General features: G+C 34.8%; 2 protein-coding genes across 2 annotated transcripts in view; one reads left to right on the top strand and one right to left on the bottom strand.

The window, feature by feature from the left end:
• Positions 1-15,084: 15,084 nt before the first annotated feature.
• Positions 15,085-46,447, bottom strand: LOC141333099 (leucine-rich repeats and immunoglobulin-like domains protein 3). Its single transcript, XM_073838025.1, has 19 exons — positions 46,048-46,447; positions 40,944-41,015; positions 40,778-40,852; positions 30,550-30,684; positions 27,388-27,531; positions 27,161-27,304; positions 26,938-27,081; positions 26,020-26,163; positions 25,363-25,443; positions 23,530-23,601; positions 23,369-23,440; positions 23,125-23,288; positions 22,155-22,475; positions 19,881-20,162; positions 17,729-18,205; positions 17,489-17,647; positions 16,200-16,340; positions 15,930-16,112; positions 15,085-15,622 (listed from the first exon to the last, which is right to left on the bottom strand). Exons 1-19 carry the CDS (start codon positions 46,245-46,247, stop codon positions 15,417-15,419), a joined length of 3,216 nt encoding a protein of 1,071 aa, XP_073694126.1. The 5' UTR covers positions 46,248-46,447; the 3' UTR covers positions 15,085-15,416.
• Positions 46,448-55,217: 8,770 nt separating this feature from the next.
• The window catches only part of LOC141333217 (monocarboxylate transporter 2-like), a 23,793-nt gene continuing 7,390 nt past the window's right edge, over positions 55,218-71,620 (top strand). The window contains exons 1-2 of the mRNA XM_073838177.1: positions 55,218-55,307; positions 68,944-69,175. Coding sequence (XP_073694278.1) covers positions 68,962-69,175 — 214 coding nt within the window. The 5' untranslated portion in view covers positions 55,218-55,307; positions 68,944-68,961. The remainder of the gene's footprint in view (positions 55,308-68,943; positions 69,176-71,620) is intronic.

The following is a 71,620-nucleotide window of genomic DNA, read 5'->3' as shown; positions in this document are numbered from 1 at the left end:
ATTAATCTAGATTAATCTAGATTAAAATGGCTAATTTGAATTCTTCTGAAGGCATTCAGAATATGTGTGCTACCCAAATAATGACTAAAAGTAAGTCTTTGAGAACGGGTTTCTCAAGCCAGGTGGCGCATTAGACCAGGCGCTCATCTCCTGTTTCCAAAATGCATTACAAACTGCTTGACAATTGCATTTACAACACAATTAACTATACAAACTTGTGTAACCAAGTACTTCTGCGCAAAAGGCTGTACGACGTGCGCGTTCCAGTAAAATATACAGGCGCGCAGGTATGGATAGCCTATCTGCGTGCATCTTCCAATAAACTGCGTTGCTTTTAGAAGCGTCAATTCAGTTGTTGCATATAGTTTAATGTCTTTATTTCGGGATTATCAAAGTAAATTATAACTCAAACTTGAGATTTTACTGGGGCACAGCAGATTTTCACCGGGGCACGTGCCCCAGTAAAAAGGGTCTAGCAACGCACGCACCTGCCCTGAAGCGGCTTCATAGCTGCATCCATGTCTGCGCGTCTCATTTGATGTGGTAATTTCACAGAAGTTGAAGACTCGTTCTCGCCCCCTACAGTGCAATTCAACTAGATATACGTCATCCGCGCTAAAATATCAAGGTGAAAGTCATCATATCTTGCGTAGTTTAGACCCAGCTCCCAACCCAACTTTGAGAATAGATTAACGGCGATATTTTTTTTATCGCGCGATATGAGTCTCACGTTAACGCAGCACGTTAACGCCGATAACGGCCCACCACTAATATATATATAATATTATAAAAATAAAATACAAATATATAATATTTTTAATTTGTTTTATTTATTTATTTTTCAGAAAATTTTTTCACAGGGCCCCTATCATTACTATTTTACCTTTTCTACAGAGTAAAATGTTTTATAAAATATTATTTAAGAAAAAATCTTTTTTGTTACTATTATATTACATATTACTATTGTATTATGTTTTTTCTTACTCGTTATACTACTGTACCATTAGACGTATTATTTAATTCTTTATAATATTTATTTTAGTATTTATTTAATCTCTCTCTCTCTCTCTCTCTCTCTCTCTCTCTCTCTCTCTCTCTCTCTCTCTCTCTCTCTCTCTCTCTCTCTCTCTCTCTCCACACACACACACATACACATATACATACATATATATATATATATATATATATATATATATATATAATTATAAAAATAAAATACAAATATATAATTTTATTTTTAATTTTTTTAATTTAAAAAAAAAAAAATTCTGAAAATTTTTTCACAGGGCCCCTACCATTACTATGGTATGTTTTGGTATTTTTTCTAAGTATTTCAAGGACGCAGGTGGACATCTGCTGGAAGTCCTGCTCAAAGTCATGAAGATCACACTAACCCAAAGCGTCTGCGCGAGGGAACAGGACCGTCGACCCCAAACGCTCTGGAGCCCCCAAAGACAGCCGTGGCTCCTGATCTTCACGCTGCAGGCGCTGCAGGAGACACGGAGCAGAACGGATTCATCCATCCTGATCTCCAGAAAGGACAGCAGACCCACGAGACGCGAGGGTCTTCACACGGTTCCCCGTCCAGGAACCGGATAAAGAGCCCTTTGACAGCGAAGATACACATTTATCTTTCTAAATGAGGACAAGGCCACCCAACCATTCTTTATGAATGTATAATGTGTCCTTAAAACCAATAAAATTAAGTTTCTTGAGGTTTGGACTTCAAATAGAGCTAGTAAACACACGCACATGAATGAAAGTCAAACGTCGCAGGCTTATTAACAGCCGAGCTTCTTTCTGATCAAACAATGAAGCAAACGAGACTCTGACCTGCGCCGATCCTCCAGGTGACCCGCCGCCGGCCTGATATCAGCAGGAGGTTCATTAGCGGGGAGTGAAACGTCCTCCTGACCCTCGCCGTCATCATCTGATCTCCTCAGTCTCATTACCAGCAGAGATGTGCCACGTCAGGTCAAAGGTCAGAGCTCCTGCTGCCTCTAATCAGGCCCTCAGTAATTAAGAGTCACTGAAGTAAACACACTAACGAGTGCACTAATGACTCCATTACTGAAACAACAGCAGTGGTTCGTGTGTCGTCTGACCTCCAAAACAATACGGCATATGCATGTACTTTGTGCATAAAGAAAAAGTCACCCTCATTTATTGAGAGTGAAATGTTTGAAGACTTTAAAACTCTTTATACGCATTTATATATGTGACCATGGACCACAAAACTAGTCATAAGGATATTTTTAATTGAGATTTATACATGATCTGACAGTTGAATAAATAAGCTTTCCATTAATGCATGGTTTGAAAATCTGTAATCCGATGGGGCAAAAAAAAATCAAAATACTGAGAAAATCGCCTTTAAAGTTGTCCAAATGAAGATCTTTGCAATGCATATTACTAATCAAAAAATAAGTTTTGATATATTTATGGTAGAAATTTTACAAAACATCTTTATGGAACACGATCTTTACTTAATATCCTGATGATTTTTGGCATAAAAGAAAAAATGATCATTTTTAACCCATACAATGGCTATTGCTACAAATATACCTGCGCTACTTAAGACAGGTTTTGTGGTAACATATTAAAATTAATTAATTTTAGATTATACATATACATACATTATAAAATAATCTTTTAATTTTATTCATTTTTTTTTTACATTTTTATATTAATATATATTTTACACACACACAAACACACACACACACACACACACACACACACACACATTAGGTTTTATGTATTTTATAAAATTAATATATGATTATATATTAAATATTTTAAAAGAATTATTAAATGTATTTTTAATATATCTAGCTTTTTTAAATTATTCATGTCATTTATGATATTTTTATCAATATTTATATTATGTAATTAATTGGTATTATTTTATTATTTAATAATAATTAACTAAATGAAAAAAAATTACATTAAAAATTATAATGTTATACATATAAATGTTAGACAACCTTTTTTATTTATTCCGATATTAGGACACCGATCATGTAATTCGGTCATGTGACAGCAGCGTAGAATACAACAGTTTAATATCGTTTTTTTGTTTCAAAGCGCTTAAAAATGTATAAAACACAGTATTCTATTGTGAACGCAGTTCAGGCTGATTTTTAATCGCAATAATTCTTGTTTCCACTAGGTGGCGCTAAAGGAATATTTTTGTTCTCACATTAAAGCCTCTTTGTTCTTCACTCTCCAGCAGTAACTTTCTTCATATTTATCCTCATGTTCATAAACCCGTTTGTGTTTGTGATCTGAATTCTCACTCACCAGCAGTTTTCACTCCACTCTCTAGTGAACATCAAGAATCGAGAGTGTTTTCTTCAACACTCTTTTGTGTGCTTTAGGGGAGAGCGCTGATTGGCTGCTCGAGGCGCGGGGGGCGGGGCTTCTGATTGCTCGGGACGGGTCATCACAGCTCATTTGCAGCCGAGTTTCTTTGATTAGCCAATTAGAGAAGAGCGTCAGCAGGCGTCTGGCGGCGCAGCGCTTATTTACTTTAGGCAGAAGCAGCTTTTGGCTGCCAGACACTTTCAGACTTTCAGAGCTGAAACTAGTCCACACACACACACACACACACACACACACACACACACACACACACACACACACACACACAAAAATCCCGTTTCATTTTTTTGGAGACTTTTGGAAATGAACCCAAAGAGACGCATCTGAACGTCTCAGATGAAGATAATGATGTTTGTCTCCACATGAGCGTTGATTAGGAATCATTTACTCTGGCCTGTCGGCTCAATGTTTTTACGGTTCTGTCTCCTCAAAGCCCTCCACCCCTCACAACCAGCCCCACAAACCACTTCTGATGGAAAATGCAGATGTTTGCAAGTTTCCTCCGCGCGCACGTGGAAATGGTTTGTGAACGAGGAGAGGATTTAAACAGAGACAGAGCTTTTAAACGCCTGATGAGATCTGATGCAGCAAAAACCAATGGGATCAGAGAGAGAACGAGAACGAGCCGATCAACGCAAACTTCAGGCAAATTAAAACTCGCCCACATTTCCCGTACAAAACTCAAATGCACCACACTGACCACCATTGTTGAGTTAGTTTGTTGTTTCTGGTAGGTTGACACAGAAAACGTTCTGGCAACGTTATAGACAACCATTCTTCCAGTAACATTAAGGGGAGACACTGCAGGCAAAACGTTTTTTCATGCACCTATTAAGGGCTTTTTGGTTTTTCATAAAGTGTTTTTTCAGACTAGTGGAAAGAAAACATCCAAAAAAATACTGTTAAGTATTTCTTTTATAGCACTTTATCTATTTGTGTCAAAAGATTTCAATTACAAGGCTGTTTTTTCTCCTACACTGAGCCATGAATCTTCACTTCAGCAGCACTTACTGTACACACACCTTTTACATTTTTATTCCTGTCTATATCCTGAAGGTTTCACAGAGGGATTTGTTCATATATAATTTGCTTGATTTTTATTTTATTCTCCCAAAAACTGTAAAAAAAATCTATATTACTGTCTGTTCTAAGTATTTTCTGAATTATGGAGTGACAAAATGAGTTTCTCTCTGTAAAAACATGATTTGACTCTAATATGTGGGGAAAAAAAATTAAACAATAATTTTGAAACTGACTTCATCCAGTGTTTAGATTTTTGTACTAGAAATGTGTGAATTTGTGCATATTTCATTAAATAATGGCTCATTTGCATGTTTAAACAACATTTTTGAAAACTTGTATTACAAAAAAAAAAGTGCAATTATGAAAGTAATCAATGAACTAGGTAAGGTCATAACTATGAGTTAATCTTTTTTTTTTCCCCTGTTCACCTGCAGTGTCTCGCCTAGAACATTTGTTTCGAAGTTATCTGGTCTTTTTTAAATGTTAGCACAAAAACATTACTCATACATCGTTTATAGAGCAATGGTACTTGTTTCGGAACGTTCAGAGAACATTCAAAAGTAACATTTTAATAATGGTTTAAAAATGATGAAACAATGTTTTCTTAACGTTGACAAAAATGTTTCTAAAAAATAAAAACTTAGATATAATGTCATAACTCAATGGGTGAGCAGATCTGTGTGGGTGTCAGAAGGACGGTTGTGGTGATTAACGCAGTGTTGCACGCGTGTGCATGTGTTTTGCACGTGTGATTGTTAATTACAGCGTTTGAAGTGCAGCAGCTCACACACTTTGAAGAACCTGAAGAAACATCTGGAACTTAAAACATACAAAGAACATTGTGTGTGTGTGTGTGTGTGTGTGTGTGTGTGTGTGTGTGTGTGTGTGTGTGTGTGTGTGTGTGTGTGTGTGTGTGTGTGTGTGCATGAGAGTTTGTCAGGGTCTCTTGCTAACCAAAACAGTTTTGGACCCCATTGACTTCCATAGTATGGAAAAAAGAGTCTATAGCTATCAATTTTTTTTCTTTTGTGCACACCAGATGAATTTACCACAAACAGGTTTGGAATGACATTAAAGTAATTTCTGGTTGAACTGTCCCTTTAAAGGACTAAAAGTCCATTTCTTTCCAGTGTAACTGGATTACAGCAAGTTTGTGATTAGGCACACTCATGTGAAAGGAAGTTGAGTGCTGTTAGAGAGTGAATCGTCCACCTGTGTTCACAACAGCAGGTTTGGTAACAACCACACAAGTCCGGAAAACCAACATTACCAAGCCATTAGTGTAATAACAGTCATTCAGCCTCTGCAGAAACATTAACACACACACACACACACACACACACACACACACACACACACACACACAGAGAGAGAAAACCAGGTGCTCATGTCGTCCAATGCACTTTCTTCTAAAACACACTGATCATTGTACTGTCAACATCTCTAAAAGGCATAATTTACCCCAAAAAGGATCATTCTGTCACCATTTACTGTCAAAAAGTAAAAAAATAAATAAACAAAATCCAAAATATTGTGAAAGCTTATAATAAAAACCATAAAAATATAAGCACCAAAAAGCAAAAAATTTATAAATGTATCAAAAATATAAAACAAAAATATTTAAAATATTTAAAAATATGTCAAAAATATATAGAGGGGTGCAACTGCTATTAAATATATTATAAAAATTATTATTTTATATATTAAAAAGATTTCTGTTGAATTGCATTTTTGTTTTTGTTTTTCTGAGCAAAAAACAAATATCATGAATTTTCCTAATTTGCAGAAGACACCCAGTAAAATGTCATTCAGTGTAATCTTGTCAGGCATATTTACAACAAAATTCAATTTATGACCTATTAAAAGACGAATTACTGTCACCCCAAATACTAATTAGTTGTAATTTTAGATTTTTTAAATTTACATTTTTCAGTAAGATTTTTTTTACTAATTCAAAACAATAAAAATGTCAAATGCTATCTTATTCTTTTATATATTTTAATATGCGCGAGTCATTTGTTCATTTTTACATAAATACTGTGTTACACTGAATGACAATGTAACAATATTTCAACTAAATTTTGACATTTTATTCTCCAAAAACTTATTTGGAACCTTAAAAGTAGGCACTTCATTTAATGTGCTTTCTACGGACATAAAATCACCTTGTAAATTTCTTTTGACGTGGACATCTTAACGTCTTTGACGCAAAGGCATCATAAAAGTGTCATAAAAAAGATAAAATATGCTAAAAATACTATTAAAAAATAAATAAAAAAGTAGCATAAATATAAAATATAATGAAAGTAATATGAAATCATTAAAGCATCATAAAAGATAATAAACTATAAAAATGATCATTAAACCTCATAAATTCACAAAAGTATCAACTGTATGTTTTTTTGGGATATGGACAACTGTTATTGACATATACACTACCGTTCAAATGTTTGGGGTCAGTAAGACTTGACTTTAATGAAGTCTCTTCTGCTCATCAAGGCTGCATTTATTTGATTAAAAATACAGAAAAAAACAGTAATATTGCAAAATGTTTTTACAATGTAAAATAATGTTTTTTATTTTAACATACTTTAAAATAGAATTTATACCTGTGATGAAAAGCTGCATTTTCCTCAGCTGTTACTGCAGTCTTCAGTGTCACATGATCCTTCAGAAATCATTCTAATATGCTGATTTATTATTAGAATTATCAACGTTGGATAATATCAACAGTTTTTTGGAACCTGTGATTTATTTTTATTTTTTTCAGGATTCTTTCATGAATAACTTTATAAAGTTTAAAAAGTACAGTGTTTATTCAAAATAGAAATATTTTATAACAACGTAAATTATTTATTATAAACTTTTAATTATTAACTTAATACATCCTTGGTGAATAAAAGTATTAATTTCTTATAAAAAAAAGAAACAATAAAAATGTACTGACCCCAAACTTTTGAACGGTAGTGTATGTGGAAGAGCAGCTTGGACATTCTGCTGAACGTCTCCTAAACGTATCTCAATGCCGACAAAAGGCTCATCTGAATTATTGCTGTAACGATTGTCTTTGTGTTTGCGAAGGCCTCGCTGGCATCCTCTGAGGCTGAGATGATGGAGCCTCATTCCAGAGCGTCTGGAAAACATCAGGAGATCTTTGTTATGAGAGCCAGTGCGATGGCAACTCAAATCAACTGCATATTGACTCTTTTATTTCTGGAGTCTGATTTCTTCTTGGATGGCGCTAATTTGGCTTGGAAGCGGGACGAGAGAATCCGCCGCGTGTGACAGTATATGTGAGTTGGCCGGGCTCCGATAAACCAACAGAGGAACGTCTGTGAGCCCATTAAAACGGCTTGCGCGACTCTTCTGGGTGGGCCGCCCGATCTGGGGAGAAAATCACTGTAAGATCTGGAGAAACCTGTGTGTTCATGCAGACATCATCTACAGCAGCAAACCTGACAGTTCAGCGCTCATTAACCGCTCATACCATGAATCCTTGTCTGTTGTCAAGTCAAGTCAGTTTATATTGCTATTTAACTGCATGAACACCTGGTTTTTACAGTCTTGGTCTTTCACTGAATTTGACAAAGTGCAGGTTTTCCTGTCTGATCTAAACTGACCCAAGATCAACACTGTTGTCCTGCATTCGAGTCATGTTTAATTGTATACGAATGATTTACATCTTTAAAGACTCCAAACGTCAGCTGAGCTGGTTTTGAGTTTGGAGGCGGAGCTATAAGAACATCTGACCAATGGCAGACAGGGGGCGTGTTCATCAACTCCATTTGAAAACAAACACTGCGTTTGGTGACTCCAGCTTTCTGCACAAGCAGTGAAAGAATGTGAAGAAGTGGCAGCTGGAGGAGTGGAAAGCACCTGGAAACAAAACGCTCTCCTCTCACTGAACACAGTCTAAACACAGACACATTACTACATTTACACTGGATCCTCAGCTGCTGTGGCATTATTCATGATAAACTGGTACTATCTGATCATTTGCCCTTTTAAAATCATCACTGTTTTATATTTTGTCCAGTGATGTGTTATACATGAATTAATTTACAATACATTCTAGACACAATATTGTTAATTTTTGCTCTTTTCCACCAATAGAAATAGTTCCAAACAGCAGAACCGCTGCGTCTCTGATCAACACAGCGATGGTTCATTACTGAATGATTCTGGTTTTTGGAAGATTTCCAAAATCTAACCAAGCCTAGCAACTACAATCATGCTAACAACATGTTAATCATGCTAGAAACATGTTAGTAACTTGCTAATCATGCTAACAACAGGCTGCTAATGCTAAGGTCATGCTAGCAACATGCTAGTAACAGGCTAATGTTAAAAACATGCTAGAAATATGCTAATCATGCCAACAACATGCTAATAACTTGCTAATCATGCTAGAAACATGCTAGTCATGCTAGAAACATGCTAACAACATGCTAGACATGCTAGTCATGTTAGAAACATGTTAGAAACATGCTAATCATGCCAGTAACATGCTAATATCTTTCTAATGCTAGAAACATGCTAACAATATGTTAATCATGCTAGAAACATGCTAACATGCTAATAATGCTAGAAACATGCTAGTCATGTTAGAAACATGTTAGTAACTTGCTAATCATGCTAACAACAGGCTAATGTTAGAAACATGCTAATCATGCCAGTAACATGCTAATATCTTTCTAATGCTAGAAACATGCTAACAACATGCTAGTCATGCTAGAAACATGTTAGTAACTTGCTAATCCTGCTAACAACAGGCTACTTATGCTAAGATCATGCTAGAAACATGCTAGCAACTGGCTAATGTTAGAAACATGCTAGAAACATGCTAATCATGCCAGTAACATGTTAATATCTTGCTAATCATGCTAGAAACATGCTAACAACGTGATAATTAGGTTAGAAACATGTTAATTATGCTAGAAACATACTAGTAACTTGTTAATCATGCTAACAACAGGCTGCTAATGTTAAGATCATGTTAACAACATAGCTAGTAACAGACTAATGTTAAAAACATGCTAGAAACATGCTAATCATGCCAGTAACATGCTAATAACTTGCTAATCATGGTAGAAACATGCTAAAATGCTAGAAACATGCTAGTAATTTGCTTATCATACTAACAGGCTACTAATGCTAAGATCATGCTAGCAAGATGCTAGAAACAGGCTAACAACATGATAATTAGGTTAAAAACATGTTAACAATGTTAATCATGTTAATAACTTGCTTGCCATGCTAGTAATGCTAACATCATACTAACAACATTCTAATCATGCTAGCTACAAGTTAGTAACATGTTAATCATGCTAATTATGTTAGAAATATGCTAGTGCCTTGCCAATCATGCTAGAAACATGTTAGAAACATGGTAATGATGCTAACATGTTATCAAAATGTTAGCAATGCGCAATTGACATGTTAATCATGTTACAAACATGTTAGAAACATGCTAATCATGCTAGAAACATGCTAGCAACATGCTAGTAACTTGTTAATCATGCTAAATAGGTTAAAAACATGCTAGCAACATGCTATCTATCCGTTTATCCATTCATTCATCTGACAAACTATTGCCTTCAAAACATTCAAGCTTTAAGCTTTAAAACTACTATAAACTTCAATCTTTTTTGGACTGAAAACCATACAATTTCTACAATTTCTAAAACTTTTGAACTTTTTCACACATTCTCATCAGGCTTTTTCAAGCCGACTTAAAGTTTGTCTTGACAAACATTTATCTATCTTATACTGAACGCATTCTTCTTCTAACACTACTCAGTTGTAACTGCAGTGTAAACATGTTCATGGCATCTCTAAGCTGTAAATACGACTAATGCCACTTCAGATCTGATTTGATTGGTAACAGCCCTGAGCCTCATAATGTCTCATTTACTGAATCAATATATGAATTAAATCTGAAAGGGTTAGGAAAATTGCCCAAATTAAGGCAAAAACGCCTTAACAGAAATTTTCCTTAAAGGGGTCATCGGATGGCCATTTTCCACAAGTTCATATGATTCTTTAATTAAGTCTCTAATATACTTTGGTTAAAAATTCTCAATAGTAGTGTAAAAAAAAACACCCTTTTACCTTGTCAAAATCAGCTCTGCAAAACATCAGCTCATTTTAAGACATGGCCCCTTTAAATGCCACGAGCTCTGCTTGCCCCGCCCCTCTCTGGGATTATGTTTACTTTAGCCGCGTTTATCAGCGAAACTTGCCAACAAGCACATTATTAAGAATGGCCATTTGCAAAAACGCATAAAAAACCCTTATCCTCACTTCTGCTGTGGGTGAAGCTGCATCAGGAACAATTCGCACGAACATAAACGCATATGTAGATCGGGATCAGCGCTTTCCATTTAAAAACAAAAGTAACGTTAATCCTCTGCGTCTTCAGCGGCTCAGATGTCAGGAGTGAATGACGACTGCTATGTTCATTATTACATCCTCAATCGCTCCATTACAGTCTTCCTCTGCACCTGAGTCACACAATGGCGATCGTATTCAGACTGTTTCAGCTCGGTGAGGGCGGGGCTTAGGTAAGGCGCTCATGTCAATCAACTGTTTCGTCACACCCACAGCTGAGAATGAGCTGATTTTAAAAAGGGGATATTACTTTTAAAGATAAACAAATACCACTGGGTGTATTTTTATCATTGTAGGATGGTTGTGTTCACAAACTGCCAACACACATTAATGTTCAAACAACATGGAAAAGTTAGTTTTGCACCCGATGACCCCTTTAAAAAAAAATCTGATTTGTGCCACATCTTATAAGTTTGGTTTTATCTCTCAGTGTTGTAGACGACGTTCCCAGAAACTCTGACATTCCCACCTGCGCCGACGGAGCCGCCGCTTTACAAGAAACCGCAGCGAGATTCCAGCGTCTCTTTCTCACTGTAAACGTTCCTGCAGATTTACAGCAACATCTGCACCATAAAGAACATCTGTTTTAAATCGTCTCAAGGGTGGATGAAGGCTTTCAGTGCGATTTCCATCAGTAAGAAAGCATCCTCTGACAGAATCAGATCCTCCGTGAGCCGAACTCGGTAGAAAGACGTTTAATGAGAGCTAAATGACTCTGCCGGTCATCGATTATCTCAACATCTGCGTCCAACATCTGGCAACAATGAGGACCAATCGGCTCTGAAATTCGGCGTGTCTGGCTGCGAGATAAGAGGCAGACATGTGAAATCCATTTGCTCTGCTTAGTCACAGGATGGGAGGTAAACGCCGGGCCTTCGGCAGATCTGAGGTCAGCCGTTTCAACGCCGGGTCACGTTCGGATGCTCCTCGGCCGACGCGGGATCAGCCGAAATCCGGCCCGAGGCGTCCGCTGGTGGTCTGAGAAATAGTTGATTTCCTGTCTAGTTTCACTGGAGCCAAAATCAAAGTGGGGGAATTATTTTGGAATTCCAGTCGTTCTCGCGCTTTTGCCAGGAAACTCTTTGTTGGCTGCGGTTGAAACGAAACGCTTCTCGGCTCGAAACGCTTTGATCAACAATAGCTTTAAATACCTGCTGCATGAAAATACACAGGAATGTGCAGCAACTCAAATGGACTTCGTTTACTTTAATTCATCTGCCTGTTCTTATTGTGAACGGCCCATCAGTGCAGGGTTATTACGGTCAACTCAAACTAAAATTAAATCCATTTTTTTTTTACTTAAAGTAAACATTAATTGAAATGCCAATGCAACATTTCTCATTTGAATTCAGTTTAACTTAAATACTAAAAAAAAAGCTAAAATAAATAAAAAATACTTAAATTAGTTACAAAAAAATTACTAAATTTGTCAAATTAAAATGAAAATATTAAAACTATTATTAAATAAATATTATTATAAAATTATATTTTATTATTATATATAATATATTTTATATAATATATTTTATATTATATATTATATTTTATTATTATAAAATATTATTGGAAACTGTAATAGTATCTCATTAATACTAAAAAACAAGCTGTGAATGAAATCATCTAATCATTCATCCAACTAATTATGCATGGATGAAATCAAATCCCATCCTGTTTTTGCATTCTGAAACTTTTATCTGATGCAACTTTCATTGCATTTAATCAAATGCAATGAATCGAATTAAACTCATGTCCTTGTTTGACCTACAGCAAAGAAAATATACTTTTCTTTTTGGCAAACATCCGTTTTACTCAAATACATTTTCATTTGCAAAACAGGTTGCAAAAGTGGTTCATGTTGACTTTAAAACTTGTCTTGTCGGTTTTAAAGCAACGGTTCAACTGATTAAAAAACGTCTTAATTATGGACGCAGGGTTATTAGTCAAATCAAACTGAAATTAAAACTAATAAAAACAATTTTTACTTAAAATAACATTAATTGAAATGCCACTGCAACATTTCTCTTTTGAATTTAGTTAACTTAAATATTAAAAATATAATAATAATAATATAATAATAATTTATTTGTATAGCACTTTTCATACATAAATGCAACTCAAAGTGCTTCACAGGCATGAAACAAATATAAAAAATAAAAAAAACATCAATATAAGATAGTCTAAACTTTAAATGATTCAACAAGTATAAGCAAATAATAATAAAAATCTGAAAATAAAACAATCAAATAAATACACAGAAAAAAGTATAAGCAAATATAATCATTAAAAATAAATAAAATAAAATAAGTAAAAATTAGATAAAAAAGGTTAAAAAAAATATTTTAAAAACTATATAGACAACACTAAAATTGACAAAAATAAACATGAACTAAAATTACTAAAATAGTCAAATTAAAATGAGAATATAAAAACAATAATAGTGTAATAGTATCTCATTAATACTAAAAAACAAGCAGTGAATGAAATCATCTAATCATTTATCTAATTAATTATGCATGGATGAAATCAAATCCCATCCTGTTTTTGCATTCTGAAACTTTTATCTTAACTTTTATCATTGCATTTAATCAAATGCATTTCGTGGCAATTAAACTCATGTTTGACCTACAGCAAAGAAAATATACTTTTCTTTTTGTCAAACATCCGTTTTACTCAGAAATACATTTTCATTTGTCAAACAGGTTGCAAAAGTGGTTCATGTTGACTTTAAAACTTGTCTTGTCGGTTTTAATGCAACGGTTCAACTGATTTAAAAAACGTCTTAATTATGGATTTGTTTCAGCTTTTGTCTTCTCAAGATGTAATTGATGGACTGGAGTGATGTGGATTACTTGAGGATTATTGGGATGTTTTTAATCCGCTGTTTGGACTCTCATTCTAACGGCACCCATTCACTCCCATTGTTTCTCCAACTCTGTTCCCATGAAGAATAAAAGCACAACAAAACAATCAATAATGAAGCTGATAAAGATGACTTTATTCTCGTAGTATTTCAACTTTATTTTCATAGTATATCAACTATAGTATATTCTTGTAGTATTTCAACTTTATTCTCGAAGTATTTCTGCTTTGTTCTCATAGTATTTCAACTTTTTTGTTGTTGTATATCAACTTTATTCATGTAGTATTTCTGTTTTTTTCTCATAGTATTTCAACTTTATTCTCAATGTATTTTGACCTTATTCCTAAAAGTATTTATACTTTATTCTTGTATTTATTCTTGAAATATTTCGACATTATTCTCATATTACTTTGATTTTATTCTCGTAGTATTTTGACTTTATTCTCATATTTATTCTCGTAATATTTCAACTTTATTCTCGTATTTATTCTTGAAATATTCTGCCTTTATTCTCAAAATATTTTGCCTTTATTCTCGAAATATTTCACCTTTATTCTCTTGGTATTTCAACATTATTCTCATATTATTTTGACTTTATTCTCATTTATTCTCGCAATATTTAAACTTTATTCTCATAGAATTTCGACTTTATTCTCATATTTATTCTCGTAATATTTCAACTTTATTCTCATAGTATTTCGACTTTATTCTTGTAATATTCAACTTTATTCTCATATTTATTCTTGAAATATTTCAACTTTATTCTCATATTATTTTGAGTTTATTCTCGTAGTATTTCAACTTTATTCTCATATTTATTCTCGTATTTATTCTCAAAATATTTCGACTTTATTCTCATATTTATTCTCAAATATTCAACTTTATTCTGCCTTTATTCTCAAAATATTTTGCCTTTATTCTCGAAATATTTCAACTTTATTCTTGTATTATTTTGACTTTATTCTCATAGTATTTCGACTTTATTCTCGTAATATTCAACTTTATTCACATATTTATTCTTGAAATATTTCAACTTTATTCTCATATTATTTTGAGTTTATTCTCGTAGTATTTCAACTTTATTCTCATATTTATTCTCGTATTTATTCTCAAAATATTTAGACTTTATTCTCATATTTATTCTTAAATATTCAACTTTATTCTCGTATTTATTCTTGAAATATTCTGCCTTTATTCTCAAAATATTTCAACTTTATTCTCGTATTATTTTGACTTTATTCTCGTGGCATTTTAACTTTATTCTCGTAGCATTTCAACCTTATTCTTGAAATATTACAATCCTTATCCATTGGTGAGACAATGATGGAATAACATTTTTCCAAATGTGATCCCATGAAGAATTAAAATCACATCAACACAATCAACAATGAAATCTTATAAAGATGACGCAAGCGTTGACGCGTGTAGCAGCTGACGGGAATGTTTATTGTGTACTAGTTTGTGCAAACGGTGCTTTATTCAAAGCAAAAGCCAAAGCGGAATAAACATCATAAACAGATCCGGATCAAACTAGAATCCAGTCCTCCGATCAGTCGTATATACATCTGACTCGGGCGTACATTTACAGGACAATAGTAGGAAAAATAAGGGTCATATTTACACTATTAATTTACAAAATATAATTTCGTATAAAATGCATATAAATCTGTTTTTTTCTGTACAAACGTGTCATTTACATTCAGTCGTAGCTCCTTTCTTGAGGTAGAGCGTTTATGTTTTTTGGTCATCCTCGACGGCACTAAGAGCCCAGCGGCGACGTGGGAAAGCTCTCTATCGTCCTGTGATCGAACGGTTGTTCGTAAACACTCACGTCCGGCTCCATCGCGCGTTCCTCATCCAGATCCGAGTCGGTGTGAAGCGCTGCGTACGGATTCTCGTGAAGAATGACCGAGTTATGAGCGCAGAGATCCTGTTGCGGCCGCCACGCCGCTTTCCCAAACGTACCTGAGACCACAGACACACGCGATCAGTTATTATTTATTTGCCACTGTACTGTGCATGCACTTCTCATGCTTACTATTCTGCCCTACAAAGGCAAAGTGCAGTAACTACGCCAACACTCAAACTGAGAAAAATGCCTGTAAAGTTTTTATACCATATATGGTATTAGTTTGGATTTTGTAGCTACTGCGATTTTAACAAAATTGAACCAGGAGACTTTTGACCAAATGTGTAGTTACTGTGCTTTGCCTTTGGAGGGCAGTATAGGTGTGTTCTGTTTGCTGGTTGATAAATATCGGCTCAAACTCACCCATATATGATCCTGAGGAGCCCAGAATGCACTCTCCTCTCTCACAGTCCTCCACACAGGAAGTGTCGGGCAGCTGCATCATCATGTGATCGAAGGGCTCGAGGGTGGAGCCGCAGGTGTAGAACTCACGCTTCCTGCTGCAGGAGGATCCGGCGCCGACGGGCCGCTGTTCTGACGCACACACTGCATGACAGAGGAGGAGGAGGTCAGGGTTAATGAAGAAGACACAGAGGGTATGGTGCATGTCCTGCGCATGTCTGCGTCACTCACCGCTGTAGGTGTCGGGCAGATCCGGGCTGTAGCGGTCGCTCCGTCTCAGCAGTGATCCCAACGGCCCTTGATAATGGCAGAGAAGGGGGTCGATCGCCGCCTCCATGTCCGCTTCACTTCCTGTGTCCAGCTGGCAGAGGCCTATGGAAGGAGAAAACATATTATCTCAGTGAAAATACTATGGTAAAAAATATTACGTACGGTGAAAAGCAGCAATAAATCTAACCAGAAAATGTTTCAATACACTGAAATATTGTTGAATGTAGTTTTTGGAAGCGAAAATGTCATCTTATAGAAATAACTTTAATTCCAAGAATTACATTTGATGGTTTTTCAATGGAATATCTGTTTCTTAGCTTTTTCTTATCAGTCATGTACACTGTTTTAAGTTGTCAGTGAAACTGACATTCTATTATAGTTTTTGTTTTTAAATTTTTCATTTTAGTCAAAAGTTTTAGGAACTCAGTTTGTTTTTGCCATATTTATTGTGTTTTATTATTATTTTTGAGAAGTATTAGTCTCTATTTTTGTTTTCATTTTAATTAAAACATTTTATTATTATTTATTTTTACAGATACTTTGTTATTTATTTATTTTATTAAAATTGACCTCATTAAAAAAGTGAGAAATGTTGTCTTGGCTACATGGAAAAAAAACTAAATTATTTTAAAAATCACATTGTATTTAATTTAATAACTTTTTATGTTTTACTTAACTATAATAACCCTGGTCAGTACATTATAAAGATTTAAAAAAGCCTGATTTCAGCAATTACACTACAATAATAATAATAAAAAAATAATACAGTGAAGTTCTGGAAAACAGAACATTGTTCTGTAAATTTCACAGATTTGTTTTCAAATATTTAGTCTTTATTTTTGTAGTGTTATTGTCATTTTTGTGTTTTTTTTAATATAGTTTACATTTTTATTTCAGCTTTAGGTTTAGTTATTTAGTACATCAAATGAAACCAAAAAAATTTCGAAATGTTGTCTTGACACCTACATGAATTAAAAAATATATATATTTTTAAGTTATTTGAACAACATTTTAGGTTTTACTTAAGTATAATAACCCTGGTTAGTGCATTACTAAGAAAAAAACAAACAGATTTCAGCAATTACAGTACTTTAACTACTTAATTTTTTTACCAAAAATTTCTGTTGATTTTTATTTGAGTGCATCCATGCCGTGATTAGGCAACCAGAACTTTTAACTGTAGATTTTCACAGATTTAAATTTTTTCGTGCATTTCTGTGCATATAGTAACATTGGCAGTCATGTCTTACTGTTCATGTCTTTGGGCGGCATGTAAAATCCCCCCATGGAGGAGCTGATGTACTGATGGCTGCTGCCGCTCTCAGACGCCATGTACCCATCCTGACGCTCCGCTAGCGTTCCTTGAGACGACAGGTAACTGGGAATATCCGCCGGGAGATTAGTCTCATCTAAACATGAGAGAAAACCAAGGTTAGCAGCGTTAACCATCACAGATTCATTAATACAAACAATGTCGGGTCAGGACGGACCTGTGTTGGTGACGCTGCAGTCCTCGTTGCGTCGGCGCGTGTGGTAAATAATCACGACCCACACAAGTGAGGTTCCAACCACGCAGCACACCACAGCGATGATGACAATCCCCACCGTGGTCCACCCGTCCTCCTCCGGACCCCTGCCTGCAGCAGACCCCAGCACTCCACCACCCGCTGGCCCCGAGTCGCAATTCGGGTTAGGCAGGACGGCCAAGCGTACGTTCCCTCGCTCCGTGCCCAACGGGTTGGACATCTCACACGTGTAAGTTCCTGCATCTCCATCCGCGGCATCCACGATGATCAGCAGCTGGTTTCCTGCAGCGAAGAAGTGGCGCTCTGTCACCTGCAGCGGGCTGTCATCTTTGGTCCAGTTGAGTCGAGGCGGAGGACTGCCGCCCGCGATACACTGCAGCACCGCCGTCTCGCCCTTCACCACCGTACGGTCCATCAGCGGACGCAGGAACGACGGCGTCTCTGCAGGAGCAACGGGACATTATTCCATGACATTTCAGAAAAAAAACCACACATGGATGCAGTCAGATTAAACAAAATAGGAGTTCAGCCAGAACATTGATTCGTTTCCATTTCAACTATGCTGCTGCATTAATAAAGCTTCATGAAACATTATTTGTAGCACCTCCCATCAAATAATAATTTAATAACCTATAATAATAATAATAAAATAATAATCTCCATGATATTTGTGATTTTTCACTTTTGATATTGAAAAAACTTTTTTTCACTTTTTCACTTTTTTTCACTTTTGAAAAAAAAAAAAAAAACTCCTCTCTTCTTGATCCTCCCTTCTAGCCTGTTTTTCCTCTCTAGCCTGCACTCTTCTAACAACGCCTGATATATGTGACCCTGGACCACAAAACCAGTCTTAAGTCGCTGGGGTATATTTGTAGCAATAGCCAAAAATACATTGCATGGGTCAAAATTTTTGATTTTTCTTTTATGCCAAAAATCATTAAGAAACTAAGTAAAGATCATGTTCCATGAAGATTTTTTGTAAAATTCCAACTGTAAACATATCAAAATGTAATTTTTGATTTGTAATATGCATTGTTAAGAACCTAATTTGGACAACTTTAAAGGTGATTTTCTCAGTCTTTTAGATTTTTTTGCATCCTCAGATTTCTGATTTCAAATAGATGTATCTCAGCCAAATATTGTCCTATCCTAACAAACCATATATCAATATAAAGCTTATTTATTGAGCTTTCATATGATGTATAAATCTCAGTTTTGTCAAATTTAACCTTATGACTGGTTTTGTGGTCCAGGGTCACATATGGTATTTTTGAGCACTTCCTATGTTGATCTGCCTCCTTAGGATGAATCACTTGTTGTATTCCCAATTGTAAGTCGCTTTGGATAAAAGCGTCGGCTAAATGAATAAATGTAAATGTAAATGATATGCAAAAGTCACAGCTGTCAATTTTCCCCACTAAATTCAAACAATACATGTGTTTTTTTTATGTGGTGTTGACATCTCTATATAATAAAAAAAAAAATAAAGAAAAGAAAATTATAATTTTTTAATATTATAAACAAAAAATATCAATATATTTAATGCATGTATTAGAAAACAAGTTTACATTTAGGAGGTTTAGGAGGGAGGGTTACTCAGTTTTCATCTAAATTAAATCTTTAATTTTAGTCAAATATTTTGGTGCATCACTAAATACAAACAATACATGTGTTTTTTTAATGTGGTTTTGACGCATCTTTATATATTAATTTTTTTTTTTATATATATTTTGAAAAATATCAAAATATTTTATGCATGTATTAGAAGACACAGGACGTTTAGAAGGAAGGGAAACTCTTAAATTGTATTAAATCTTTAATTTTAGTTCAGCAAAAATTGTTATTTTGGTGCATCACTAAATTCCATACATGTGTTTTCAAATGTTGTGTTGACACATATCTATATAAAAAAAAAATATTTTTTTTTATATAATAAACAAAATTATACAAAAATATTTTATGCATGTATTAGAAGACACAGAATGTTAAGGAGGGAGGGAAACTCAGTTTTCAGCTAAATTAAATCTTTAATTTTAGTTAAGTAAAAATTTTTATTTTGGTGCATCTCTAGTAATTTCACTCTGATCACTTCTGACAAACGCATGCATACTCTTACCCAGCACTGTTAGTGTAGCGTTAGCAGAGATGGCGCCGGCCGTGTTTTGTGCAGTGCAGCTGTACACGCCGACGTCTTCCGTCTTCACGTCCACGATGAAGAACACGTCGTCTCTCGGCATGACGTGCATCCGGCGTTCGCGGGCCGCAGGGAAATCCGTCCCGCCGTCTTTCTGCCAGGCGATCTGAGGGGACGGATGTCCACTGGCGGCGCACTCCAGTCGAGCGGTGGCTCCGGCGCGGATCGTCAGATCCATCGGCATTTTGGTGAAGTACGGCAGCACTGCGGATTAGGAATTAGACAGATTAGCAATTGTTTTCACAAACTAAAAGAAATCAATTAAAGGAGTTGTTCAGTTTCAGAGCAAAAATGTAGATGTTCAAGTCTTTCTTCAGTCATAAAGAAATAGATTTTTGAGGAAAACGTTTCTGGAATTTTCTCCATATAGTGGACTTCTGTGGTGCCCGTGAGTTTGAACTTTCAAAATGCAGCTTCAAATGGCTCTAAATGATCCCAGCCGAGAAACTGAGTCTTATCTAGCAAAACGATCGGCTATTTTCTGAAATTGACAATTTATATACCTTTTAACCACAAATGCTTGTCTTGTCCTGCTTTGCGTGAACTCTGTATATTCTGGTTCATGACAGTTAGGGTATAGCAAAGGGGTGGAAAATTTCCGGTAGATTTCTGGAAACTTTCCAAAAATCCCTGAAAGACTTAAAAAAAAATCCTGGAAAGTTTCTAAAATTTCTGGAATGTTTCTGAAATCAGGGTTTCTGCAGATATGAACAATTGAAATTTAAGACTTTTTAAGACCTTTTTAATACCACCTTATATGAAATTTAAGACCTAAACCTGTAATGGAAATAGATATTATATTACATGCATATGTGATACTTAATGTGTTTAATGTAAAAAGTAAACAAAATTTCATGGCTGTCATAAATTAAATTTATTACTACGATATACAGTGAACTTTCCATATCAGCAGATACTATTCCACACAAAATATCCCCAAAAAAGTACCACTAGAAATATCTGATGTAAAAAAAAAAATTCTGAAGCGTTTTTTTTTTTTTTTTACTTTTGAAATGTATGCGTACCTTTGAAATTTATTTTATGAATTTATCAATAAATTCTAAATGTCTGTTAGCAGTGAGATTACATAATTTACACTGCAAAATTAAAAGTGAGATTAATGTTTTAAATACATTTATTGATTTATAAATATATATATTAGAAATGTTATATAAATACTGCGATTCTGTCTGAAGACGCAGTAACTTCCACAGAGGGAAAAAAACATCTACAGTTGTTAGCAACTGGCCTTAGCCAAGCCCTATATTCAGTTTTTCCAAGCCCAGTATCGCTAAACTTGCACTTCCTCATAGCTAAAAAATTAAATCCATTTGACTTCTGCGGTACAATCCGAGAGAGACTCGCGCCAATAACAGAAAGCTGATTGGCTATTGCATGCTGGTCTCATTTGTAGTTTAAATTCAGCAATTTATATTTGGAATAGTGAAATAAAGAACTACAACACCACAGAAACAACAGAAAGAGAATTTAGATGAGCATTAGAGGTAGCGTTACATGGACATCGGAAAAATAAGACCTGTGTAAAATTATTTAAGACCTAGAACAGCGAATTTAAGACTTTTTAAGGCCTAAAATTTAGATTTTTAAATTTTAGACTTTTTAAGACTTTTTAAGACCCCGCGGAAACCCTGTGAAATGTACTGGACATTTTTCACCTTTTTGCAACCCTAATATAAATTGTAATTTCTTTTAGAAAATAACCGATCGTTTTGCTAGATAAGGCCCTCTATTCCTCAGCTGGGATCGTTTAGAGCCCTTTGTAGCTGCATTTTGGACGTTCAACCTCGGGGGCACCATAGAAATCCTGAAATGTTTTCCTCAAAAAACAATTTCTTTACAACTGAAGAAAGAAAAACATGAGGTAAGTAAATTATCTGTACATTTTTGCTCTGGAAGTGGACGTCTACTTTAACTCAATAACACATTCGGGACAGTTTTGACTCGGATGCATAAAAATATTTATAAAAAATGCATAGTTTTTTCAGATTTTTTTTTTACAATTATTTTTTAAGAGATATAACCATTTAATATGTCAGTTTTGACTGTTTAAAAAAAAATGATTCTTGAGTCCAAACAGACACGAAATGTGAAATGACAAGAGATTTTGAATGCATTATGAGGGTAAAACAGTAGGTTATTAAACAGATTCAGAGTTTATTTGGGCTGAATACTTACTGTGGACGGTGAGTTTGGCTTTGGTGGAGTACGAGGAGCCGAAGTGGTTGGAGATGACGCACTGATATTTGCCCTCACTAGTGAACTCCACGTTGCGCAGCTGTAGTGTGGTCGTGTACTCTGTGACCTCGCCGACCTGAGAACGCAGATGAGCCTGGTTATGGATCTCAGCGTCGTTCAGGATCTCATTGTCTTTCTTCCAGGCGAAGGTCATCGGGGAGTCGCTGGAACTGGCCGCCGAGCAGACGAACGTCACGTTGGTGCCTTTGATGGCTGATTGCGTCTCGGGCTGGACGGTGATCTGGGGTTTGGGGAAATCATCTGCAAAAGCACAAAAATGTCAAATATGAATTGTTTTGATTATGTTTTGTGTTTCGGTTTAATTTCAGTTTTTAGTGCATATGCTACCATTCAAAATGTTTCTAAAAGAAGCCTGTTCTGCTCACCAAAGCTGCATTTTTTAAATTAAAAATAGAATAAAAACAGTAATTTTGTGAAATATCTTTACTATTTAAAATAGCTGTGTTTTACGTGAATATCTGTTAACCTGTCATTTATTTCTGTGATCAAAGCTGAATTTTCAGTATTATTTCCTCCTTCAGAAATCATTCTAATATGCCGTTTTGCTGCTCAAGAAACATTTCAACATACATTTTATTTTTCAGGATTCACAGATGAATAGAAAGTTCAAAAGAACAGCACTTATTTGAAATAAAAATTATAACTTTATAAATGTCTTTACTGTCAGTTTTGATCAATTTAATGCATCCTTGATGAATAAAAGCATTCATTTATTTAAAAAAAAGAAAGAGACACAAACACGGTTTTATTTGTTAAATTCACAACAGTTTTGATTGAAAATATGAACAGAAGTGCTTCTATGCAGTTTCAGGAAATGGATTCACGAATAAGATATTTTAAAAAACGAGCCTAAATGAACCGGAGCACCGGCTGAAACTCGCCCACTCACCACACACAAACTCATCCTGGGCGACGGCGAAGACGCTTTTGCCCTTCAGCAGATGTGGATGGGCGCAGCTGGCGTTCACCAGAGGAAGGAAAGCATGTTCGGCCACCCATGGAGAAAACCACTTGAGCTGGCAGTCGCACAGCAGGCTGGACGTGTTCAGGTGCCTGATGGGTGGAAGACTTATAAATATAATCGCTACAGGTTCATGAGCAAATGTAAAGGAGGAGCAGAGATTCATACGTACAGCTCTGTGAGCTTCTTCATCTGAGAGAACGCGTTGGCTTGAACCGACATGATGGCGTTGTTGCTCAGGTCCCTGTGATGTGAGAACAGAAAAGACGTTTAGGAAACGAACAAACACACATCGTCATCATCAAACGCTTGAGGTCTGAAAGGGACTCTCACAGCTGCTCCAGCATGTCCAGGCCTGTAAAGGACTTCCTGGTGACGGATCGGATACGATTGCCTTGGAGGAACCTTGAGAAACAGAGAAACAAATGGTTTCAGGACAGTGTTTGCTTCTATGCAATCATACTGAACGCATTCAGAGCAATGGAATCAATTACTAGGTCTTAATGAGCGAGTCATTGAATCATTCATACAACCGATTCATTCAAACAGCTGATTCATTCAGAAATGAAACAAGTGAATGAGTCATTGAATCGTTCATACAACCGATTCATTCAAACAGCTGATTCATTCAGAAATGAAACAAGTGAATGAGTCATTGAATCGTTCATACAACCGATTCATTCAAACAGCTGATTCATTCAGAAATGAAACAAGTGAATGAGTCATTGAATCGTTCATACAACCGATTCATTCAAACAGCTGATTCATTCAGAAATGAAACAAGTGAATGAGTCATTGAATCGTTCATACAACCGATTCATTCAAACAGCTGATTCATTCAGAAATGAAACAAGTGAATGAGTCATTGAATCGTTCATACAACCGATTCATTTAGAAATGAAACAAGTGAATGAGTCATTGAATCGTTCATACAACCGATTCATTTAGAAATGAAACAAGTGAATGAGTCATTGAATCGTTCATACAACCGATTCATTCAGAAATGAAACAAGTGAATGAGTCATTGAATCGTTCATACAACCGATTCATTTAGAAATGAAACAAGTGAATGAGTCATTGAATCGTTCATACAACCGATTCATTTAGAAATGAAACAAGTGAATGAGTCATTGAATCGTTCATACAACCGATTCATTCAGAAATGAAACAAGTGAATGAGTCATTGAATCATTCATACAACCGATTCATTTAGAAATAAAACAAGTGAATGAGTCATTGAATTTGCTCAAAAGGCTGATTCATTTTAAGTGACTGTCCTAATAAATGAATCACTGAATCATTGACTCATTTGATTTGTTCAAAACTGTGGATTCATTCAGTAATGAATCACCACTGTGTGTTTCTAGGAGATGCTCAGCAGTTCTGCTGTCAATTTTATATTTGCAAAAATCAGCAAACGTCATTACATCTACAATGTAACAAAATTAACTTGTTTATTGAACTGTATTAAATCAGTATCACATTTGCAATGGTGCGGATATTGGTTTGAGATTTCTAAACTATACAGTTTGTTTTATAGGTCATTTTTGGCACTCCTATCTTGAATTTTAGGCTCATAAAACTGCATTCTAATCATGCAGTCAGTTGTCGCCCTACATGATGTTCAACATACAGGTCTGTATGTCAAATGCGTTAAAATTGACTAAATTGAGCTCTAAAACGTACATAATATGTGACCCTGGACCACAAAACCAGTCATAAGGTAAAATTTTGACAAAACTGAGATATATACATCATATGAAAGCTCAATAAATAAGCTTTCTATTGATATATGGTTTGTTAGGATAGGACAATATTTGGCCGAGATACATCTATTGGAAAATCTGGAATCTAAGGGTGCAAAAAAATCAAAATCCTGAGAAAATCACCTTTAAAGTTGTTCAAATTAAGTTCTTAACAATGCATATTACTAATCAAAAATTACATTTTGATAGGTTTACAGTAGGAATTTTACAAAAAATCTTCATGGAACATGATCCTTACTTAATATCCTAATGATTTTTGGCATAAAAGAAAAATCAATAATTTTGACCCATACAATGTCTTTTTGGCTATTGCTACAAATATATCCCAGCGACTTAAGACTGGTTTTGTGGTCCAGGGTCACATATCGTAAATAATGAATAACCAAGTAAGATCACTCACAGTTTCCTTAGATTGTCCAGAGCAGAGAAAGGCCCATTCATGTCCTCGATGGTCCACGAGATCTCATTATACTTCAGATCTCTGGAAAGGGCGAGAAATCAGAGAAACCACACTGTTAAAATCCACACCCAGAAAACACGTCAAGAAAGAGTCGTAAAGCTGCTGCCACCAAATGATACACTAAAAGCAGCAGAACAACCAGAACAAATCCTGATACTGACACAAACCAACCAATCTATGTAAGTATCTGCTATACAGTTATAAAGATCTCATTGATTTACATGACAGGCATCAGAATGTCATCATATAAATATCAGCATCTGCACCAAATTGCATGTTTTTGCTCATTTTGAGTCTGAGCCAAAATTTTCTCCCTATATCAGACTATATGAGCCATAAAAGCCTGATGATCAAATATGATATAAAACATAAAACACATGTGCAAACTTTTTTAGATTCTGTCTAAATGCAAAATAACCTTGTGCATTTATTAAAATGGATTTTCTGACTATTTCTTGACTATATAGAGGACTCATATCATATAAAACAGTTTTTTTCTGCTTTTCTGAAGAGTTTGGTGTCCAACCAAGACAATTTATCAAAACTAAACCGCAAAAGCAGGTAGTTCATATCATAAACATGGAAGTGACTACTCACAGCGCTTGCAGGTTGGCAAGGCCTCGAAACGCTCCGTCAGCGATGAAACTGATGCGGTTGTTTCCGATGTGGAGCTGCTCGAGGACGCTGAGTCCGACAAAACTGCCTTCCTCCAAGCGGCTCAACTGGTTCCAACTCAGATCGCTGACATACAGACAAGGAAAATATTAAGTGAAGCATTCAACAATACAGCGCTTTAAACGTCATCTCATATGAATGAATGCGACTGAAGGATTAATCGCACGTCGTGCTGTTCTTTCCTTGTGAATCACTTACTTATAAATGAACAAACAAAAAATTCTTTCCTATGAACACATTCATTGTATGCTCAAAACTCATCTTAAAAAGTTACTTTAATACCCAGAAACACATCCATAAAATCTACCATCTTCAGTCTCCATATAACTTATCAAACAGAACAATGAAAGAAAGACAGACAACAGAAAAACAAAAATATTTGTACGACTTAAAATAGCTGTGTTCTATGTGAATATCTGTTAACGTGTCATTTACTTCTATCAAAGCTGAATTTTCAGTATCATTTCAGCATGATCCTTCAGAAATCATTTTAATATGCCAATTTGCTCAAGAAACATTTCAACATACATTTTATTTTTCAGGGTTCACAGATGAATAGAAAGCATTTATTTGAAATAAAAATTATTTATGACTTTATAAATGTCTTTACTGTCACTTTTGATCAATTTAATGCATCCTTGATGAATTAAAGTATTACTTTCCGTTAAAAAAAGACACAAAGACAGTTTTATTTGTCAAATTCACAACAGTTTTGATTTGAAAACTGTTGATTTTTTGATTTTTCAAACTCAGGTTGTTTCCCATTTCCTGCCCGGCGCTAGCTAAGGCATGATGGGACAGGTTCGGAAGAGAGTATCTTTGAGAGTGAAGTAGACTTACAGCTCAGCGAGTTTCTGGCAGAACTCCCATGCGTCGGGTTTGATGCGGATGATGGTGTTGTGTGACAGATGGAGCTGCTGCAGCGTTAGGAGTCCGTAGAGCCAGCCTTTGCTCACCTCCGTCAGGTTATTGTACTCCAGCTGCCTGCTCACAAACACACAAACGTCACACACCAGTTCTGGATTTAACCAGAGCTCGTCATGAGTAGGACTTGTCTACTCACAGGACTTCCATGTTGCTCAGACCCCAGAAAGCGCCGTCCATGAGGCGCGTGATGCCGTTCCTCTGGATCTTCAACGAGCGCAGGCCGTGCAGCCCGTGAAACGTCAGACCCTCGATGCGCCGCACACGGTTCCTGCTCAGCTCTCTGTCAATCACAAGCACAACGGTCAAGGATAGGCATGCATGTGTGGTCCACTCGCATGAGACGAATGTGAGAGCGTCACTTACAGGTGCTGCAGGTGCGGCAGCGAGAAGATCTTGGGTGGGATGGAGCTCAGGCGGTTTTTGTTGAGTTTTAACACCAGCAGCGAGCTGGAGAGATTACTGAAGCAGCCGTGCTCCAGCGTGGAGATACGATTATTGTTCATCAACCTGCAGAAACACACGATTCAAACACAGATGCATGACACAATGAAACATCTGATAGATCTTGAAATAGACAATAAATTATTTTACGGAGTCACATAAGAGCTTAAACTAAGCTAAAACATGGTATATTTGAACAGCTTAAACTATTCACTCTAAAATAAAAAAAGCTTAAATTTAAAAAAATTATAAACAAGACTTAAAAAAACCAAACTAGTGTAAAAAGACCTTAAATTTAACTTTAAAATGGAAAAAACAAACCAGTTAAAAAACAATAAACGAGCTTTAAAAATGTGCTTAAACTAGTCTATAGGAGCATAAAAAGTTTAATCTAATTATAAAGCTCAAACTAGTCTAAAAAGAAAGCAACAATATTAGAAAGCTCAAACTAGCCTAACAGAGCTTAAATAAACAAACTAGACTAAATTGTACTTAAACTAGTTTAAAAAAGATCTTAAATTAAACAACTAGTTTAAAAACAAACTATTTTAAGTCTAAAGGAGCATAGACTAGTCTAATGGAGCATAAACAACTCTAAAAAAAGTAATTGAAAAACTTAAAACTATTCTAAAAGAGCCTAAACTAATCTGTAAAAAAAAAAAAGGTTTAATCTATTTGTGAGTTAAGTCTTTAGAAAGGTCAAACTAGCCTAACAGAGCTTAAACAAACAAACAAACTAGACTAAACTGTACTTAAACTAATTTCAAAGAAAGGCTTAAATAAATAAAAAATGTTTAAAAACAAACTACTTTTAAGTCTAAAGGAAAATAAACTAGTCTAAAAGAGCTTAAAATAGTCTAAAGGTGCATTAAGTAGTCTAAAAAGCTTGAAGTAGTCTAAAGAAGCATAAACTAGTCTAATGAAGCATATACTAGTCTAAAAGAGCTTAAACTAGTCTAAAGGAGCATAGAGTAGTCTAAAAAAGAACTTAAAGTAGTCTAACAAAGCATAAACTAGTCTAAAAGAGCTTAAACTAGTCTAAATGAGCATAGAGTCATCTAAAAAAGAACTTAAAGTAGTCTAACAAAGCATAAACTAGTCTAAAAAGGCTTAAACTAGTCTAAAAAGGCTTAAACTAGTCTAAAAGAGCTTAAACTAGTCTAAATGAGCATAGAGTCATCTAAAAAAGAACTTAAAGTAGTCTAACAAAGCATAAACTAGTCTAAAAAGGCTTAAACTAGTCTAAAAAGGTTTAAACTAGTCTAAAAGAGCTTAAACTAGTCTAAATGAGCATAGAGTCATCTAAAAAGAACTTAAAGTAGTCTAACAAAGCATAAACTAGTCTAAAAAGGCTTAAACTAGTCTAAAAAGGCTTAAACTAGTCTAAAAGAGCTTAAACTAGTCTAAATGAGCATAGAGTCATCTAAAAAAGAACTTAAAGTAGTCTAACAAAGCATAAACTAGTCTAAAAAGGCTTTAACTAGTCTAAAAAGGCTTAAACTAGTCTAAATGAGCATAGAGTAGTCTAAAAAAGAACTTAAAGTAGTCTAACAAAGCATAAACTAGTCTAAAAAGGCTTAAACTAGTCTAAAAGAGCTTAAACTAGTCTAAATGAGCATAGAGTCGTCTAAAAAAGAACTTAAAGTAGTCTAACAAAGCATAAACTAGCCTAAAAAGGCTTAAACTAGTCTAAAAGAGCTTAAACTAGTCTAAATGAGCATAGAGTCGTCTAAAAAAGAACTTAAAGTAGTCTAACAAAGCATAAACTAGCCTAAAAAGGCTTAAACTAGTCTAAAAGAGCTTAAACTAGTCTAAATGAGCATAGAGTCATCTAAAAAGAACTTAAAGTAGTCTAACAAAGCATAAACTAGTCTAAAAAGGCTTAAACTAGTCTAAAAGAGCTTAAACTAGTCTAAATGAGCATAGAGTCGTCTAAAAAAGAACTTAAAGTAGTCTAACAAAGCATAAACTAGTCTAAAAAGGCTTAAACTAGTCTAAAAGAGCTTAAACTAGTCTAAATGAGCATAGAGTCATCTAAAAAGAACTTAAAGTAGTCTAACAAAGCATAAACTAGTCTAAAAAGGCTTAAACTAGTCTAAAAGAGCTTAAACTAGTCTAAATGAGCATAGAGTCATCTAAAAAAGAACTTAAAGTAGTCTAACAAAGCATAAACTAGTCTAAAAAGGCTTAAACTAGTCTAAAAGAGCTTAAACTAGTCTAAATGAGCATAGAGTCGTCTAAAAAAGAACTTAAAGTAGTCTAACAAAGCATAAACTAGTCTAAAAAGGCTTAAACTAGTCTAAAAGAGCTTAAACTAGTCTAAATGAGCATAGAGTCATCTAAAAAAGAACTTAAAGTAGTCTAACAAAGCATAAACTAGTCTAAAAAGGCTTAAACTAGTCTAAAAAGGCTTAAACTAGTCTAAAAGAGCTTAAACTAGTCTAAATGAGCATAGAGTAGTCTAAAAAAGAAATTAAAGTAGTCTAACAAAGCAAAAAACAAGTCTAAAAAGGCTTAAACTAGTCTAAAAGAGCTTAAACTAGTCTAAATGAGCATAGAGTCATCTAAAAAAGAACTTAAAGTAGTCTAACAAAGCATAAACTAGTCTAAAAAGGCTTAAACTAGTCTAAAAGAGCTTAAACTAGTCTAAATGAGCATAGAGTCGTCTAAAAAAGAACTTAAAGTAGTCTAACAAAGCATAAACTAGTCTAAAAAGGCTTAAACTAGTCTAAAAAGGCTTAAACTAGTCTAAAAGAGCTTAAACTAGTCTAAATGAGCATAGAGTAGTCTAAAAAAGAAATTAAAGTAGTCTAACAAAGCAAAAAACAAGTCTAAAAAGGCTTAAACTAGTCTAAAAGAGCTTAAACTAGTCTAAATGAGCATAGAGTCATCTAAAAAAGAACTTAAAGTAGTCTAACAAAGCATAAACTAGTCTAAAAAGGCTTAAACTAGTCTAAAAAGGCTTAAACTAGTCTAAAAGAGTTTAAACTAGTCTGAAAGCTCACAGTGAGCACTAATGAGTTGACGTGAGACTCCTGGAGGTTTCTAGAAAGCAGGTCAGATGAGAACAGAAGAAGGACTCACAGGTTTTTCAGAGGAAGAGGAGGAAAAGCCCCGGAGCGAACCTCCATAATATTGTTATTGCTAAGGTCCAGCGTCTCCAGGGCGACCAGCGAACTGAGCCGATCTGCCGAGATCCTTGAGATCCTGTTGTTTGCTCTGAAAACACAAGCACAGTCATTTCAGAAAGCAGATTTCAGCGCACAGGTGAAGAGCGTCACTGCACGCCTCACAACAGCTCAAAACAGCCGCTGGGTTCAGAAGTGTGTTATTTGGTTTATAAGGTAATTACTAACAAGGTATTTAAACAACAACAAAAAAACCCTGCCAATTACGCGGATGATGAAGCCCATTCCCTCAGTGAAAGCGCCACTGACGAGCCCAGCAATTTCCCGAGCTGCACGCCTCCTAAATTGCAGTGCGGGAGCTGCTTGTGTTAGAAACACGGAGGCCACAGAGCCGCCTTTGTGTGTCGGACACGCTGAAAACATTCCCTGCAATCGCAGGTCTAACCCTTCTGACAGACACACATTTGGTTTGTGTTTATACAGGTGAAATTGAGCGTAACTCAACATAAACACAAATGACGACACGGCACATATGTGTGATCAGAAACGCTCACCGAAGATACTTCATTAGTCAACAGACGAAAACATCTGTGCAGGTAAACACGCTGAAAATCATCTCAAATAAAGTTTTCAAGAACTTACAAACTTAGTCTAAAGACCATAACCTAGTCTTAATCGTAAAGCTTAAACTACTCTAAAGGAGCATAATCTAGTCTTAAGCCTAAACCTTAAACTGGTCTAAAGGAGCATAAACTAACCAAAAAAAAAGCTTAAACTAGTCTAAAGGAGCAAAAACTAGTCTAAGGAAACATAAACTAGCCTAACAATAACTTAAACTAGTCTAAAGGACCATAAACTAGTCTAAAGAACCATAAACTTATCTAAAAAAGTTTAAACTAATCTAAAGGAGCATAAACTAGTCAATTGTAAAGCTTAAACTAGTCTAAAGAAGCTCAAACTAGTCTAAAGGATCATAAACTAGTATAACAAAGCATAATCTAGTCATAAGGTTTAAACTAACTTATACTAGTCTAAAGGAACATAAAGTAGTAATAGACTAAAAGGAGCATAGACTAGTCTTAATCGTAAAGCTTAAACTAGTCAAAAGGGCCATAAACTAGTCTAAAAAAAGCTTAGACTAGTCTAAAGGACCATAAACTAGTCTAAAGAACCATAAACTAATCTAAAAAAAGGTTAAACTAATCTAAAGGAGCATAAACTAGTCAATTGTAAAGCTTAAACTAGTCTAAATAAGCTCAAACTCGTCTAAAGGAGCTAAAGCTAGTCTTAGGAACCATAAACTAGCCTAAAACTTAAACTAGTTTAAAGGATTATAAACTAGTATAACAGAGCATAATCTAGTCATAAAGTTTAAACTAACTGTAAAACTTATACTAGTCTAAAGGACCATAAACTAATCAAAAAAAGAAAAGAAAAAAGTTTAAACTAGTCTAAAGGAGCATAAACTAGTCAATCGTAAAGCTTAAACTAGTCTAAAGAACCATAAACTAATCTAAAAAAAGGTTAAACTAATCTAAAGGAGCATAAACTAGTCAATTGTAAAGCTTAAACTAGTCTAAATAAGCTCAAACTCGTTTAAAGGAGCTAAAGCTAGTCTTAGGAACCATAAACTAGCCTAAAACTTAAACTAGTTTAAAGGATTATAAACTAGTATAACAGAGCATAATCTAGTCATAAAGTTTAAACTAACTGTAAAACTTATACTAGTCTAAAGGACCATAAACTAATCAAAAAAAAAGAAAAAAAAGCTTAAACTAGTCTAAAGGAGCATAAACTAGTCTAAAGAACCATAAACTAATCTAAAAAAAAGTTTAAACTAATCTAAATTAGCATAAACTAGTCAATTGTAAAGCTTAAACTAGCCTAAAGAAGCTCAAACTCGTCTTAAGGAGCTAAAGCTAGTCTTAGGAACCATAAACTAGCCTAAAACTTAAACTAGTTTAAAGGATTATAAACTAGTATAACAGAGCATAATCTAGTCATAAAGTTTAAACTAACTGTAAAACTTATACTAGTCTAAAGGACCATAAACTAATCAAAAAAAAAAAAAGATAAAAGCTTAAACTAGTCTATAGGAGCATAGACTAGTCTTAATCGTAAAGCTTAAACTAGTCTAAAGAAGCTCAAACTCGTCTAAAGGAGCTAAAGCTAGTCTTAGGAACCATAAACTAGCCTAAAACTTAAACTATTTTAAAGGATTATAAACTAGTATAACAGAGCATAATCTAGTCATAAAGTTTAAACTAACTGTAAAACTTATACTAGTCTAAAGGAGCATAGACTTGTCTTAATCGTAAAGCTTAAACTAGTCTAAAGGGCCATAAACTAGTCTAAAAAAAAGCTTAGACTAGTCTAAAGGGCCATAAACTAGTCTAAAAAAAGCTTAGACTAGTCTAAAGGACCATAAACTAGTCTAAAGAACCATAAACTAATCTAAAAAAAAGTTTAAACTAATCTAAAGGAGCATAAACTTGTCAATCGTAAAGCTTAAACTAGTCTAAAGAAGCTCAAACTCGTCTAAAGGAGCTAAAGCTAGTCTTAGGAACCATAAACTAGCCTAAAACTTAAACTAGTGTAAAGGATTATAAACTAGTATAACAGAGCATAATCTAGTCATAAAGTTTAAACTAACTGTAAAACTTATACTAGTCTAAAGGACCATAAACTAATCAAAAAAAAGAAAAAAAGCTTAAACTAGTTAAAGGAGCATAGACTAGTCTTAATCGTAAAGCTTAAACTAGTCTAAAGGGCCATAAACTAGTCTAAGAAAAGCGTCCCACCGCTCTACATATTTTGTGTTTCACGTATCGCTTCAGACGTTTGTTCTATTCCAACGTTACTGCCCTTCGAAGTGGACATCACAGGGTATTCCACCATTATTCATTAGTTCGAAGCGAGTGTATATGTTCCACTTGAAGGTCATTAAAGCGTTCGAGGCGTAAATTTAAAATGTATTTATTTACAGATGCATTTATGTCACACTTCTCTAGTAAGTTTCATCTGCGTGTGAAGACGCTGCATGCGGTGGCGTAGCACAAATATGTGAATGAATGTTTCGAAGTGTAGTAAACAGATTTCCCCCGCTCAGGGAGTAGGGAGCAATGAACACTGTGCAGGGACCATGTCAATCGGAACACAGTTCCTGCACGGAGTTCACTTCTAATGAGCTGGTTATTTGAATCAGGTGTGTTAACTAAGAGAGACATGCAAAATATGCAGAGCGGTGGGGCGCGAGGACTGGAATTGAGAACCGCTGAACTAGTACAACAGAGCATAATCTATTCATGAAGTTTAAACTAATTGTGAAACATACTAGTCTAAATGACCATGAAGTAGTATAAGAGCACATAATCTAGTCATAAAGTTCAAACTAATTGTAAAGATTAAACTAGTCTAAAAAGAGCTTACACTAGTCATTACATGGCTTAAACTGGTTTAAAAGGTCTTAAATCAAACAAAAACAAACTAAAGTTATCTTAAACGCCCTGAAGACGCTTAATTAGTGAAGAGACAAGAAACATCCGTGCGGATAAACAGATACATTTGCACATTTTCCTGTTAATTAAATGTAGAAACGCCATGAAGATTGAACAGATTTAATGGTATCTTTTAAATACTTTATTAATTATATTGTATTAATTTTATATTATTTATTAACCATACAATTAGTAAACCCTAAAACCATAAAAAACACAAATTCAACTCTCAGCTGCCTGACATTTCTGTTTCTCATCTTCAGCTCAAGGCAGAAATCTGAACCTCTAATATTCCTCGCCCTCGTTTAAGAAAAGCCCACGGTGAAAAACAAACACCTTTCAGAAAAATCAAGGCATTAAATCGTGTTGTTGAGCGGCGCACAGAGGCATGATGGGAAGTCTGTGCTTTTGTGAAGCGAAGGGGGAATGAGTCAAAGGTGTTGAGAGAGCAAGACAGATAAGACGGGACGTGCCGGAGCAGATCCTCTGGAGAGACAGACGTGTGAATGAAGCATCCAACGCAAAAACAAGGAAGTCGAGAGGAATGTCGAACAGCTCATTTATGAGTATGACCATAAAAACCTCTTTTTTTTCCGTTTTAAAAATTTAGGTTTTCCCTCAGATTGAGAAAACAACAACAAAGATGTGTTTGCCTGAGGAATGTCAGGCTCGATTCTAGTTCCTGTTTATTACCTCAGTGCAATTCCTCATGAACAGCCATAAAATAACCAGACGCACTCTCTGTGTGTCTTCAACATCTGCTGAGAGCATGTGTGTGTGTGTGTGTGTGTGTGTGTGTGTGTTTTATCTCTCCCTCCTCCTCAGCGTTCAGACAAACAAGCGTCTCATTGTGTCCTTTTGCCACACACCTCAAATTTGTTCAACCAATTTTCGGCAAATAAGGTTGTTACACGCCGTTAGTTAAATCAGAGTCTGAACGGCCTGGGGTATTTTTAGCGCTGCGAGCTAAACGACAAACACGTTATATATGACACGTTCTATGAAAAACGCTCACGGTGAGATTGTTTCCACATAAAGAGGATTGTGAAAGCAGCGCTGCGAATGTTTGGCACGTCAGCGCGTTATGAGAGTTATTAGACGCTCGCTGAATTTCACAACGCAGACACTTTCCACACCGCCAGTGTGTGTGTTTCTGGCAGATGAGACTAAAGGGAAAAAAGTGAATTTGGCTCTGAGATGAGCAGAGAAGAGCTCACACAAAGTCTGAAACACATTAACTTCAACTCAGTTTCAACATATTTTCCTCATGCTGTAAAGCAGCACGTTAATGAGCAACTGAACCAAATCATTTCACATCAGCACTTCATACAGTGATTGCATCTGCAAACTCGATGGAAAACTTTTGGATTTTCAATGTAGTCTATTTTTAGGTAATGCAATCACTTAAGTGTTTTATAATTATTTAATGTACATTTATGCATTAACAGAACCTTTTAATTTCCACAATGTGGCAAATGCAGACAGGATCAATGAATTCAAATCATAAAAATAGAATTGTCAACATAATGTTATGGATTTTGATGTGATTAAATCAAAAGTAGGGCTATGCAATGAATCAAATCGTGATATAAAACATTTCAAAGGGCCCTATTATCGTTCAATTAAAATTTAGACATGCTTTTTCAGTGCTAAAACATATTTTAACCATTAAAATGGAATTGAGAAAATTTTAATGAATTTGGGAAAAACAAACTGATTTCACAGAACGCTTTTATCCAAAAAGATGTTTCTCATTTTCTCTTTTTGTTTGAAACTAGATGATATAAACCAACAAACTCACAACTCAGTCATATGTCTAAAAACATTCAAACTAACAGGCTCTACTACGATTGGACGAGCGACACACGAATCACCATCTCTGCTGGTTTGGAATGTGCATACTTTTGTTGTTCTCAAGTGTAAATAAAGCATAGATAAACACACTAATATATCTAGCACAGCATAAATGCAGTTGACACAGTTCTACTGTTGCATATGAGAGAGAGTGAGAGAGAGTGAGCGAGAGAGCTGTACGGGGGTCTGGGGTATCGTATAGCTTGTGCCTCTTATTCAAACAGTCTCTCAGACTGAGCGTCTCTCGTCTTTGACCCTTCAGCCCACCAAAAACAAACGGCATCAGCTCCACAGCTGGGAGTAATTCGCTCGCCATCACCTCAATTAATTCAGCCGTTTCACAGGAATGTATGGCCTTGAACAATTAAAGAGCCATATGAAGCCACTGCTCGAGAGTAATTAGCTGGAAAATTTGATCGTCGGATTGAAGGACTGAGCTTTGATAGTGCCTGTTTTACACCATTTGCTGCATGTTCTGAAACACTGCATTTAGGGCTGGGTATCGAGTTCGATACTTTTTAAGCACCGACCGAATTGTCTCGATACTATCGAGTATCGAAAAAATCATTTTCGTTCGGTACCAAATTTCGATACCCAAGGATATAATCTTGTCAACGTCAGTGAGCTAGAAAACGTGCGGTATCTTTAACGTGCCCGGATCAAATGCTGGTGATTAGCTGTGGCGAGACTGCCTTGAAAATCAATAGTTTACGGCGGTTACGCCCACTCGCCCAGAGCTTGTCAAATGTGAGGCTGTAATGTACACTGTACTTTAAAGCATAGCATAAATTTAACGCAAACGATGTATAAGCGATCAAAAGTATTGCTACATTATGCCAATATTGACGGCAACAGCGTGTGATGCAATATTTGTAAAAAGGTTATCGCGTCCAAGACTGGCAACACGTCAAATATGAGAAAACACTAGACACATTCTGTCGGATACAATTCTGGCGCCTCAGTCTCAATATAGTCTCAGTATAGGTACAACGCGACATACATTCACATAAAACGATAACTCAGCGGCAGAGTTGCACTCACGCAGGGGCATAATTTTCACTGAGGACACGCTTTTCAAAATCCCGTTTGTGTCCTCTGACTTTCAAAAGGTTTTGTTAAAGTAATCTCTTGTATTGTAGAATGCACGCTCATCACCGCCGAGTTTCGCGGGATCGTTGAAACGAAACCAAAAGTAAGAAGCGCACACGCATTTAAAGCAATTTTAATACCCCACGTTTAGAGAACGACTCCCCAATGCGCGCAAATTAGGCTTCATAAAATATTGAAGCTGTTATTAGTATGTGGGCTGACAAATTAGTTGTCTATTAATAGCTCTGTATCATGCTTGAAGATTCGGTCTCTGTTTGCACTTTGAATTTTGAAAGAGTAGCCTATTTTGATTATGGTTGTATTTATTGTCTATACGACTAAGAAAGAACTGTGTCGTTTATTTTTTGTTATTTATAATATATTTTGTCATTTATTTAGATTTTAATCTAAATGCAGTGGTTGCCTCTAATTTAAATGGCTGTACCTATAATAGAGAAAATAAACATCTTGTTCATGTACTCATATTATCATTCATTCTTGTCCCTTGCTTAAGGTGTAAACTAAATATATTAAAAAGGCTTTCAGAATCAGCCCATTTGCTTGTAAAACATCGGCAATCAAAATTGACCATGAAGAATCAATATCTGTCTTACATGCTAATTTTTCTGAAGAGTGATTTCAGGTGATCTTAAAAGGTTAGTTCACCAAAAAAATGAAAATTCTGTCATTATAAACTCACCCTAATGTTGTTCCAAACCCATAAGACCTTTGTTTATCTTCAGAACACAAATGAAGATCATTTGGATTTAATCCAAGATCTTTCTGATCCTCCTATATTTACTGGATATGCATTTTCAATGCCCAGAAAGGAACCAAAAACATAGTCAAAATAAGTCAATGTGATATAAGTGGTTCAATCATAATTATATGAAGCTGCGAGAATACTTCTGTGTGCAAAGTAAACAAAAATAACTTTATTCAAAGATTTATCTATGGGAGATTTAGAAATCCAAAATATCTTCATTTGTAGATAATTAATGACAGAATTTAAATTTTGGGGTGAACTAAACCTTTAAGCAGCAGTGAGCCTCACAAATACTTAAATCTGATTGAGTTAAAACTGTTTGAACTTTATTAAAAAAAACATTCACTGATATATTGTCTTAACTACACTTTGTTCATTTTGTGCTTTTGTTCCTTTGTTTATTGGTCTTAGAGATAAGCCTGATGTGAAAGTGTCACAAACATCCTGAAAAAGTAATCTTGTTAAAATACATTTCTTAAAATAAAAGTATCGAAAAAAGTATCGTTCGGAACCGGTATCGAATTCAGGGTATCGGTATCGGTATCGGTATCGAACATTTTGGAACGATACCCAGCCCTAACTGCATTACTTTTTAAACCACTCAGAACACCCTATCAACCGCATAGGAACTTAAAATTCAACTATCCAACCATCTCTCCATCTATATCAAATCAATATCAATATCGATTCAACTATTCAACCATCTCTCTATTTATTTATCATTATCGATTCAAATATTCAAACATCTCTCTATTTATTTCGATTCAACTAACATCTCTATTTAACTATAGTGATTCAACTATTCAACCTCTCTATCTATATCGAATCAATATCATTATCGATTCAAATATCCAAACATCTCTTTATTTATATCGCTTCAACTATCCAACCATCTCTCTATTTATATCAAATCAACTATCTAACATCTCTATTTAACTATAGTGATTCAACTATTTAACCATCTCTCTACCTATATCGATTCAACTATCCAACCATCTCTATCTATTTATCTATCTTGATTCAACTACAACCATCTCTTTATCTATATCGATTCAACTATACAACAATGTCTATTTATCTATATCGATTCAACTATACAATCATCTATATTTATCTATATCGATTCAACTATACAACAATGTCTATTTATCTATATCGATTCAACTATACAATCATCTATATTTATCTATATCGATTCAACTATACAACAATGTCTATTTATCTATATCGATTCAACTATACAATCATCTCTATCTATATCGATTCAACTATCCAACCATCTCTATCTATTTATCTATCTTGATTCAACTACAACCATCTCTTTATCTATATCGATTCAACTATACAACAATGTCTATTTATCTATATCGATTCAACTATACAATCATCTATATTTATCTATATCGATTCAACTATACAACAATGTCTATTTATCTATATCGATTCAACTATACAATCATCTCTATCTATATCGATTCAACTATACAATCATCTATATTTATCTATATCGATTCAACTATACAATCATCTCTATCTATATCGATTCAACTATACAATCATCTATATTTATCTATATCGATTCAACTATACAATCATCTCTATCTATATCGATTCAACTATACAATCATCTATATTTATCTATATCGATTCAACTATACAATCATCTCTATCTATTTATCTATCTTGATTCAACTACAACCATCTCTTTATCTATATCGATTCAACTATACAATCATCTATATTTATCTATATCGATTCAACTATACAATCATCTCTATCTATCTATATTGATTCAACTATACAATCATCTCTATCTATATCGATTCAACTATACAATCATCTATATTTATCTATATCGATTCAACTATCCAACCATCTCTATCTATCTATCTTGATTCAACTACAACCATCTCTTTATCTATATCGATTCAACTATACAACAATGTCTATTTATCTATATCGATTCAACTATACAATCATCTATATTTATTTATATTGAATCAACTACCAAACCATCTCTCTATCTATATTGATTCAACTATCCAACCATCTATTAATCAATATAGATTCAACCATCCATCTCCCAAATTATCTGTATAGATTCAACTATCCAACCATCTCTCTATTTAATTATCGAACTATCCATCTATCTATTGACTACCCATCTATCCATCTAACTATATGTCTATCCATCTTGAGTCTTGACCCTCAAACTAAACTACTTTAAATTATCAGACAAGATTTTGACAAGCCAGCATAAAACTAGTCCAATGTCATTCTGTACACACGACTCATCAAAAATGAAAGCATTTTGGATGTTAAAATTGTTTGAGAGTGGCACTATAGTCGGATGTATCTGGACAGTGTTGTATTTAACACCAAGCGCTCCAACTCAGATGACACTCCACACAGGCGCCGTAACAGGCAACAGACCAACCAAACGCTGCCAAACTGTGCTCTGCGTCCAAGAGAAAATACCACACACAGCACTGACTCGCTCACACTGCTCAGAAATTCACTCCAGACACTCTCCTCCAGGGAAATTTAATATTTCATTATTCTGTCATTTTAAGTGTCACATTTTCAAGAAGATGGAATCTGCTGGAGGACTGTAAATAATCACTAATAGCACTGCAATGAATGAGACAATCAGGAATATTTCACATGAAGATTAAAAACAGATTTAAACTATTTTGACTCATACAGATCCAGCTTTTCAAACACAAACTCATGCCTGCAGAATGAACTGAACTTTACAGTAGGGAATCAAGTGACATTTTTAAAGGGAAAAAGGGTTCTGCATCCTACATGTACAATTTTTTTTTTTAAATTTGAATTGACCTTAAATCTAACTTTATTAAATGCCACTAGTGGACCCCCAAACTCACTCCATCGGTGTCGGGCCGCTCAAACAGACAGATCAATGTTTCACTCTTTAGTGCAAGTCAAAATCAAAATAATGATTGCTTTATACTTACAGAATCAGACTACTGAGGTTTCCAGCGTTTGGGCCCAAATCCGGAATCGACTCGAACTCGTTGTTACTCAGTTTTCTGTGAACATAAAACCAAACGGTCACACATGTAGACTTCGTCCATGACATTTGAGGGGAAAATAAAACAAAACCCGAAAAAGCACACTCACATTTCGCTGAGCTGCGGCAGGCTGGCGAGCAGCGCTTCAGGAAACGTGCGTAACTTGTTATGGCTCAGATCCCTGCAAAAGAAAAACACAGCCATCAACACGCAGTTTCTAAAGAGAATCTGTCACACGAATGAAGCCTGGACAACAAGGGGAGAAAATAGAAATACACATAAAAATGTGATGCAATCTCATGCACATGATCATTTTAACACGTCAGTTTAACTCAGTTAGAAACCCAATTGTCAAACCCAAATAATAAAGAAAACACACTATTATTGCAACCATTTTATAAAACACTCTTAAAAATAAAGATGGCAAAAGGGGGTTTCACAGCAATAACACGAGGTTCATTCAACTGTCCAACACCTATCCAACTATTTATCTATCTATCCAACTATCCATCCAACTACCCATCTATCTATCTATCTATCTATCTATCTATCTTAAATATCTGTCCAGTTACCTATTTATCAACCACCCATCTACTTCCAAATAATTTTTCAGCGAACAATTCTTAAAATAAAATTTTTATACTCTCTTTTTCCACTATAGAGAAAGGTTTTATGGATGTTAGAAACTTAAACTTATAGATACTATGGATGACTTCCATGGTATTTTTTTTCCATACTATGGAAATCAATTTCTACCGTCAACTGTTCTGTTACCAACATTCTTTAAAATATCTTCTTTTGTGTTCAGCAGAAGAAAGAAACTCATACAAGTTTGGAACAACTTGAGGGTGAGGTAAATGATGGCAAAATGTTCATTTGGATGAACTCTCCCCTTCATGGATGCCAATAAAGAACTTTTGTTCTTAAGTTTCTCCTATTTTGATTTGGGATTTTATGAAAATACAATTTATAACAGCAAAACCCTTTTTGTGAATCCAGTCAGGATTAAGCAAAACTTCTGTTGGACTGATTCAAACCTCTAAAACAATTCATAAAAATTATTTGTTTGAGGGTCTACAGACTCTGAGAGATCAGGTCAAAAGTAATTTGCAGCGTTTCAGGCCGTGTTGATGTTTCAGGAATCAGTCAGCTGAAGGTTCTGGAGCGTCGCGTGAAGCTGCCAGACGCCTCCATGGCTCTCGACCCCCATCTGGACTCCATCAGCTCAAACGGCGAACGGCCGTGGGGAAAGTAACGACTGCTAATCTATTCGCAATGCAGGGAAAGTGAGCGCCGCCTTTGATTTCCAACAGCAAATCATGTCCGTTTGTGGAGTTTCTGGCTCTGGACGGGCGTTTTACTGGAATCTCTCAGAGGTGGAGCGTTCACAGCCGTCCACTGCGTACAACAACATCACCAGCCTTTGTTTCTGCTGCATATTTGTGCTTTTAAGCATCAATTTAAGCATAAAACTGTTCTAAAACTAAACACAGTTTAATTACTCTTCTGAAGGTGTTAACATGAAGCTGAATGGAACAGGATTTCTTTGTAAAATCAGATTAGTTCTGCTGGTGATCCATGAATCATAGTTCATGCACAGATGTTTCAATCCCACTGGACTCGTCACATTCAACAGGAAGTGCTTTACAGAGATAAACCTGGCGTTCCCTTACACACAAACACATCGAGATATCACACTCTCTCTGTTATGATAAGATAGTCGCTTCAGACTCTTGTTCAGTTTATTAACACTCCAGTTTATCACACTTCACATGTTCTCAGTGTCGCTCCACTATCTGTCATTTACAGACACACACATCCTAAGATGTGATTGTTTTTATCATTTTTGCTAGTTTGATGATTGGTTTCAATATTACCCACAAATATCCACAGGGCTTGACATTAAGCTTCGACATGTGCTTGTCCTTCGGACAAGTAAATTAGACATTCACTTGTCCGAGTGAAAAATGTACTTGTCCGGGGCAAAAAAATGCTTTTTTTTGCTGTAAATTAATCTATTCTGAAGAAATAGTCTCATCACTACTCTATAAGGTCTTACTTTAATCTGAATATTTGTGATATTTGCCTTAAATAGATTTCTAGGACACTTTAACTTTATTTTCCTAACCTTACTAACTGTATGTGTCATCATTCACATCAAATTCTTACATTTTATCAATACATTGAATTAGAATAATTAGACTCTGTATGGTTACACAAATTAAATCGTTATCAGCAAACTTCATCTTTCCACTGCACAGGAAAAACCGAGCCTGCAACGAAAATGACATTTAATTGTATTTACTTAGACTGTTTAATGAAGATAAGAGGTTTCAAAAAATGCATTTACACAATAAAATTGCAAATGCATAAATAATGTTAAGATTAATTTTACTTTTTTTAAAACATAAATCTAAAATGTTGGAAAACTGCAATACCTTTAAATATAAGACCGAACCACCAATAGGTGGCAGTCACTGTCTTAATGAGCGAGTCACGGATTCAACCATAGACAGATTCAACCAGTTCGTTCACTCTTCACTGACTCACCCGATTCATTAAAAAAATGCTAAATCATTCAATACTGAAATACCGCTGTGTTTACCGGAGATTCACGATTGTTCTGCTGTTGCTTTGCTTAGAACTATTTTCGTTTGCAAGAACGGCCAGTAATGTGCCTAAAATGTAAGTCAGTTAATATTAACTACTAGTTTATTGAACTACTGTTGTATAAAATCAATGTCACGTTTGTAATCGTAATGGTGATTTTCTACCGCAGTATGTTTGTTCATGTTTGTTTCTTTGTGTATGCTGTTGCGCGTATTAGTTTTGATTTTTCGTGAGTCAGATAGGCTGCACGAGCTTGATAATTGATTCTGTCCGTTTTCAGTCATCCTAAGTAATACAATCAGAATTATTCTCACCAAAGTTGCTGCTCTAGTTATTGTTTGTAATTGATGTTTTTTTAATCAGGTTACTTGTCCGGTCGGGCAAGTAAAATCCTCTTTCACTTGCCCATTCACAAAATCTACTTGTCCCGGACAAGCGGACGAGCGTTAATGTCGAGCCCTGATCCATATTTAAATGAATCAAATAGATTTTCAAAGGTAATACCCTTGTTATTACCTTGCAAATATCATGTTATTAACAAATTACCAAATAGAAATATATAAAAATATATCCAAAAAATAAAAATACAAAAACATATCTAAAAAAATAAATAAATAAATAATTTCAAACAAAATTCATGTCAAAAAATAAAAATAAATAATTTCCAATAACATCCAAATAAATAAATAAATTCAAAGAAAGTGTCCAAAAATAAAATAAATATTTAAATAAACTCCAACAAAAGCATCCAAAAATAAAAAGTGTCACAAAAAAAAAAAATTCTAACAACAACAAAAGGTCCACAAGTAAAACAAATAAAAAACTATTTACTTTCTTTTATTTCCAAAATAAAATGTGCAAAAAATGTGCACATTTTGGTAATGCTGCCATTAAATAAAATTTTTTGACATATTTTATCACTTTTATTAATACTGACTGATCAATTTTCCAGTGTGAATTTCACTGAGTAAATGGTGTGCATGGGTTGAAAGTTTAACTATGAAACTGAAGTGGTGTAAAACAGCTGCTGCCGTCTCAAACTCTCCACAGCACTGAAAGAAAAAAAAAAAACTCGGCTCTTTCCAGATGTAAATCATGAAAAGCTTTTTCCTTCTATTTTTCCATTCTGGCAGCGAGAGCCCTTCACAGCCAAAAACTTCAGGCCTCCATTTCTTCCTCCCTCCCTCTTTCTCTCCCTCTCTTTCTACACATCGGCTCCTAATGGCTTCCATCTCTGGTTGGGTTTAGCTGCTAATTCAGCAGAAATAATGGGCCTGGGGAAAACAAAAGCTCAGGCAGTTTAATGCGTGAACATGTGCTGCAGAGCTGCTCATAAATTAGCATCACCTCCTGAACCCCTGGAAGCCCAGAGGACTCTTGTCCTCCTTCGAACCAACATCTAGAAGGAGTTGGAGACTCTTACAAGATGATCATTTCATTGCACTCTTTGTGAATGCAATGCAACCGAACTGAAGTTGCATGAAGAGAAAAGCGTGAAAGCAAAGTGTTTAATTACAATGTGTTTGTTCTTCATGGATAAAATAACATATGCAAATGAAGTCCAAATGAAGTCCTGTGAGCCCCTACTGACAGAACAACAAAACACCAATTCATGTGCTAAAAGCTTCCTGCTGGACTCAGGGCTTAAAGCTAAAACCTTGTCTGCACTGAGAATAAAATTAGTGTATTTTTACACAAAAACTGCTAGTAAATCTCACAATTACAAAGTAACATTAATTAAAGTAGAAAACTCCAAAAATCTTGAAAAAGAATTATTTATTATATTTTAGAATGTTTTTTGTTGGAAACTATTTATTTATGAACAAGTCAAATTTTGAAGTAGAAAAACCTCCATCTTTATTTACAACTTTGAAAAATAATTTTAGAGTGTTTTGACATAAATGACTATTTATTTATGAACATGTTTTTTGTGCTCTCATTATTTGTTAATCACAATATGACTTTATTTCTGTTTCTAAAAAGAATGTATCTATTTTTAAATCATAATTTCGATTCTAAATAAATTTCACATTTTTAGAACTGTCAAGTTAAACTGTAAAGGAGAAAAACTCAAATAATCCTCATTTACAAATTCAAAAAATAATTTTACAGTATTTGGACATAAATGACCGCAACTTATTTTATTTTTTAGTCAATAAATCAACTTGATTTCTCAAAAACATTGATTTCATGTCTTTCTTTACGAACTCGTCTGCTTTTCAACACAGAACATACATAAAAACATACTGGAATTTAAATGAATGTGGTTTTGTTTAGATTTAAGGCCTTTAAACTAAACACACAGACAAAACACAAAACAGCAAAATCAAAGTAACTCAACATTGAGTGTTTTCTACTACAGTCTCTAGTGTGTAGACTGAGAAAGTTTATATTTACACGTTCAGTCGTGTTTGATTTAGTTGTTTTTCAATACAAACCCTTTAGTCATTTATAAACTGAACCCACTGTTATGGTTTTCTACGCTTTGTTTTGTCCTCATATTTAACTGCAGCTGAATAAATGAAAGCCAATGTTTTCCTGGATGTTTTGATCGCGTTCCAGTGAGAGACACAAAGGATCTGAGGTAACGTTAAAAGACTTACAGACGCGTGATCCGCGCGGGCAGCCGCTCCACGATCCTGCCGTGTTTTAATCCACTACAGTCCGCTAAAGATCCCGTACAAGAGCACCCAGACGGACATGGCTCCGGTTCCGAGCGGTCCAGGTCTCCGTGAATCGCTTTAAATCCCGTAACGTGAAACACGAGCAGCACGAAGCTCACAGCGCGAGCGGGCTGCGGCATTTTCACCCCCGAGACAAAAACTAATAAAAAAGTTCACAAAATCGATCCGCAAAAGTTTTAATTCCGCTCGAATATGGAAGAGGGCGAAGTTCTCGGCGGGTCCGCGTCAACTAAATCTCCTTTTCGTGTTTAATATCATGGGTAAAAGTGTAGATATCAGCGCCTCAGCACCCGCTCCATCTCTGAGAAACTTTTTTCCACCGCGCTGGAATCAGAGCAGCATTCCGCGGCGCGCGCTCCCGTGGGCGGAGACACCCGAGGATTGCCGAAGGCCACAGCGAGAGGGATTCTGGGTACTGTAGTGCAGAGAAAGATGCGCGTTCAAAATCTAATGTCAAAATCATGTTATCTTTTTTTTATATATATATATATAAAACAGGAATAACTTATTATTTGTCATTAATGAGTAAATGTGAAAAAATGTAAATGTTTTAGTGCTGTCAAATGATTAATCGCATCCAAAATGAAAGTTTTTGTTTACATAATGTATGTGTGTGTACTGCGTATATTTATTATGTATATGTAAGTAGGCTTATATACAGTATATAGACATACAGTATATATTTTTTCAAATGTATTTATGTATTTCCATGAAAATATTTATATATTATACTATTATAAATAAACACTTTTAATGTATAAACATAACTTATCTTAAATATATACATGTATATTATGTAAAACAAAAACTTTTGACAGCACTAAAAAGCACTCAGATTTGTGCTGAATTTGCTTTTTTGATTAAACAATACTCTGAAAAGTTTTTTCATATTAAATAAATTATTTTATTTGCATAAACTTTTACTTTTAGATAAAAAAAAGTGATCCGTTTTTTTATGCTGCAGTAGGTAGCATATTCATGTTTATTGACAAAATTCTGTTCTAAAAGTGTGTGAGATATGAGGAAAGGCAGAATACATTTCATACTAAAGTTTTTGACACTAAAATAACTTAATAGATCATTTTACAAAAAGTATTTTGGACACGTAATTGTGCTCCAATTATTCCTGGGTCAAAATGACCCCAACATTTTATTTAATTTATACCTCTTAAAACATAACTGTAAAAAAAAAAAAAAAAAAAAAAAAATTTGCAAAGTTTCGTTCCCCTACTAAAAACTAAGCATTTTTTAGCATTTATATGTGACCCTGGACCACAGAACCAGTCTGAAGTAGCATGGGTATATTTGTAGCAATAGCCAAAATACACTTTATTGATTTTTTTTAATGCCAAAAATCATTAGGATATTAAGTAAAGATCATTTTACATGAAGACATTTTGTAAATTTCCAACTGTAAATATATTAAAACCAAATTTTTTCCATTGCTAAAAACTTCATTTGGACAACTTTAAATTGATTTTCTCAAAAAAAAAAATTTTTTTTTTTTTTTTGGCATCCTCAGATTCCAGATTTTCAAATATTTATATTTTACCTAAATCTTGTCCTGGCTTACATTAAAACACTTAAACTTAAAACAGACTTTGTTTTATGGCTTCGGCTCTTAAAACGTGAATTAAGCCAGTAATTGCTGGATTAACAACTACATTAACCGTTACAAATGAAACACACATTGAGTGCCGTTGAGTTTGCATCACTTTGTGAGGCTTGTTTGTGAAACAAAGGGCTGATTCCTGCTCTATTAGCATACAGAAAAGAGCTGATGATGAGTGTATTGTCTGTCTGCTGTTATCTGCTTCTCTATTATGAGCCGTGAATGAGCTCAATCTCACAGCAATGCTTCATTTCCTAAACCCATCAACAGGGATATTCCCTGTTGTTTATCCAAAAACCGATCCTACATTTCATGCTTTCTCAAAATCTCACTCTCAACTGCTTCGCTTCATTATAAGTAGGTTAGTGGCTGGAGTGAATATTTGATTGTCCTACATAATCAGCAGGACAAATGGAGAAAAATCAATTCTTATTAAGCAAATCGCATTTGTTTTAATTGCTAAACATGATTATGGCCACAAGCAAATGGACCAATCTGTGCAGAGATCAAAGTTCAATGCTCTTCCTGTTGAGCTGTGTTATCAAAGGCAAAACTCATTAAGCATTGATCTAATAACGCAGATTAAATATCTCTGCTGAAATAGCATTTCATTTTCAGTTTTCAGCGATGTGGATTGAGTGTGTGTTTGCTCTGATAAAGACTTGAGGAGCTTTCATGTGAAGTTTCTCAGGATCGACATGCTGAAACAATCAGTGAATGAGATGCAGAGACACACCTGCGAGCGCCAGTGTTGATTGATTACGTCTCCAGAGGCCTGAGGAAAAACACCCAGACAGAGAAAAGTGTGTTTGTGTGCAAGTTTTGCCTTATATGCATGCACATGAACTTAATGAGAAGTTATGCTTACAGCTGCAGACTAGTTATTTTCCACTGTAAATATGACATTTTTTATATGCATTATTAACAAAAATTATGCTATGGTGTATTTCTGATATGCAACCTGCTCAAATGCAATATTTTTTATGAAAAAGTACAAAAAAGGTTGTCATTTTTAAACTATAGTCTGATTTAAGTGCGAGTCTCGGGTCTGGCCTTCGGTGAGGTGTGGCCAGGTGCCAGTCATTATACTCAGAATAGCAACAGAGAAAAAAATGTTTTCCCATCATGCACTGCTCTGATGGCTCATCTCAGCCAGTACAAACACAAGCGCAGAGCTGGTTTGCAGGAACGGATCGTGTGTTTTACAGGTGACAGACTCTATTTACACTCAAACACCGCAGCAAACCTGTGGAAGAAGAGCCGATTCTGCTGCGTCTGCCCCAGACATTCCTGCCGACTGCGCAGCTGCAGGCATCCGCACCGCGGTCTGTGGAGAAAGAGGGAATGATGGGTATTTTGGAGCTTTAGTAATAACACTATCAGTATTTCTCAAGTCATTAACACTAGTTAGAACACCCACCTTCAGCTGATTAACGTTTGAAAAACTATAATATTTCCAGATGAACATTTACTGGACTTCTGTGGAATAATCAGTGAGTGTCAAATCTGATTATCAGGATCTTTTAAAGGAATGTTTGTTTCCAGAAGCTTTGCTTTCACTGTTCCTCAGTGGAGGAATGATCTTCCCAAGCCTTCAAAACATCTCACATCTTTTGAGGAACGTTTATTTGTTCATCTCGTAATCATTGGATTGCATTGCATTACATGTTGGGATCGTTTCACTCTCATCTTATTAAGACTAAGACATTTTAATGACTGATATTTACTTCATTCATCAGCATCTGCAGCTGATTTGCTCATTTTGAGTCTCTGAATAAAACTGTGCTTCATACTGTATTAAACTATATGAGCTAAAAAGCCTGATGGGTCAGTTGTGATAGTAATATTTTGTCTAAAGGTTTAATAAACTCTTCCATCTCCACAGGTCACATTAACACAGACTCTCTGGTGAAGCGTGTAGCTGTCGCTGAACATCTGTCTCATGGTTTTGACTTGTTTCGATGTGTGGCCGACGCTCGTAACAGCTCGAGAGCCGAACACAAAACGGCTCTGTGAGTCTGAGCGCCGCTCATAAAGAGAGCAGTGTACGACACACGCCACTTATAATTAATGAAATTACACACTGAATCATTGAGTTTGTCCTCAGGGCCACGAGCCAGACCAGTCCATCTGTGTGCACAAAACTAGGTTTCTTAAACCGGTCTAGTTTACAAAACCACACTTTCAGTGAGTCCCAGAGGAAAAGTTTATTTCTCAGAGGCTGGAAATCTCTCATGAAGTGTCAGATGGAACTTTGACTGTAAATTTTGGTAACTTAACAGATCAAAAACAATACTTAACTTTATCTAAAGTTAAAATGAAAAGCAAATGAGGACACACTAGTGCACTTGCATGGCTAAACACGGACTGGAGCAGAAACTATTGACTGTGTCTGAAATGTAATGAGCAGTTCTTTATTTACAGCTCAACAAATGAGCAAAAGAAAGCCTCATCTGCAGCTCTGAAATCAATGATGGTCCGTTTCTCTCTCAGCGGGACGTCTGGTGTGAAAGCCGTTGTAAAAACAGAGGCGTACGCGAGCAGATGCTCTACAGAGCCATCCGTCTTCGGCTGCAGCTCCAGAGGAGAAACACAGAGAATGGAAACGTCAGAAGCGAAGCCAAAGACGTGAGCGGCTCGACTGAGGCCCGTCCAGCGCTATTAAACCAGACCTTCATGAGCTGAGCTCAACGACTAAAGCAGCTGTGCAGATTCAGCTGAGAGCAGATCATCTCTGTCCTGCTGTAAGACCACAGACGCCCTGGACGAACACAAACGTGTGTGGAAACCATTGAGAAACATGAGCTCAGTTATACTGAACAACAGCATCTGATCAGACTCATTAAACCACAGTATCTTACAGTCATGGCTCATGAATCAAACATCAGTTGCAACACTTCAGATGAATCACTTTTTCAGTATAACTAAAAGAAAGTTTATCAGATGAGTTCAGAAGCTCATCAGCTCTTCTGTGAGAGAAACTTGAGTGAACAGCAGGAGGTTTTGAAGTGCAAACACACCATCAGTGCAGCAAAGCATTCTGGGAGATTCGGTCTACAGCGAATCTCCAGACTGACGCCGCACATGTCAGAGTCTGGCTGCTGCTGATTATTCCTGGATCCATCGACATACACATGATCCAGCACGTATAAGAGACTTTACACGCTTCAAAACAGATGGGGATTTCACAGCGATGACAGAAAAACCATTCCAGGTTGTGAAATGCCAAAACATCAATAAAGAATCCGATCATATTTTTGGGTGTTAAAAATCTATGCATAAAAGTGACAAAGAGCAATGATGTTTTAAACCCAAACAACAGTTATGTAATTGAATTGCATTGGCATATGGTATTCAATGATTTTTTTGTATCCCATACTGCATGCATTAAAAACAAGAGGTGTAAATCCAGAGGTTGTTAACTGATCAAATTTAGAATTTGCGTTTGATGACCCATCTGTTTGCATTGTTTTTAAATAATCGTGTTTAACAGCGGAATTTACAGTGGAAAAACTACATTACCCATGATGCCGCGCAAATCCACTAATGAGAGAGTCGAGATCTTTAGGCCCGCCCACTCGAGTAAGCACCGCGAATTACGTCTCAGTATGCTCTCAAAATACTTACATATTTGTATATATTTTGTACTAAAATTAAAATGTTATTTCTATAGATGTAATTAACAACTTTAAATGAATGGTTTTATATTTTACTGTTGTTTTGAATTCGGTGATGTCATTCGCAATGCCTCACGGGATTGTAGTTCTTTCCTTCATTAAAGCTCAGTCCTTCTGTTTGACTTTCAATAGTTTATTTTTTATTTATTTTTTTGTTTCAAATGAGAGTTTGTAGTGTTGTGATTCTAATCTAAGCTGGTTAGTTTTGTTCATGAGTTATAACGCTTTAACAAAGACTTTAAAATCCCTGTGGGAAGAATGCATGGAGAAAAAGGGTCTGGTTGAATTAGCTCAATGACGCCGCCTGGAGGCAGTGAGAGTATTTAACACCAGAATCAGAAAAATGCGTGCTTCATGAGTTAAACAGAAGAGGGGGAATTAATATAACTTTATATAAAGGAGGATATCTAAGTATCCGCATACTAGTTAAGCGATGTAAATACAACAATCCTCAACTGCTTGATTGTTTATATTCTCACAAAATGTATAGGCTATTATCGTCCAGCTCGAAAGATATCAAGATATTCAACACATCAACATCACGATTTTCTGTAAAGCTGTTTTAAAGCGCTATATAAATAAATTTGACTTGTATATTGATAACAAATTGAGGGCAACAGACCGACCAGGATTGTGTGTCAGGAATAGAGAACAACCTGTTCTGACACCTTTAACTCATTCTCAGGTAAACAGATCATGTTTGTGCCCCTATTGGGTTTTGGTTTGCCATTAGTGGTGAATATTTGAACATATAACCCATAACTGCATATTTATCCAGCAGTGTTTGTTTGGATGTCTAATTTGAGCTCAAGATCCGACCGCAATCCTTGCTTCTCAACACATCGGATCTTCGGTGCGTGTTCGCGAATCATTTGATGTAGTTCGGATCTTCAGAATGGGTTTGCGAATCATTTGATGTAGATTGCTTTGGAGCTTTGGACCCGTAAAGGTTGTGGGCCCCCACCAGAGGTTTTCTTAGCGCCCCCCATAACGTAAACACTCCCCTGACCTTAAATAGAAAATTACTGTATGGTAATCAGTGTTGTGCAAGTTACTTCCAAAACGTAATACATTATATATTACTAGTTACTGTCTTTTAATAGTAATTAGTTACATTACAATATTACTGCCTCTAAATTGTAATGCGTTACACTACTTTTAAGTTACTGTTGAGTTACTTTCATCAAATTATCCACAGATTATAAAATGCCAAAAAAAAAGTTTAGAGCTGCTCATTATACATGAAGTTTAGAATAGCTAGCATAAAATTATAAAAACATATTTAGGTAGGCCTACCGGTATGTCTATTAATGTTACGTTGTAGTTTAGGTTAAACATGGATAAGCACAAAACTCATTAATACTTTCAGAAATAACACCGGTAAATAAAGCAAAGTGTTATAATGTACAATCATTAAACACAATGAATAGCCTATAGGCTATTTTAAATGGTTTTCAGAACAAAACAAGAATGAAGAATACAAGTTGCTAAACAAGCCAAAACGAATGAGGGTAAAAGCGAAACTAAAAACAAACGGTGTTGTTCTCGTGCAGCCTACCTCTCTCATTCTGCATCAATCCAATTAAATGTGTCCATATTCGTGATGTATTTGAATGCTAAACTATTATGTAAACCAGGATTTGTACTTAACGCGCTTATAAAACATCCTCCTCACATGAGCAAATATGTGTTTGGCCCGAGCTCAGGCTGACGGCACGGATACTATGCAGTACGCACTATTTCATTTGACCAGTGACTGTATTTTATTCTTATAATTAACAGACTGCAACTTTTGCAACGCTGTGTGTGCGTGAGGCGCCGGGGCAATCGAATAGCGGAATAACTCCGTCATTTTTGGTCATACAGATCATTTAAAACTGCAGTGTGTTTACTTTTATTTCTGTCATCTCGGTTTCCTTTCCGTGAACTTTCGTAGAGCGCCACTCCACACAAAAGTGAACCAAACTCAGCAGCATATGTCACTCAGTCTTTTCGTTTTGAAAATCAGATATATTTCGCGTATTCATCCATTTTATATGTGGACTATGATTTAATAAAAACAGATTTTGTCATTTTTAGCTTAATTTTTGTTGCTTATGCGCTCGTCCGTCATTTTTTCTCTTCTCCGACTCCGCAGCTCTCATCATTAGTTTAGTGTTACTGGCACCAGTCTAGATGTTTCTAGGAGTTACTCGTGCTGTTTCTCCATAACGGGAGTGCGTCCATCTCATAAATGTAGAATTCGTCTCTGCAGTCATCTCAACCATCGAATTCCAGCAACAGGAAGACAAAATATTTTACTTGTGGACTTTTTTTAATTCACAAATTAATTTTGAGTTAAAATATGTTGATGTAACTTGCGTTACTGAGATTGTAACGAGTAATATTATTACCCAAATTGTATTAGTAATGCGTTATATTACCGCGTTACAGCAAAAAGTAATAAACTACTGTAACATATTACTTTTGTAATGCGTTACTCCCAACACTGATGGTAATAAATAACAAATAGACCAGACCTTCAGACAGCCATCAGCCACAAAACCAGTCTTAAGTGGCACGGGTATACTTGTAGCAATAGCCAAAAATGCATTGTATTGGTCAAATTATGATAATTAATGTATGTAATGAATATAATGTAATAAAATATTACACCGTGTGATATGTCATGTGATGATGACTGTATAGAGATATATAAAATATAAATCATACTTTTTGATTAGTAACATGCATTGCTAATAACTTTGTTTGGACAACTTTAAAGGCGATTTTCTAGCTTTTATATGTAAATCTTAATTTTAAAAAAAATTGACCCTTATGGCTGGTTTTGTATTTTTATTAAAACACACACAGAGGCAGTTTAACCCAGTGACACACTGCCCTCAGGTGGCTGCAAACTAATAAACTATTAACTGAAATGACCAAAGGCAAAGCATTTTCTTCTTTCTGTTAGTAATGGGAACATTAGATAATTTCACTGACTCCATTATTGAATCTCGTTACATCACAATTCGATATCGTTCATCTGAGAAGAGTTAAATTACAATATATCGTTTTCAAATTTCACAATCCGATTATATGTGCAACGCAGCCAAATCTAATTCATGATAAACAGAAACGATTAAGTCGCCTGTCGAGTACCGAGTCATTTTATTCACTTGTCACATGACTGAAACAAAATGAAAAAAAAAAAAAACTTTCAAAATTTACTTATTTATTATATATCAATATATGTATGCAATAAGATTTTAAAATTGCATTAAAATAAATTGATTTTTTTTACGTTTTGGGTGTTCCCTATCTTGTGCTGTACACAAAAACAAAAAAACCCGCTTTTTTTCTCTAAGCTTTGTTGTCTTTACCTTTGGGTTATTTGGCAGAGGAACACGTTTACAACAAAGCCACATGTGAGAGAAATTTGTTTCTCCCTGCTGATTGTTTTAGTACAATAAGCCGCGGTAAGAGTTTTAGAAGAGGCGGATTCCAGACGCGCTCCGGGGCCAAATTTTTGTGTGACTGGAATAACAAACAAGAGTTGAGCTCGTCCTGCTCCCATACAGGACAAATATTACGCTATGACGACGTTGCAGACTGTCGGTTACCTCCCGGATATGACCCTCATTGATATTCAAAACGCCCACCGAGCGACACGCCTGCCTCGCAGCCAATCAGAGAGCGTCCGTTGGCGGCGCGTGACGCCGCGTCATTAATATTCATGAGCCAAGCCTCCGCCATAACGGAGCTCGTAAACCGCGCCCGCCGGCAAAAACGCGCGTGACGTCACCGCCGCCGTCCGCAGAGCGACTGATTCAAACGCAAGTGTGGAGCGTCTTTCCGCAGCAGCGGCTGAAGGTCAGAGAGACAGACAACACTGATAACCGGACCTGAAGGTAAACAGCCTTTTTAGATCATAACGGTATCTGATAATGATAATGATAATGATGGTATGTTTGTGGGACAGGAATGTCAACATTGTGCTGTCAAATGATAATGTGCATCATGTGCGTGTTGATACTCTATATTCAGATCTTTAGATATTCGCAGTTAATGCTGCAGAATAAAATAAGGTGATGAATATTAATGCATATTGACTGGTTGCATCCGGTCTGAATCCGCATCAGGCTGCTGTCAGTGCTCCGTCCCAGCATCCTGTGGGCCAAACACACAGAACAGAACCGCAGAGAGAGTGCCGCTTCTATATTTATCCGGGCTTTGATGCTGTAAGCGGGTTTGGCTGATCTGGGTCACTTCAGCTGCTGGACTCACATTATTCCAGCGGGTCATGTGACGCGTGGCTCTGTCTGTCATGTTCACTGTTAGATCACAGACACAGCCATGCAATACTGTATTATCTCTGTATGACGGATGCGCCTGACTCACGTCTGTTTGACTGGAATTACTCAGCTGACGTCCTCACAACATTTTAGAAGCTATGGAAGTGTTAGGACAAAACATTTTTGAACTAATGTTATCTTATGTCTTATAACTTTATTAATATGTGACCCTGGACCACAAAACCAGTCATAAGGGTCAGTTTTTGGAAATTGAGATTTATACATCATCTGAATAAATAAGATGAATGAATAAGCTTTCCATTAATGTATGGTTTTGGTATTTTTTTGAGGGTGCAAAAAAATCAAAATCATGAGAAAATCGCCTTTAAAGTTGTTCAAATGAACTTCTTAGCAATGCATATTACTGAATAAAAAATTAAGTTTGATATTTATTGTAGGAACTTTACAAAATGTCTTGATGGAACATGATCTTTACTTAATATCCTAATGATTTCTGGCTTAGAAGAATTGATAATTTGGCACATGCAATGTATTTTTTTTTATATCTGTGATACTTATGACTGCACTGTAAAAAATGAACATGAATTTAACGGTAAAAAACTGTAAAAATGCTACGGTAAAAACCTGTGAAATGGTTAACGGTAAGTTCCCCTTCTGTATACGGTGAAAAACTGTGTTGGACATTGCATGTAATTTTACGGTAGTATACTGTAAAACATAAAACATTGCTACTGTATTTTTTACAGTAAACTTCTGGCAACCAAGCCCGGATTAACCATACGGGCAACTGGGCAATTGCCCAGGGGCCCACGACATCTAAAGGGCCCAGGACAGCAAGTGCACGAGCAAAATAAATTGCCTTATGTTATTTATCTTATTTACACGAAGGCATGTCATTTCTGTCTCTACATAGTCGCGCGTTTACAATGTCTCCTCCGCGAAAACACGGACGTGATCGAGCGCTCCATTCATAAAAACGGAATTTACTATAGCGCGGGATACCACGGAATTCGTCGATTTTTGGGTTAATAAATCAAAAGTTGGTCTGTCACTTAATTCAAATCGCGATAGTGTATGTGAAAACTGAAATGCAAAAAGACCGTTTTAATATGAATGGTGGAGACGCGTTTTTTTTTTTTTACTACGCGCATACTGAAGCACGTGTGACGCTCACGGTAATTTTTTGCATTTGCACCTCACATGAACAGATAAACTCAATCTCCAAAACTGCTGTGAGTGTCACTTTTACCGTTTCATTTAAGAAAACTAGCATCATATCATACTGTACACACAGAAACTTCACGGCAACCTGTCAAAATAAAAGTACGGTTCAGCATGTAACAACAATATTAGTCTTGTATTCCTTTTGTACAGTATAATGTAGGTGTTTATATATTCCTATTTAAATAATTTACATAAAACAATATATATGATAAAAAAATAAATATTACAACAAGATTAACCACTTAATTGTAGAAAAAAATACTACAATTATTATTTAAACTGAATATAATTTTTCTTCCATGTATTGATTTTAACAGTAAACCTCTGTTTGTTTGCCAAAAATTAAAAGGGTTTATTTTTCATTTGATTAAAAATAAATAAATGTTTATGCTTTCATTTGATTATCAGAAAAATTAAAACACATTAAAAAAAAAAGCAAAAGATTTTTCAAAATATTAAAATAGAGAGTTTTGGACTTATTTTTCACTGAAATAAATGTTTTCGTTTTTACAACAAAGTAGGCTAAAGTACCGGGAAAAAAGTAACGTTGGCTACTGGCAAATGGTTTGAAGTGGTTGCTTAGCTATTCATTTTTTTGTGAAAATGGAGGATACTTCCCTCCCTCTCAATGTAGTGGGTCAATTTTACCAGATTATATTGTACAGATGCTGATGTGTTTTGTTTTCATAGCATCATATGTGAGTGAATGTCTTTGATAGGGGACATAGTAGTGCATTTGTAGTTCTATGAGCATTTAAATATTTGTAAATCAAAATATGATGACAGTTAGGATTTGAAGTATTGAGTATATTTACTGTATATTACAGTAATATATTCTATATTTGACCATATTATGGTGATCCTGGGGTTGTGATGATGGGGCCCTTGAATATTGTTGCCCAGGGTACAACAAAGTGTTAATCTGGCCCTGCTGGCAACCACAGCTGCCAAGATTTTACCGTAAATATTATGATTTTTTTTTTTTTTTTTACAGTGTGGTTTTGTGGTCCAGGGTCAAGTATTTGATATTCATTCCAATAGCGTTGAGCGAAAACATCCTTATGATGTTATGAATGTTTTCGGAAACGTTTTTGTAACCTTTAAATAACGTTCTAATCATCTAGAACCCAAATTTGTTACCCAACTAATAGCAAACGTTGTCAGAAGGTTTTCTCAAAGTTACGAACAAACATTCTTCCGGTAACCATCTAATCTGGTCTTTCAAAATGTTTTCACAACGTTAGCACAAAAACATAATTTTTAGTCTGACATTTTGTACTAATGATTTTTAAATGTAACAAAAAGTAATCCCTAGTCCCTTGTCATCCAAGATGTTCATGTCTTTTTTTCTTCAGTCGTAAAGAAATTCTGTTTTTTTTTTGAGGAAAACATTTCAGGAATGTTCTCCATATAGTGGACTTCTGGTGCCCTGAGTTTGAACTTCCAAAATGTAGTTTAAATGCAGCTTCAAACGACTCTAAACGATCCCAGCTGAGGAAGAAGAGTCTTATCTAGCAAAACAGTTATTTTCTAAAAAAAAAATCCAATTTATAAACTTTTAACCACAAATGCTCATCTTGTGTAGCTCTGTGTGAATTCCAGTTTAAGGCAGTTAGGGTATGTCTAAAAACTCCCATCTCTTTTTCTCCTCCAACTTCAAAATCGCCCTACATTGCTGTTTTACCATTTTTTTTTTTTTTTGTAAAGGGCATTTGATCTTTGCATGTTCACTTTGTAAACACTGGGTCGAATCTTCTACAGCGATGTAGGATGATTTTGAAGTTGGAGGAGCAAATGAGATGGGAGTTTTTTGACACACCCTAACTGTCATGAACGTAACACACAGAGTTGATACAGAGCTATACAAGACGAGCATTTGAGGTTAAAAAGTATATAATTTGTCCATTTTTTTGAAAATAACTGTTTTGCTAGATAAGACCCTTCTTCCTCAGCTGGGATCATTTAGAGCCCTTTAAAGCTACACTTAAACTGCATTTTGGAAGTTCAAACTCAGGGCACCATAGAAGTCCACCATATGGAGATTCCTTGAAATGTTTTCCTTAAAAAGCAATATCTTCATGACTAAAGAAAGAAAGACATGAACATCTTGGGCTGAGTAAATGATCTGTAAATTGCCATTCTGGAAGTGAACTAATCCTTTAATGTTTTAAAGAAGATCTGAACGGCGTGTTATTGTTCGCTGAGTACAGTCTGGATATCAACAGACAGAAACATTAAGCATGTGTGTTTCAATCCAGCCAAAAACTCCTGCTTTCTTTGTGTTCTGGTGAAGTTGAAACATCCCGCAGTGCATTACAGGAGACGCCCATCCTCAGTGTTTTGGGGCTTCACGTGGTCTAACACAAGGTTTGGATAAGGAGAAATGAGCATGCATGCTTTCACACACGCATTCAGGTGAGAATTCATGTGCCGCAGGAGTTTATGGAAGGTGCTGTGATTCCAGCGCTGCTATTTTTCCATGAGGAAACTGATGTCAGATGATCCCAGAACCCGACACACACCTACATCACACTATTATTATTAGTCTGCGGCTGACTTGTTTTCCAGTCAAATGCTTCAGAACACGTCATTAGAGAGTGTATAGCAAGTATTAATATGTTTTTCTCACTTTAAATATGAATGAATGCCATTTTGTGCGCAAATATGAGCAAATATGGGTCATTTAGGAACACTAGGTGAAAGGTCACGATTGTGACCCAGACTGATTATGACCGAAATCATTAACCCTGTAAACCTGAAATTGGAATAATCATCAGAAGTTGTTCATTTTAAAATTATTGAAGCTTTAAATGGACTAAATATAAAAATGGCTCTTTTTTGGCTCATATAGTCTGACCTAGTGAAAATATGGAGCATAAAACAGATCATTTTGGAGCAGATGCTGACATTTTTATGAGGAAATTCTTAAATCAATGAGATCTTTGCTTCATAAAATGAGGCAAATATCAGTGGTCGCTCTATATTTCCAGTAATATGCCTTAGTAAGATGAGATTGAAATGATTCAGACATATAATGCAATGCAATCCAATGACTGAGAGATGAACAAATAGATTTTTCCCACTTTAAAGATGAGAATGAATGCCATTTTGTGCACAAATATGAGCAAATATGGGTCATTTAGGAACACTAGGTGAAAGGTCATGATTGTGACCCAGACTGTATGATCGAAATAATTAACCCTGTAAACCTGAAATTGAAAATAATCATCAGAAGTTGTTCATTTTGAAAGTATTAAAGCTTTAAATGGACTAAATATAAAAATGGCTCTTTTATGGATTATATAGTCTGACCTAGTGAAAATATGGAGCATAAAACAGATCGCCGGTCGCTCTATATTTCCAATAATATGCCTTAGTAGGATGATATTGAAACGATTCAGACATATAATGCAATGCAATGCAATGACTGAGAGATGAACAAATAAATGTTCCTCAAAAAATGTGAGATGTTTTGCAGGCTCGGAAAGATCATACTTGAAAATCTGGAATCTGAGGGTGCAAAAAAATCTAAATATTGAGAAAGTTGTTCAAATTAAGTTCTTAGCAATGCATATTACTAAATAAAAAATTTCGTTTGATAATTATCGTAGGAAATTTGCTAAATATCTTGATGGAACATGATCTTTACTTAATATCCTAATGATTTTTGGTTTAAAAGAAGAATTGATCATTTTGACCCATGCAATGTATTTTTTACACCTGTGCTATTAAAGACTGGTTTTGTGGTCCAGGGTCACATATTTGATATTCATATTCTAATAACGTTGAGCGAAAACGTCCTTATACTTGAATGTTCTCTGAAACGTTTTTGTAACCTTTAAATAACGTTCTAATCATGTGACGTTGTCGGAAGGTTTTCTCACTTTATTCTGAGGAACAGTGAAAGTAAAGCTTCTGGAAACAAACGTTCCTCAAAAGCGGAAAAAATGATTCATGGAGAATCAAGTAAAGCCAATTTAATTTATTCTTGAAATTATTCTTAATAAAAATCCGATTTCACAGCAGGAAGATGGTGGACGTTTGTACAATTACACTAAAAGACCTTTTACTTGATTAAAACCTCGAATTCGTGTAGTACACAAAATTATGATCATGTTATGATACGGTAGCTTTATAGGCTTTTACCAGAGGAAAATCTGAGTAAATAAATATGATTTATTATCCAGACTATTAGTTTCCAGTGGCGTCTTGTCCTTTCTTTTGTGTACGTGTGTGAATTCTGTATGATATCTCAGATGTTTCTGAAGTGAAATATCAAACGAGAGGTGGAGACGTGACGGACGTCCGCTCACTTTCTCTCTCTCTCTCTCTCTGACGCTATTGTTTCTCTGAAGTCTCTTTCTTTGGGTGGGAAACTCTAGATCTTGTTTTTGAACTTTAGGTTTTTTGGCCTTCAAACACACACAGACCTTCAAAGTGACCTCGGGATCAGTCGGCAGGTCTTTCCTCTGATTCAAAGCTGATTTAAACAGCATACGTTCAGCTGATCTTATATCAACGCACCCATATTGTTGAAGATCAGAGGCGTTTCATGCTGATTTAATCTACTCCTCAGGAGTTTGATGAATTTAGTTCACAGTTGGGGATCGGATGCTGTTTGTGGCGCTTTAACCACCGCTGAGTTTGAACTTTAGCCTACAATGCGAAAAATCTGGTCTAGAAACCATTTATACTTAGAAATTGATAGCAAATTTCACAAACGGCATGTGACATATTGTATTATTATGATTATAATGATATTTTCTTTTTAACTGTAAATTCTTGCAATGTTTTCAAACTAAAACAATGAGAAAAATTAAGTTTTATATTTAAGATTTTTAATTTTTTAAACATTTCTCATTTTAACTTCAACTTGACGTAATAAAAAGTTAATCAAAACTATATAGAGATGTACCAAATAAAAACTAATAAAAATACACAACAAAATGACTAAAACTAAATCAAATTTCCATTTTCCAGTTTTCCTCTGAATTTTACATTTAAATTTAAATCGGATTTTAAAATCTTGCATTCAGGTTTTTTTCTTGCAATTCTGACTTTTTTAGATCTAGAATCTAGAAACCATTTTCACTTAGAAATTGATAGTAAATTTCATTGTGAAATTTTAAAATAGAAAGACTGAAATGGTATTTTCTTGTTGACTAAGTTCTTACAAGGTTCTTAAAGTAAAAAAGTTAGAACAATATATATTTTTTAATTTTTATATTTAGTATTTAAATTTTTTTTCTCATTTAACATTTTAATTTTAACTTTTAAAGTAGAATAACTGAAATGGTATTTTCTTCTTAACTGTAATTTCTTGCAATGTTTTCAAAGTAAAAAAATGAGAACAATTTTTTTTTTACATTTTTTATTTAAGATTTTACATTTTTTTTTTTTTTTTTTCTAAATCTTGATGTACTAAAAAATTAAACTATATAGAGGTATATAAAATATGCCAAAAATGCACAACAAAATGACTAAAACTAAATAAAATTTCCATTTTTCCATTTTTTTCTCAGAATTCTGATTTTAAAATTTTGCATCTTAGTTTGAATCTTTTTTTGGAATTCTGAGTTTAAATCTCACAATTAAATTTGTTTTCCTCAGAAATCGGACTTTAAATCGTGCAATTCTGACTTTTTTCTCCCAATTCTGACTTTTTTCTTGGAATTCTGAGTTTAAATCTAGAATGTAGAAACCATTTTCACTTGCAAATTGATAGTAAATTTCACAAACCATGAGTAAAACATTAAATTAAATGTAAAATTTTAAAGTAGAAAAACTGAAAGGGTATTTTCTTGTTAACTAAGTTCAAGGATCTCAATGTAAAAAAAAAAAAAAATTTATAATAAAAATTGTTTAATATTTTTAATTTTTTAACATTTCTCATTTTAACCCTCTGGGCCTCTTCGGTCATTTTTGACCGAAAAATTTTATGTTTTGAATTTTTAAAAATCGTAGCTTCATCAGAATGAGATGACACTTGGTGACTTTTGTTGCATTAGCTATGTGAGTACAAAAAAAAAATCAGTGACATGATTCGGATATGTTAAAGGGTCAAAAAAAAAAATAGTCACACTTGGCTCCTTCGCGGTCAAAAATGACCGACATAGGAAATGAATGGGAAATACGAAAAAATGTGATAATTCAGATAATCTTTTGGTAATACAAGCTACAAATGAGCAACTGTGCTGAAAAGAAGTGTTCAGCAAGCAAGGACTGACACTCTAAAATAACAAAAGTACAGAACTGACACACACGCGCACACACACGCGCGCACACACACACACAGACACACACACAGACACAAAGAAATAAGCAGAAAAACGCAAAACCTGATATTTATCCAATCAAAAAAATATCTAAACCTTGCCAAAATGTATCTTTTAGAATGTCTGAATATATTTCTAAATGCAAAGCCTAATAAAATGAAGAAAGAGTAAAAAGAAAAAAACAATAGGAATCCCAAAGCCCCTGTTTATATGTATATAGGGAGATACAGGAGTTTACATGGCATTACACAAGTTTTTATTTTTTATGCCACTAGATGGTGCAATTTTCACTTTAAAAAAATGGATTTTAAATGCTTTTACTCTATTTTAATGTGAAATGTTGTATTTATTGAAAAATAATAAATACATAATTAATTAAAAAATATAATATAAAATATAATTCTACTGGGAAAAAATTGCTCATTAAAACTGTATAAATATTGCATAGATTCACAAAAAATGCTCAAAATTCTAAATAATAATTACAAAATATTATTGAACAAAAATGTATTTAATTGATTTTCCTGAAGAAAAAAAAAAGTTACTTTTTAAGGCTTCGGTCACTTTTGACCGCGAGGGAGCCAAGTGTGACCCCTTAATGAGGAGGCCCAGAGGGTTGATCTTGACATACTAGAAAATTATCAAAACTATATAGAGATATGCTAAAAATGCCAAAACCACAACAAAATTACTAAAACTTTAAATAAAATCAAAAAGAAAGCGGAAAATATATAAGCTGATCCAAAATATGAATAAAAACTATAATAGTATACTAGAATAACATCGCTAGCTGGGTCTGTGTTCCCAGTCGCACTATGAAGAGTTAATAGCAGTGAAGTGAAGAAACTCTGTGCAGCGTTTAAGACGTGATCCGGACTGACTGAATTCTGGGAGTTTCAGCGGTTTCGCATGACCCTGAATGTCCTCGGCACAGTCTGCCAGTTTGGAAATATCAAACCAGGACAGTCTTAGACCTTGAAAACAGCCTGAGACACGCAATAGATTGACTGCGTCAGGTCTGTTTAATTTGTAAAGTGATTTTCACAATGCATGAAATATGATTGTGTCTGAATAGTGCTTTAGACAGCACAGAACAACTCCCTGAGACAACGTGTGTAATCGTTCAGCAGTAATGGAGACGTTGAACTGTAAAGAAAGCATGGTCTAAAGATGAGGAAGGCCGTCTCATTAAATATTCATGAGGCAGCACTCACCGCTTCAAACCACACCGCGACCTTGAAGCTCAAGGAAAATACAGACACAAGCGCTGAGACCTCAGACCTCTCAGAACGTCTCACTGCGTCTCATTTAGTGAACTCAAGTCTCCAGGTGTCAGGTAACAGCGTCACCTGAGTCTCTGCCGTCAGCCAATCACATCGCTGCATTATTAGTGCACTCGCCTCAGCTTCCAAGTGAATCAGAACTACAACAAAACTAAACTAAATCTTACAATTTAGATTTTTTTCTCAATTCTAACTTTAAATCTCACAAATCTGACTTTTTTCTCTGAATTTTGAGTTTAAATCTCACATTTCTATTTTTTTTCTTTGTTCTTTGAATTCTACATTTAAATCTTGCAATTCTGACTTTTTGAATTCTCAGTTTAAATCTTGCAATTAAAATTTTTTCCCTCAGAATTCTGAGTTTAAATCTCATATTTCAAATGTTTTTTTTCTTCTAAATCCTAAATTTAAATCATGCAAATCTGACTTTTTATGGAATTCTGAGTTTAAATCTCACAGTTCATTTTTTTTTCCTCGGAATTCTGAGTTTAAATCTCACATTTCTAATGTTTTTTCTCTAAATTCTAAATTTAAATCTTGCAATTCTGACTTTTTTCTTTGAATTCTCAGTTTAAATCTCGCAATTAATTTTTTTTCCCTCAGAATTCTGAGTTTAAATCTCATATTTCAAATGTTTTTTTCTTCTAAATCCTAAATTTAAATCATGCAAATCTGACTTTTTATGGAATTCTGAGTTTAAATCTCACAGTTCTGACTTTTTCCTTGGAATTCTGAGTTTAAATCTCACATTTCTAATGTTTTTTCTCTAAATTCTAAATTTAAATCTTGCAATTCTGACTTTTTCCCTCAGAATTCTGAGTTTAAATCTCATATTTCAAATGTTTTTTTTCTTCTAAATCCTAAATTTAAATCATGCAAATCTGACTTTTTATGGAATTCTGAGTTTAAATCTCACAGTTCATTTTTTTTTCCTCGGAATTCTGAGTTTAAATCTCATATTTCAAATGTTTTTTTCTTCTAAATCCTAAATTTAAATCATGCAAATCTGACTTTTTATGGAATTCTGAGTTTAAATCTCACAGTTCTGACTTTTTCCTTGGAATTCTGAGTTTAAATCTCACATTTCTAATGTTTTTTCTCTAAATTCTAAATTTAAATCTTGCAATTCTGACTTTTTCCCTCAGAATTCTGAGTTTAAATCTCATATTTCAAATGTTTTTTTTTCTTCTAAATCCTAAATTTAAATCATGCAAATCTGACTTTTTATGGAATTCTGAGTTTAAATCTCACAGTTCATTTTTTTTTCCTCGGAATTCTGAGTTTAAATCTCACATTTCTAATGTTTTTTCTCTAAATTCTAAATTTAAATCTTGCAATTCTGACTTTTTTCTTTGAATTCTCAGTTTAAATCTCGCAATTAAATTTTTTTCCCTCAGAATTCTGAGTTTAAATCTCATATTTCAAATGTTTTTTTCTTCTAAATCCTAAATTTAAATCATGCAAATCTGACTTTTTATGGAATTCTGAGTTTAAATCTCACAGTTCTGACTTTTTCCTTGGAATTCTGAGTTTAAATCTCACATTTCTAATGTTTTTTCTCTAAATTCTAAATTTAAATCTTGCAATTCTGACTTTTTCCCTCAGAATTCTGAGTTTAAATCTCATATTTCAAATGTTTTTTTTCTTCTAAATCCTAAATTTAAATCATGCAAATCTGACTTTTTATGGAATTCTGAGTTTAAATCTCACAGTTCATTTTTTTTTCCTCGGAATTCTGAGTTTAAATCTCACATTTCTAATGTTTTTTCTCTAAATTCTAAATTTAAATCTTGCAATTCTGACTTTTTTCTTTGAATTCTCAGTTTAAATCTCGCAATTAAATTTTTTTCCCTCAGAATTCTGAGTTTAAATCTCATATTTCAAATGTTTTTTTCTTCTAAATCCTAAATTTAAATCATGCAAATCTGACTTTTTATGGAATTCTGAGTTTAAATCTCACAGTTCTGACTTTTTCCTTGGAATTCTGAGTTTAAATCTCACATTTCTAATGTTTTTTCTCTAAATTCTAAATTTAAATCTTGCAATTCTGACTTTTTCCCTCTGAATTCTGAATTTAAATCTCACATTTCATATTTTTTTCCTCAGAATTGTACATTTAAATCTTGCAATTCTGAAGTTTAAATATGGTAATTCTATTTTTTTCCTCTGTATTCTGAATTCTGAGTTTAATTCTGACTTTTTTCTTGGTATTCTGACTTTAAGTCTCACAAATCTGACTTTTTTCCTTGAAATTATGAGTTTAAATATCACAGTTCAAATTTTTTCCTCAGAATTGAGAGTTTAATCTTGCAATTCTGACCCTTCCGACCAGTTCTGATTTTAAACTTTTTATTTGGAATTCTGAGTTTAAATCTTGAAGTTTAGGGGTTTTTTTAAAAAAGAAAAAAAAAAAAAGGCCTTTTTTTGCAATTTTATGCAACGTTTTAGCTTCTCACATCTCACAATTCTGACGTTTCTTCTCAGAATTGCAAAAAAAAAAAAAAAAAAGTTGAAATTGTCAGATAAAAGTTACAATTACCTTTTTATTTATTTTTTATTCCATGGCAGAAATGGGCTTTACTTTACAGTAGATGAGATTTATTCTGGCACGTTTGCTGTAGTCACAACATGAACAAAGTCACTTAGAAGCACATTGTTTGGTACTTTGAAATATAAGTAAAATAATTGATGTCAGCATGCGGTGATATCGCTTACAATAACTTTGCAGGAAGGTTATTTGGATTTGAAGAGCACAGCTAAAAACAAAAGCTTATCTTACACAGGACTTTAGTTCAGGGGTGTTAACATCACATGACGCTGTGTTCTCTATGTATGTATGTGTGTGTGTGTGTGTGTGTGTGTGTGTTTCTGACACGTTTGGCTTCAGAACTGAAAAATCACATGATAAGAATCACTCCAGTTTTGTTTGGTTTGTAAACAATGACTTAGTTACGTCCGTAGCCCCGCCCACATTTCCATGAACTCAAGCAGCAGGAGGCGGATCCCAAAGGGAACCGGAGGCGGGGCTTTATATCAGTGACTGACAGCTGTAAACACTGTCGCCGGGGCGATTACTTGTGTTGTGTCAGTGACCCTGAATGGCCTCTAATCTCCTAAATCTCACACACACTGCGTGATTTGGATGTGAAAGTCAAGATCTCAACAGAATCAGCAACAGAGAGAGAGTGAGAGAGTTTAGGTGAGTTATGAAATACACTATATGAAAGGAAAAACAGACCAATCACAATTTAATATGCAAATAAATGCCAAAAGTGGATTATGAAGCTGTGAAAAAGACGCTGCACATCTTAGATTAAAAGTCTAGATATCATGCAAGATTGTTTCCGCCATGGGGTAAAAAAAAATAAAAAGGTATTTGAGATTTTTGTTTCACAATTTTGACTTTTTTTTCTCAGAATTTGGCATTTATATCTGTTTTTTTGATTCAGAGATTTACATATATATATATTGCACAGCTCAATATAATGCTGGATAGAGATAGATATACATCAGTATATTTTTTCTATATTATTGTACATTAAAATTAAATTTATATATTTAATTAAAGTTGAATTTTTAGAATCATTACTCTTCAACAGTCTTCAGTGTCACATGATTCTTCAAAAATCATTCTAATATGCTGATTTATTCTTAATGTTGAAAACAGTTGTGCTGCTTAAAAAGAACAGCATTTCTTTAAAATAGAAAGGTTTTCTTACAATATACAATTTTTGTTCTTTATTTTTTTGAAAGAAATTAATACTTTTACTCAGCTAGGATGTGTTAAACTGATGAAAAGCGATAGTATAGATTCACATTGTTAGAAAAGATTTATTTTTGAATAAATGCTATTCTTCTGAACTTGTTATTCAAACAATCCTATGTTTCCAGCCGATGAAAATTCAGCTTTGCATCACAGAAATGAATTATATTTTAATGCATATTAAAATAAAAACTATTATTTTATATTGTAATAACATTTTGCAATATAACCATTTGTTTCCGGTATTTTTAAATGCAGCCTTGATGAGCAGAAGAGTCTTTGAGCAGTAGTGTACATTATAGCTTTCTGTAAAGCCGTTTGTAAAATGTGCCATACAAATAAATGTGGATTTTAGTGCAGCTAAAGGCGTGAAAAGCACTTATTTTGTCTCCTGAACTCTCTTTATGTCTCTGGTGTTAATTAGCAGTCATTTCCAGACTGCTTCCACCCAGAGCGGCTATATCTGCTCTCTCTATCTGCCCACCAGAGACTAAAAACAGCATCCAGTGTCATTTCCACAGGACTACAGTAAAAACGGCCTGTTTCCAGACAGGTTTCCTAAACACTCCCTCTCATCTCTGATTGGTCAGTTAAACAGATAGACCCCGCCCCACACTCACATCATTGAATGTGACAGCTGTAAATCTCAGTCTAACGGCGTGTTCTGGTCTCCGTCTGTCCTGCAGTGATATCCAGGGCTCAAGATGCCTCCTCCTGTCGGACCGCCAGCCGTCCCGCCTCCAGACGGTGGGTGGGGCTGGGCTGTGGTGGGCGGGGCCTTCATCTCCATCGGATTCTCTTACGCCTTCCCGAAGGCCACAACTGTGTTCTTCAAAGACATCCAGAGGATCTTCAACGCCTCGTACAGTCAGGTGGCCTGGATCTCCTCCATCATGCTGGCCGTCATGTACGCTGGAGGTATGAATCCGAAAAAATAAAATGTGTCACAGTTTTCACAAAAATATATATATTTTTTAACATTGATAAAAATCAAAAATGTGCAAATGTTTCTTGAGCAGCAAATTTGCATATTAGAATGATTTCTGAAGCATCGTGTGTCTGAAGACTGCAGTAATGATGCTGAAAATTCAGCTGTGCATCACAGAAATAAATTACATTTTAACAGATATTCACATAGAAAACAGCTGTTTTAAACTATAATAGTATTTCACTTTTTTATGGTATTTTCTAATCAAATAAAATGTTGGAAATCAGCATATTAGAATGATTTCTGAAGCATGATCTAAAGACTGCAGTAATGATGCTGAAAAGTCAGCTTTGCATCACAGAAATAAATTAAATTTTAATACTGAGTCACAGAAAACAGCTGTTTTAAACTATAACATTTCACTTTTTTACTGTTTTTTTTCTAATCAAATAAATGCAAGAAATCAGCATATTAGAATGATTTCTGAAGCATCAAGACTGCATTAATGATGCTGAAAATTCAGCTGTGCATCACAGAAATAAATTACATTTTAACAGATATTCACATAGAAAACAGGTGTTTTAAACTATAATAGTATTTCACTTTTTTATGGTATTTTCTAATCAAATAAAATGTAGGAAATCAGCATATTAGAATGATTTCTGAAGCATCAAGACTGCATTAATGATGCTGAAAATTCAGCTTTACATCACAGAAATAAATTAAATTTTAATATTGAGTCACAGAAAACAGCTGTTTTAAACTATAACATTTCACTTTTTTACTGTTTTTTTCTAATCAAATAAATGCAAGAAATCAGCATATTAGAATGATTTCTGAAGCATCAAGACTGCATTAATGATGCTGAAAATTCAGCTTTACATCACAGAAATAAATTACATTTTAACAGATATTCACATAGAAAACAGCTGTATTAAACTATAATAGTATTTCACTTTTTTATGGTATTTTCTAATCAAATAAAATGTAGGAAATCAGCATATTAGAATGATTTCTGAAGCATCAAGACTGCATTAATGATGCTGAAAATTCAGCTTTGCATCACAGAAATAAATTACATTTTAATACTGAGTCACAGAAAACAGCTGTTTTAAACTATAACATTTCACTTTTTTACTGTTTTTTTCTAATCAAATAAAATGTAGGAAATCAGCATATTAGAATGATTTCTGAAGCATGGTCTAAAGACTGCATTAATGATGCTGAAAATTCAGCTTTACATCACAGAAATAAATTACATTTTAATATTGAGTCACAGAAAACAGCTGTTTTAAACTATAATAATATTTAACTTTTTTACTGTATTTTCTAATCAAATAAAATGATTTCTGAAGCATCATGTGATCTGAAGACCTCAGTAATGATGCTGAAAATTCAGCTGTGCATCACAGAAATAAATGTCATTTTAACATTGATTCACATAGAAAACAGCTGTTTGAAATTGCAATACTATTTCAGATTTTGCACAGTTTTTACTGTACTTTTGATCAAATGTCATTGAGTTTATAAAGGATTAACCTGTTTTGGCATCACATAAAGGTCGTGTCATCACACTATAGCAGCCGCGTTTGTCACGTCTTTAAAAACCACTTTCGATTCACGTCGAATGAAATTCATGACTGGGTTGATTAAATGAACCCCTCTGTTTAACATTAAACACACGGCGTCACACGTCATGCAGCTCTCTCCGAAATTAAATCAGCATGTTTTATTATGAACAAGCATGAACATGCAGATCTGACCTTAACATGCTGCAGAACACACACACACTCAGCTGTGCTTCTTATTTAACACTGGAAATCATTAGTGAAAGCAAAAATCCCATGATGCATCTGCATTATAAGACTTGAAGTAAAAGGTTCCACCTCAGAGAATGTCGTTTCTCTTGTCTTGCTCTTAAAACGCCTCTTGGCTCAAGATCAATGACTCTAATCCACTTTACCCTCGAGACACGTGTGTGTGTGTGTGTGTGTGTGTGTGTGTGTGTGTGTGTGTGTGTGTGTGTGTGTGTGTGTGTGTGTGTGTGTGTGTGTGTGTGTGTGTGTGTGTGTGTGTGTGTGTGTGTGAACTTGAGCTGCATTATAGAGGACAGATATCAGTTCAGTCCTGTAACCCACACCACACACCCACACGCATTTGCATTTTTAAAGAAATTATTACTTTTATACACCAAGGAGTGATAATAAAGACATTTATAAAGTTATACAGTGCTACTAATATAAATGTTTCTTGAGCAGCAAATCAGTATATTAGAATGATTTGAGAAGACTGCAGTAATGACGCTTAAAATTCAGCTTTGACTCACAGAAATAAATTACATTTTAACAGATATTCATATAGAAAACATGTTTTTTAAATTCTAATAATATCTCATAATTTTTACTGTTTTTATCAAATAAATGCAGCTTTTTTGT

This window comes from Garra rufa, chromosome 4 (genome assembly GCF_049309525.1).
Source record: "Garra rufa chromosome 4, GarRuf1.0, whole genome shotgun sequence".
Taxonomy (NCBI): domain Eukaryota; kingdom Metazoa; phylum Chordata; class Actinopteri; order Cypriniformes; family Cyprinidae; genus Garra; species Garra rufa.
This window is presented reverse-complemented; position numbering and strand designations above follow the sequence as displayed.

Coding starts and splice junctions, on each gene's coding strand:
- LOC141333099 (XM_073838025.1), bottom strand. CDS start 46,247: ATGCCGCAGCCCGCTCGCGCTGTGAGCTTCGTGCTGCTCGTGTTTCAC. Junction 27,305..27,387: donor CTGCCGCACCTGCAGCACCT/GTAAGTGACGCT, acceptor TGTGATTGACAG/AGAGCTGAGCAGGAACCGTG. Junction 16,341..17,488: donor GCCGCCCAAAGACATGAACA/GTAAGACATGAC, acceptor CTCCTTCCATAG/GCCTCTGCCAGCTGGACACA.